General features: G+C 35.4%; 3 protein-coding genes across 3 annotated transcripts; 1 reads left to right on the top strand and 2 right to left on the bottom strand.

Moving 5' to 3' along the window:
• Window positions 1-1094: 1094 nt before the first annotated feature.
• LOC136806227 (uncharacterized) lies at window positions 1095-7973 on the bottom strand. The gene is made up of 20 exons (XM_067062787.1): window positions 7937-7973; window positions 7559-7618; window positions 7336-7398; window positions 7133-7192; window positions 6896-6976; window positions 6669-6725; window positions 6376-6438; window positions 6092-6175; window positions 5812-5922; window positions 5572-5676; window positions 5318-5347; window positions 5044-5091; window positions 4450-4521; window positions 4136-4230; window positions 3899-3958; window positions 3491-3613; window positions 2987-3135; window positions 2384-2466; window positions 1707-1793; window positions 1095-1303 (listed from the first exon to the last, which is right to left on the bottom strand). The coding sequence occupies exons 4-20, from the start codon at window positions 7188-7190 to the stop codon at window positions 1218-1220; spliced, it is 1392 nt and encodes a 463-aa protein (XP_066918888.1). The 5' UTR covers window positions 7191-7192; window positions 7336-7398; window positions 7559-7618; window positions 7937-7973; the 3' UTR covers window positions 1095-1217.
• Window positions 7974-21721: 13748 nt separating this feature from the next.
• Window positions 21722-27313, bottom strand: LOC136806232 (uncharacterized). The gene is made up of 5 exons (XM_067062791.1): window positions 27005-27313; window positions 26206-26324; window positions 25570-25668; window positions 23354-23437; window positions 21722-23149 (listed from the first exon to the last, which is right to left on the bottom strand). Exons 1-5 carry the CDS (start codon window positions 27189-27191, stop codon window positions 21722-21724), a joined length of 1917 nt encoding a protein of 638 aa, XP_066918892.1. The 5' UTR covers window positions 27192-27313.
• A 417-nt stretch (window positions 27314-27730) lies between these two features.
• LOC136806231 (uncharacterized) lies at window positions 27731-30796 on the top strand. Its single transcript, XM_067062790.1, has 3 exons — window positions 27731-28835; window positions 29252-29369; window positions 30113-30796. Exons 1-3 carry the CDS (start codon window positions 27731-27733, stop codon window positions 30552-30554), a joined length of 1665 nt encoding a protein of 554 aa, XP_066918891.1. The 3' UTR covers window positions 30555-30796.
• The last annotated feature ends 30152 nt before the right edge of the window (window positions 30797-60948 follow it).

Raw genomic sequence — 60948 nt, 5'->3', positions numbered from 1 at the left:
AATCTAAACTTTCTTAGAATCGTCTTATGCTCTTCATTTTAATATAAGGAACTTAAAAGCGATGTCGCTGTGAAAAAGTTTGAAAGAAACATTTATTTAGTCAAACGATATTTCAGTCTGGTTGACTTTAAAACGGGGTCTTTTTAGTTTGTTTCTGGTCGACACTTAAAGTCGGTCAATGATAAACTGTGCGCTATAATACTTGTCAGCGGAATAGTTTTTTAACAGTGATGATATTCTAAGATCAAAGAATCACTGTTGGGAAAATGGCAGTTACAAATCAATTCACGAAATCAATATTTTTCATTTTTCATCTTCTTCATTTTTTTCTATTTTGCAATCTTCTACTTATTATCTTTGCAACGAGCCTGAAACTGCTATTGAATCCAATACTATAAAAGTTGCAGCCCTTTTCATCCCTAGTGCAAAGTATTTCGTTTTTGGTAAAGACTTTTTCAGGATTGTTTTGGCTGTTTCAATCGCGTTCTATCAAAACAGAATATCCCTTAAGAAAATTTTTTAATGTGTTGCACAGTGTGCAGCACAGTTAAAACTACAAATGTGCAATCGTTTGTATGCACACTACTTTGCTCACTATGTTGCACACTACTTTGCACACTTCCTTGCACAGTCTTGCACATTTAACTTGCACACTACTGCACATTGTGTTGCACATTTAAATTGCACATTTGGGCACTGTGCTGCACATTAAATCAAATGTGCAGAAAAGTGTGCGAGTTAGTGTGTAGCACACTTTCTCGCACACTACTTTGCACACTACTTGGCACATTAAACCTGATGTTGCACACTACCTGACACATTAAACTTGAGACTGGCACACTTATCTTGCACACTTATCTCGCACACTTATTTCGCACACTTGTTCAGTATTGTTCTCACTTTTGCCAAATATTTCAGATATTCAATGATCTGCCTTGATCTGCACCCTTACAATCTTGGCTAAATTTCATTTATATTGTAATTTATTCAAGTGGCTGGCCATGGCTTCCTACCCTATGTCTTAGTTTATGATGAAGAAAATTTCCACAAATAGCCAGAAAACTCAATAACGGAGACTATTAATAATTTTATTTAATTGGATAATACCAATAGGAACATAAAGTCTTTTTCTAATTTCTAAGAATGCCTATGAAAGTGTGAAGTAATAAAAAAGTATGAATTATCACAAGAGTTGAAAAATGTAAGTAAAAAAACACTCATTCGTCATCTTCATTGTCGCTCTCATCCGATGATGATGGGGGAAGGACTTCGCCATTGGCTCTCATCTTCTTGCGTTTTAACCCTGATAAAAAAGAAGTAAATATCGAAATATAAACTCAAACAGTTTACCGCCGTGAAAAACCAATCTTTACCGCCCGTTCATCCATCTTCCATCTTTTTGCCGCCCATTTCGCACGCCCTCGTGTTACGATTTTTACGGCAACGATAATCATTCTTATTTATAAAACAATCGGTGAAAGAGATGGTCGCTCGGCCCGCGTGAATTTATACAACAGACAAATGAACTTCCATGTACCCGCTTTATTTATTTCACATATATGATAGAGTGGAAATTGTTGAAACAAATCGGCCACGAGACATCCAAGTATTTCTTTTGATCACTTTTCACGAAGGCTTCGAAACAGGGAATCTACACTATGCTGAAATATCTGTAATTATCCTGGCGATCTTTTGCAATAACTTACTATATCTTCGACGAGCACCACCACACTTGGCATTCAACTGTTCAGTCACCTTAGATTCTTCCAATCCATACTTGTTCTTGCCCAATTCTAACAAATCAAAACCAAATCAGGTTAGTTATAAACTTCTTCATTTCTATTTGTACTGTTTGCGAGAGCAAGGAAAAGTCGTATTTGCTGTATATTTCTCAAAACTCATAAAGTGTACATTTCAAAAACTTTCATATTAAAAAAGGTGGATAAATTAATTAGAAAAACAGCTTTATAAAGTGTACGTAGATTATCCCTTTCCCCCATGCATGCCTGTATGCTTTACCAAGCATCCTCTCTCAGAGTTAAGAACTTTCTGGTACTTTTTGAATGGTGTCTCCTCAAATATAAGTTCTTGACTGAATATTTTTAATTTTTCCACCACCGACGGAAATCAAATTTTGCCAAATTTAATTTTTTCCCTGAAGGTATCAAGAAAGTTAACCTTTAAAGGGAACTTTTTTTGGTGGAAACTAATTTTAACAAACGACCAATTCTAATTTTTTTCTTATGGCGATAACTTATTTTGGCAAACCAGGAATTTTTTTGATTTTGGCGGCAAGAACTTAATTTGGCAAATTTCAAGTTTGCTCTCCAATTTTGTCAAAATAAGTATGGTATAAAAGATGAAGAAGTCTTATTCTACTTACCCAAAAGATCGGCAACAATTTTTTTGTTCAATGCTGGCTTTGACTTTCTAGTCTTTTTGTTTTCCTTGCCTTGTGCTGACGACCTTAAAGTTTTAAGTGGAACATTTAGCACTTTCTTTGCCCTACTAATTACTCCTAAATGCTTGATGTTCATGATGTGATGTTTTTATTTTTTGATTTCAAAACATTTGGCTGAATTTACAAAACGGCACTCAAAATCAATGGGCATTCCAGAATTTGTCTGTATATAAACCAGGGGACGGACAACACAGGATTTTAGAGGGTAAAAGTATTTTATTAGACTGCGTGTAACTAATAAAATTCAAAATTTCCAAGGCCATTGAGTTAAAAAAATGTGGAATTTCAGATGCTTTTTGCAAAAGTATATACATGGATTTTTATCAGAATTCTCGACCACCACTTGAAAATAAAAATTATTTCCGAAGCTAGAAAAAATTAAAAAATGCGTATTGTCTGACGTCGGGTAACAAAAATTTTCTGGAATGGCCCAATGTGACAGAAAACAAGAATAAATGTGTCCTTGTTGTATCAGAGTTAAACTGGAAGAGTCTATTTTTTATAAGAAAGAAATTGTTTTCTTACTTCCTCAAAGTTTTCTCGTCGAAGTATTTCTTGACGATGGTATTGAAAACCGGTGTCCATTTTTGGTATTTATCGCTCTTCCTTTTCAACACCTTTATTTCTGCCACCGTCAACTTAACATGGTTCGTCATTGGGAGTATCATTTCTTGCTAAAGGTTTGTAAAGTTATGAAAATAAATCTGTAGTTAGACTGAGCAGGACTGAGTGCTTGGTTCCGGTAAGTGTTTGAGACAGTTTGAGATACCTTAAGGGGATTAATTTTTGTGGGAACTTATTTTCGCGAGACATGAAAATTAACATTTCACTAATCAGCCCCTTTTTGACCGAATTTCTTTCATTTTCCTAGGGGTTCAGGCTAAAATCGTGATCTTAAATTTTTTCGCAAGGATTATATTTTGCGAATTACGCAAATCCAAAGGTTTTAATAATTTTCGCAATTATTAATCATGGTACTTAAGGAGAATCTAATATTTTCATGAGAAATAAACTTTTACTGTTACCTACCTGCATATCTGAATTGCTAAGATAACCGGTGCTGACGTCTAATGCCTTTTTATGTTTTCTGTCTGTTGTTGGAGTACTCTCAAAGGTCATAGCTCTGTCCGTCATTACAGGAGTTGAGTTCATCTATATAGAAAGTAACAAAGTTTTCAGTTTCTTATACACATTCAAGTAATTTTTTCTTGCTGCTGGTGCTGTTTTGAAAACAGATGTATGTTGGGTTAAAACTCTAATTTTCCACCAATTTGATCCTAAGTTTACTTTAAACTCAACCATTACAGGCTCCACTTACTTTAAGAATTTTTTAGCCTCATTGTTTTCGTAAAAAAGTTTATTTTAGATATTCTCACTTTATGAAAATTTCTTTCCTAAATTTATCACTTAACCAACTTTAATAGATACACTACTCACTTGGTCTGTTCCAGGAAGCACTTCCTCGTGCTGGTCAAGGGTCATACTCGCAGGAACAATCTATGAGAAAAGGATATTCTTACAAGTCCTTATAAAACTTGCTTTCATTAAAGCTTTTTTCTTGACAGGGTATAAGCTGAATTTACTAATTTGATAATGGTGTTTTTTTTAACTTACAAGTGCATTTTGATTGAGTTATTAATAAGATGTGAGTATATAGTGGCAAATTCAACTTACTGTGGTTTTTTTGCCATTTGGGAAGGAATGGCTGATTTGTTGCGTGACTGTCACTAAATCAGGAACTAGCCTGCCCAAATTACTGAAAGTTGACTCTAAGAGAAAAGAGGTTATGGTGAACAAGGCTGGGTGTTGTGTGGATGTATGTAGGGTCTTTAAAGAGTAACATGGTCACAGATTTCCCCATGTCCTATTCATTCACAGGCTACATGTTTTTTTCTATATAAATGTTATGTTATGAGCATACACAGGCACAGTTTTTGGTTTCCAAACAATTTTATTTTAGAGCAGAATTGGAAAATTTATAATCTCACCGTATTCTTTAAGCTTTTCGTTTGCTAATTGAAGCTCTCTTTGCATCTTTCTGCAATTTGTACACGAGCCACCTAAGAGAGGTTTCTGTGTTACTCACTGATTCTAATATTGTAATGAAATAAATGAAGACAACAACTTAATCGACTGAACACTTATTTATTTTGATACTAAGTTAACTCAAAAGTCTCACGCAGCCTCTAGTTCTAGTTCTATTAAGTGATCACATAATACGCTAACGTACATTATCATGATATTATCAATTACAAATATCTCACCTTCTTTATTTCCAGCACCCAAAGACATCTTGCTGCTTGGCTGAAAGCCTGAATTGAAACAGGTAGGATGATTTTTATTACAATGGTTTTAAAATGCAGACTTGGTTATGGAGAAAAAAGAAAAAATGCTAGATATTTTCTGTTGGCAATATGCAACAATTGTATTGCTTTCTCGTACTAATTTGCATGAAGCGAACAAAACCCTTAGAAAAATTTTTAAGCTTTTGAAAGACAACAACTTAATCGACTGAACACTTATTTATTTTGATACTAAGTTAACTCAAAAGTCTCACGCAGCCTCAATTACAAATAACTCACCTTCTTTATTTCCAGCACCCAAAGACATCTTGCTGCTTGGTTGAAAGCCTGAATTGAAACAGGTAGGATGATTTTTATTACTGGTTTTAAAATGCAGACTTGTTTATAGAGAAAAAAGAAAAAATGCTAGATATTTTCTGTTGGCAATATGCAACAATTTAATTGCTTTCTCGTACTAATTTGCATGAAGCGAACAAAACCCTTAGAAACATTTTTAAGCTTTTGAAATCATACGGGTAGGTTAGGAATTAATTCAAATTAAAATATAGCTAACGTTTTTGCTGGTCGAATACTGGACTTTTTGCTGAAAGAAAAAAGTAGATAATTCAATTTTGATTCAAAGTATACTAGGCAACATTTTAATACACTATCACTATCATAAAAAACATCAGCTATTAAGTTTAACCTACTTGAATGGAGTTTTGGAACTAGGTTAGAGATCACCATTACTTTTCAAAGGTTTCTCTTGAAAACTCATCTCTAAATTTGTAACTTTTAATCAGCAATCTATGTGAAAAGCAGACTCACTTGACTTATCCAATGTTGGTAAGGTTTTCAAAAAATTGTCCTCCTTTGTAGGCAAGTTCGTCAGATTCTTGTTCTTGTCGGTGGATTCGTGCTTTACTTTTTTACCTAAAAGTAATAGCGGTATGGTTTGGTTGGGGCCCTGTTATACGCAACATTCTGGTTTCTAGCTTAACTCTAAATTTTATATCTCTTGCTCGATTTCTAAAACATTTTTTGTTTATAATATTGCAATTTACTTACTGGGCTTTTTCATCAATGTGGTGTAAGATTTTAAACCCTCTTTTTCTAAATACGAGGTGCCTATTGCCTCTACCATGTTGTTGCTAGATTCTTCGTGAATGAATGATTGCCCTAAAATCAGATACAAGGTATATGCATTAGCTAACAGGTGAGGGTAGAAATAGCCTATATCCACAAGTTTGGTCAATAACTTTCAGCATTTGTTGGGAGTGACAAAAACCAATTGAACATTATTTCAATACAGTTGAGTTCAATTTCTTTGTACTAAAATTTTACTCACATGGTTTGCTTGTTAATGTGGCTTTGGTTTTTTCAATGTTTGATACCTCATCAATCTTGTCCTTTTTTGTAACCATCTCAAAATCTTGAAAATGAAAAATTCTCATTAACTGTTTATGTTTAAAATTTTAAAATAAATGTAGAGAAAACTTAGTTCATAACTTTTGCTGTTCTGTCAAGGTTGAATCCAAAGTCAAGGAAGATCTTTCTAAAAAAACTGCTTATGTTTAATGAAGGTTTCACCATCATTTAATAATCATTCTAAGTTTCCTGGTGGTGCCTTACCTACAGGTGTATCTTTTGCTGTGTCAGCACTTTTTAGCTCATTGCCTTTAGATCCCATTAATTCTAAAAACAATTTAAAGGTAAACAATATGTAAAAATTGCAACTGCAACTTCTTTTATCTTATGCCCATTTTTTATGAATAATATTTTGAGAGAAAAAATCATCAAAACCACTATTATATATCCTGGAAGTTTTGAATTGAAATTTTTAATTTAATTGGTAGGGCAACAGAAACATGGTTGCTGATAAATAATTACGGTTTATGCCTTAAACTCAAAGAGAAATGTCTTACCGTCAAAGTTTTGGACCCAGTTGTCAAGGATATTCTCGTTAAGCTCAAAAGATTTGTCTAAGATTTAAATAGAAAGTGAAGTATTGTTCAAAATTTCTGAACTGATTATCTTAAATTTTCTTTAGCTTTAAGATTGAATTTTTAAGCTGTAGCCATGACAAGAACTAAACTGCATAGATAAACCCAAGATATTTTGAAACTTCACTGTTTTAACACATTCTGCTTACCGCCACTTTTGTTGATGATAATAGACGAGAGTATTTCATCTGTCTTTTTGATTGCCTTTTTTGCTGCCTTGTCTGCTTTCACTAAAAAATGGCATAAATAGGGTAGAGAGACTTTGAATTTTTCAATTGGGGCTTGAAATTATTTTGGATCAGAGACTCAATAAGATTTAGGACTGCATGCACAGGTTTGTTAATTTGATTCTTCAATATATTACTAAGTAAACTTTTGTGGTATACCTATTTCAGGATCTTGCTTTTTAGTCTTTTTGACTTCCATTTTCGTGTCAGTCTTCATTACTAGGAATTGAAAGTGATATTCTTGCTTACTTGGCTGTTTCGATTTGAAAGCGCTTTTACTAGTTTAAAAGCTGAAAAGTTCTAATTTAGAAATTAAAGAAATATAAGCAAGATGTGTTTTTCTGTGTCATTCTAGGCATTACCTTCTTCTGTAGAGGCTCTTTTCTGCTTTGTTTTTTTAGTCTTTGGTTGTGTGAGTACGTTTTCTTGAGTTGAAAAAGAAAAAGATAGTTGAAAATATGTTTATAGAATTACATGGTATTTGTGCATTGCTCCTTAGCAAAGATTGAGATTTTAATTTGAAAGGTTAAGCTAGTGCCAAAGAGCTACAAACAATAAAAAGTTCTAAGATTATAGAATCAATACCTTTATCGATTCCATCTAAGGTACAATCTTCTTTTTGTTCCGCCTGGCACTCCCTGGCCCCTGAAAGATGAAATATTTTTCATTCTTCAGTCTAGTCTTTCTCAATAGACCCTCTAGATTCAAAATCTTATCAAAATCTTACCAAAGGTAAATACCACCTGGGCGTAAAGTTAAGTCCTTATGCAATTAAGATGTCACTTTTAATTAATCGAATGACGAATTTATCTCTTGACAGGTGCTGAGGCTTTGATCGAAGATGAAAATACAAAGAAGAGATGGAAGTTTGTTTGGTCCATTAGCACCGTCTTGACCGTCTTGGATTCAAAAGTATAATGGTAGTCACAAATATCAATCAAAATTATTGGACTGGACAATTACCTTTTCGTTTTTTGGCAACAGCTGTCACGCAAGCTTCGTAGTATCTCTTGTGATGTGGATACCAGAAAAAACCACGTCGACCAACTTTTATCCCTGACAGTGGGATACTTTCACCCTTTTCGTTCAGAGGCTTGAATTTGTTGAACGGAAGAGTCAACGTAAGATGGTTGCCATCAGCCTCTGGCTCTGTAAAAATGATGGTTACGAGTGGCCCATCGTCAGAACCTGAAAAGAGTAAAATTATCGAGTGAGGTTTTTATAAGTTGACCTTTCACAGTAGGGTGTGGGGGTCAGTACTAAAATCTCAGACCTTCCTTCATAAATACCCATGTAATTTTAAAAGTGCTGACTTTTGCAACATGAAATTGGTTATTTGTACAAAATAACACTTTGAAACGATGCTACTTTGATCAAAGGAAATTTTCTTTTAAAATGACGATTTATATTTTTCTGGTTTTTTGGAGAAATTCTGGAAAGATGAGATTAACAATTTTCAGTGTGCTATAAAATTTCTGATTTTTTTGTCTGGATACTACATTTTGGTATTTTTTGTATACATAACTTATAATATATTTTTTTATGTTAGCATACACCTTTTTGTATGGAGTTCATGTGGGTAGCTAAAATTATATTTCTGCATCAAAGTTCACCAAATACAAGTGACAAATTAGGCTCTTCCCGGAAGAAATTTCCACCCTAATATTCTTATAGAAGATATTCTTGTTTAAAAAAAAGCGTGTGTATTTTCTTTTAAAAATAAAAAAAAAGGATATGAAAAGATATTAAAATCTTAAAATTGATTATCCCGATCCTATTTAAATTACTTTTCCTTTTTCCCCATTTCTTCTTCTTCCTTTAGAATAGAATCACGAGAGATTGTAGGATTTTTCGAGACAAAATTAGATGGGTATGTCACTGAAAAATACTCTTACCGATTTCATCACTTTGTTTGAATTTTGGGTTTTCTTTTCGATTCCTCTGAACTCTTTCCATTTTGAAAAACAATTGCCTGATTGGATGTAAAAACGCGTATGCGACCAGGAAAACCAAACCGAGAAAAGTGGCGGGGCTTTTACTTTCGAATTTTTTTTGAGATGAAGCCGTTCCAATGTTGGCCGCCATATTTGGTCGCAACCTTGGATACGTAAATAAAGGCGGGGTTTTGTTAGGTCCCAGATCCCGTTCGATTTTATTTTTGACTTGACCTTTCAAGATGGCGTCTTGGTCTGATGGAGAAAGTGAAATGATGGAAATGGATTCATGCTGCGACTTACTTTACGAGTCGATACCTGCCTCTAATTGTAGTTTGAAACCCATAGATCCTTACGATGCGATGAACTTTTGTGAGACTGACTCGGACGACGATGGTGATTTATTTAGTGAGTGTAAATTAGTTGGGCAAAATACTAAAAACACCCCTGTCGCAGATGAGAAGGTTGAGGAAGCTGACATGGTATTGTCAGAGGTAGAAAGTGATTACTGTCAAAGTAATGAAATTGATAGTGACGATGATCCTGAACCAACAGATGAATTTTCTATTGAAAGACTTCTTCATGGTACGTAATGCAACCCAGTTCAATATATTTTATTTAATTTTATTTATAAGAAAACGAGTTTCATTCTGTGCTTTTTTAGTCTCTCCTTCTCAGCCTTTCATAATTTAAGGTTGTACACGAGCTTTTTTTATAAGCATAGTGTACTTTGGCTTAGGGTGAACATAATACTTATTTTTCTATTGTTCTAAACAATATGCCTGTTTGTTCTAACTTCGAAATCTGACCCTGATATTCTAGTAGAAGTTATTCTTATAAAATAAGCGTGTGATTTTATACGGCACAGTGGCTGGGTGGGCTGAACCAGAGAGAGGTTTTTCGTATCGTGACCCTTTTACACAAGACTAGGAAGTTTCACTTTCGTTTTTCGTTTTTTTTTAACTGTAAAAATAATGTGCGGATTGAGATCTATCATGGATATGTCCAGGAAAAGCCAAAGACTGTATATAGGAAAGTATAAAAATCTTTTGGGTCTTTTGCCTGGGTACTTTTAAGACTAGAAGATGAGGAACTATCATTTGCAGATCATTTGGGTTTATGTAGCTATGTTTTATAATATTTTAATTTTTTTACTTGGGTAGCTACATTTTATCCTGCTGAAGTCAGAGGGTATATTTTTATTATTTATTACATTAGAGTTGGTCTTTAATACTTTGCTTGTGTACCTTTCTGAACTCAAAAGGCTATATATATATATCTCTTTATTATCACCCAAAGTAGTTAGGTATATAGTATGTACAGTTTTAAAAAGAAGCGGAATAATAGGACATAAAAAATAAACAAAATATATACAAAGAAAATAATATGTTTAGGGGGTAGGAACAGAGCATTTATAACTGTCAGGCTATGTTAAGTTTAGGTGTGCGTCCATACTATTATAGTACTTACGTACACAGTGAATGGGGGACGTTGGGGTTTAGCAAAAGTGTACTCTGTCCAGCTCTGTCAACGACCCTTTTCTGGACATTTCTTGGTCATGATGTTCGGGCTAAAATAGCAAAACATATTTTTTGCCTAAACATGTGTCAGGTCCAAGCTCAAACATTGATTTTCGTTAAGTAGTGAGAATCACACTTTTACCCAAAACTTTGATGATGAAAAGAAAACAAAATCCTGGATTTCTCTCTTCAAAAACCTGGCCCAACCATGCAGGGACCAGTCCAGGAATTAGACAAGGTGTGTCAGCCTTACATGAAGTTATACGGTATATATATAAATCGACTTTTTAGATTTTGCTTCTATTGGTACCTCAGAGGATGGTGAATTGGCCGAATCTTTAGACAACAAGTATCAAGATCCTTTATCTTTTTTTGCTGATGACAACGAGGATGATGACATCTTTGAAGACTTTTATTGTAATGGTAAGCTAATTACTCTTTGCTGCTTCAAGCTGAATTACATTGTCTGTTTGTATGGACACACCTCAGCCTCATCATAGTCATTTGGGAGAAAGCAACGGTCTATTGAATAACAAACTACTCCAGCCAGTACAGACAGGATAAATTGTGTTTGTAATCAATTATATGAAATTATCAATTAGAGAATTCTGCTGGAGTAATAGTTATTCAAAAGAATGTCGCATTCTTCCCAAACAAATATTAAAAATGAATAACAGCTACTCTCGGGTACCTAATAGCGGGGGGGGGGTCGCTAATTAATTTTTCATTCTTATTCCACCCCCCCCCCAGCTTATTGATTTTTGAAAATTTTTTTTGAAAGTTCCCTCTTGCCCAAATTCTACTGTATTAGCCTCCTTTTCGAAAATTTTCCACACAGGACATGTTTATTCCATCCCCCCTCCCCCCCGCTTATTAAGTTTTGAGATTTTTTCCAAGCCCCCTGCTTACTCCAAAACCCCTGGCTATTAGGTACCCAAGAGTTTTTTTATTTTCACCTTATGTAATTTGTGACTTTGAAGTTTTGCCCAGATCCATCCAAATACTTGTTGGAATATAAACAAATAAAACATTTTGTAAATGTTACGTCTGTCCAGGAAAAATTGATCAATCTTTGGTTTCATAAGACAAAATCCATTTGAAATAGGAACACCCGACATTGACCACCAATTTCATTTGATTTTTCAGATAATGACAATAACGACATTAAAGAATGTTGTGTAAAATGTTTTATTTTTTTATATTCCAACAAGTTCATCCAGACTTGGCATTCAATGAAATTTGATCATTTCTTCTACAGACCCACAAGAAAATGATGATAATCCAATGAAAGATTTCCAGGAGCCCTTATACAATGGTTCAACAACTAATTTGGGTTCTGCATTAGTCATGATAATGGTTTTTTGTCAGAAATTCAAACTCTCTGGCTCTTGTTTGTCTATGCTTATTAAGATGTTGAGCTTACTTCTTCCACCAGGTAATATTTTTCCACGCTCACTCTATCACTTCAAGAAGATTTTCTCATCCATATCACCAAAAGTTGTTATTCATCATTTTTGTAAAATATGTATGCTGAAAGTGGAAACAGGTTGCATGCACTGTCCTAATCTTGAATGCCCCCAACATACTTCTGAGTCTATGGAAGTTGCGTATTTTGTGCAGTTTGATCTTCAACAACAACTCAAAAGTATTTTTAATCGGAATGGTATGTTGGATAAACTACACCACCGTTTTAACCGTACTGCCAAATCTACAAGAGACATTTATGATGGTACCCTTTACAAGGAACAATCTGTTGCAGGCGGCTTTTTGGATAATCCTCATAACATCTCTCTCATCCTTAACACAGATGGCATACCTGTATTCAAAAGTTCCAAGTCCTCGTTATGGCCTGTTCTACATTCCATCAATGAACTTCCTTTTTCTGACAGAAAAAAGCGGGAAAATATTTTGATCAGTGGTTTGTTTTATGGAAATTCTCACCCAAACATGTTGAGTTTCCTTCCCCCACAACTTGAAAGCTTGAATGACTTGACATTGAATGGAGTCCAAATAAATGAATCTGTTTTAATGCGTGTAATGGTCCTTGGAGCAACATTTGATTTACCAGCAAAAGCTTCTGTGATAAATTTTCAGCAGTTTAACTCCTTTTTTGGTTGCCACAAGTGTCTTCAACAGGGGAAGTCTGAACAGACAGATAAAACTGGTAAAAAACGTGGAACAGTTCGCTGTTTTCCTTTTCAGACTGAAAATCCTACTGGACCATCTAGAACATCATCTGGGACTTTAGAAAAGGCAAAAGAAGTGCTAAGCTCTGAATCAAAAACCCCTGTTTCTGGTGTCAAAGGTCCATCATCATTAATGATTCTTCCTTATTTTGATATAATAAAAGGTACCTGTATCGACTACATGCATGGTTGTCTCCTTGGTGTAACTAGATTAATGATGACACTTTGGTTTGATCCAACACATAAAAAGGAACCTTTTTCTATTTTTCATAATTTGTTCAAAGCTGAAGAAAGGTTATTGGCCATGAAACCACCAAATCAAATTTCAAGACCACCAAGATCAATTCATAAAAATCTTGGGTACTGGAAAGCTTCAGAATTCCGATCATTTGTTTTATATTATTTTTATCCTGTCTTGCTTGGTGTGCTCCCGGACAATCAATTTCAACACTTTTATTTATTTGCCCATTCTATCAGCTTGCTACTCAATTCAGGAATGACTGATTCAGACATCAAACTTGCTAACAAATATCTACATATTTTTGTTTACAAATTCTCCGACATCTACCCACTACGTCATAGACATTGATACAATCATGGAACAATGTGTATGTATGGGCTCATATATTGCTCATTTCCCCAATATTTTAGAATGTGATTAGATTGGTCTTCATTTTATGTTGTTATTTTATTTTAAATTCTTTATTTTTGCTCGAAATTCCATTGAATCTGATTGTCTGATTGAAAAATTGCTGTCTTGGAAATTTTGATTGTCGCTCAGGTTATTAATGTACTAAATTAATACAATAATGACCGGTTAGTGAGGGCTGTACTGAGAAATATTTTCAGTACAGCCCGAAAAAACCGATCATTATTGTATTTGTTAACCGTTTCCTTCAGCTTCGATTGATTTTTAGCGCTTTATCCAGGAAAAATTGCGAAATAAAGCGAAAAAAAACAAGGGCAAAGAGATCAAAAATTGTTTTATTTTCTGAAACAAAAAATGAGAAAAATGATGTAAACGCATTGTTCATTTTCCTTTGAAAAAGTGACGTCACAATGAATTTTCTTACTAATGACGGGTAACTCTGGGCAGTGTAGGCCCGTCGTCATGCGAAAAGAACCAATTGCATTGCGCAAAAAGCCGTGTAGCCTGCTTTGAAAAAGTAACCGGTTAACAATAGAAGAATTTAGTAATGAAAGATTAAAAATTATTCATATAATAAAAAGTGGTTTATCTTGAGCATTGTTTGACGTACTTTAAGGATAATAGTTATTTTAACTTATATAGTGTATGTGCCCGTTGGCAAATTATGATACATAATTTTTGCTTAGATTACAATAGTTCCTCAGCATTTAGGTAAGATGACATCTGCATACACTCTTAGCTAAAAAATCTTTAGTATTTACTATGTGCCCGTTGGCAAATTATGATACATAGTTTTTGCTTAGATTACAATAGTTCCTCAGCATTTAGGTAAGATGACATCTGCATACACTCTCAGTTAAAAAATCTTTAGTATTCACTTGTTGTTTGACGTACTATAAGGATAATAGTTATTTTAATGTATATAGTGTATGTGCCCGTTGGCAAATTATGATACATAATTTTTGCTTAGATTACAATAGTTCCTCAGCATTTAGGTAAGATGACAGCTGCATACACTCTCAGTCAAAAAATCTTTAGTATTCACTATGTGCCCGTTGGCAAATTGTGATACATAATTTTTGCTTAGATTACAAAAGTTCCTCAGCATTTAGGTAAGATGACAGCTGCATACACTCTCAGTTAAAAAATTGTCAAATTGAAAATGATAGAATGTAGATTATTTAATCAGGATGAACCTCGATACTGTTTAGTTGAAGTGTCTAGACATATATGGCTGTATGGCATATATGTGTCAAACTATATGGCTATCTTTATATCTTAATCCTATAGGGATGATTAAAGGCTTTGTTTTCAAATAAGTTTGACTCTGTTTGTTTTCTCATCAATGTTGAGTTACATTTGAATTTCGATAGGATGGGGATAAGAAAAGCAACGATCAATATGAACACCTTATATAAAAAACAAGGCCACTTGATATTATTTAATTTTCATATAGTCTCCTGTGCATGGTTTACACAGGTAATTAATTGATTTTTTCATTATTATTGTGTATGATTATTTTTTATAGTCTCCTGTGCATGGTTAACATAACACAGGTGCGGTTAGACAGCCGTTCATCGTTAAGTATACAATACCTAAGTTAAGTATATAATAAACTGATCTGTTAGTGATAAGGCTATCAGAATTTCAATATATTTTCAGGTTAGTTTTTATTAGATCCTAGACTTGTATACTACTTAACCTCATAACTCCTTAACCTAACAGCTGAGCTTTTAACGTCTTATGTTAATATATGATACTCTTCCTATCACTCGCAACAATAAGCCCCAAGACTTCTGTAATGTATGTTATTATTATTCTACACCCCTGTCTCACAGCCCCAGAAAAACTTTTTCTTCAGTGGGATAAAAATTCCTATTGAAGTCCCGATGAAGTCCCGATGGGGATAGAAATTATATTGTTCTAAGGTTTAAAAATACAGTGGGGATGGTTTTGGAGTGCAATTTTCCAGTGGGTCTGTGACACGGGTGTTATTTTTGTATTTTCCCAAAGCGATTCTTTAAAACGATCATTTTATACCTTTCAGAATAATATATAATTAATTTCATTATCTCAAGTCGATTATACAATAATGATGTATATTATCTTGGATGTCAAAAAGATGATTTCAAAAAGATACGTAACACATTACTATCTTTTTCTCTATAAAGAAACTTTGTCAGCTTAATACCCTATTTTTAATAATTCGACCCTTGATTTGCTTAAAATTCTGTCATCCCAGGCTCATGATTGCTCTTTTATTGTACTCAATTTTTGGCAATATTTACCACCATTGTTCTTATAAAATATTTGCTAATAAATGAATTATTTAATTTTTTACAGATACCTTATTGGAAAACAATTACTAGATGACAAAATGACTCAAATGGATGTAAAGAATCGTAAGTTGCCTTAAATCCAATTATTTTATACTCTATTACTTAAATTTTCATCTTACGATCTATCTCTGAAATGGAGTGCAAGGCTGAAAGCCACATGAATATGGTTCATCCTATAAAAGGAAGTTCATTCTATGGTGGGGCCTATCTTGAACTGAAGGTGGTTGAACAAAATGTTTTTGGCATATTGATGTAACTGTCTTACGATCTAAATAGAAATACTCTACTCACTCATGGGAGTTTAATGCTAGTATTTAGTTTAGTATTTTGTATCTACTTACTTAATTATATTTGTCTTTTTTAATTTTACAGTTCGGATGCTCGAATCGAGGAAAGATTGCTGCTACATTTCGGAGTACCATTGCTTGTGGAGATCAAGTCAAAAATTCTATGATTTCTTTCTATACAAAAAGTGTAAATCGAATTATTTCGAAATCGTATTTATTATAGCAATTATAGTTTTAGTTTGTTGTAGTTTGAAAAGTTGTCCTAAATTAATACTGTAATGTATATTGTGCATGCTATATACGCTGGATGATAACTTTAATAAGTAATAAATACATTTGATTGAATAAATAATAATTGTCTATGTTTTCTAATATTATGCATTTTTTAATTATTTTCCGAAAACTCGAGAGTTCGAGTGCCCTGAAACGTGTTTAAATATTCTTAATATTCTATTCTTAATTCTAAACAAATCATGTCTTGTTGATCGAACATTTTAGACTGAAATTATATACTTTGGATTATCGCTGTATAGAAAGTACTGTTTGATTAATTTTAATTCACTTTTATATTCTTTCTAGGAAAATTAATAATAAATAACAACGATTAAATTGAATTTGGCATACTATGTTACGTTATGTTAAAGTATATTACAGTACACAAGATGGCAAAGTGGCTAAAAGGTATACATGAACTATTTTTTTAATTTACGGTGTCAAACTGTTTCAACCCAAGATATTGGAGAAGGTACTTTTTCTTAAAGACAACAATAAAGTACTACATACCATGTACAATTTTTTTTTAGAATCAACTCCAATTTTTGAGTCAGCCCTGGGGACGCTTTAGCCATGTAGCTCTTTTTCTGAAAATTTTTTTTTGGCGCCCTTGATAGTATACCATATTTTTATGCTCATTGGGTCAAGAGTTATGGCTTGTTATTGTCAGATTATCTAACACGTTTTAACTTAAAGAAAACAAATTATTATTTGAGGGCTCGAGCCTTAGCAAGTTTGTTGATTATATAGAAAAGTATGTAGCGAACGTTCAATTAGAACCAATTTTGATTTTGAAAGGTTGTAAATTACATCACTATGTGACTTGAGAGCATAGTACATGGGAAGGAGCTAATTAAATGCGTTGGTATTTAATATTATAATCACAGTGTCGCGACTGTTGGGTCTAGCTGCATGATTCAGTCGGCAAGTTATACGGGTTTGGGCCAAATCTCCATCTCTTGCGGAAAAAACACCATCTATTGCAGAGCCATTCCTAGAAGAGAATTTAACCAGTAACTTCCCGAACAGCTCGCGAAAAACTCCCTTCGTCCCTCACGGCACAAACATATCATGCTTAAATCGCTTAAAATCGTTACTATTAGTTCATGCGGTAAACGTTGTTTCGTAGCCTATACTAGATGTCGCCTGCGTTTTTTCTGCAATTAACGTCTATTTCACTTTGCGACTTTTTCGAATGTTTATAACTTAGCCTTAGGTTTTGGGCTTAGATTTAGAACGCCATGGGCTCCGAACATTAGATTCTTTGACGTCACTTTAAACGTTTGAAGCTCTTGCAGTAGGGAAAATCGAATTTGCTTCTGGACTCTTGAAAGGTTTCGTTTGTGAAACTCGCCAAGAAACTAGATGAAAAATCCCGGTTTTCAGTGAGTGTTTCTCGATTTTTTTCAATTTTTACGCTTCACGGGTGCTGAACCCGACTGAAGACATCGACATAAAAAAAGGCGCACTGTGGGCGGCCGCCAATACGCCATCAGAAAACTTTCTGCGCGCGCATGACTTCTAAAATCGGAAATCAAAGTAGAATACAAAATGGTTGGTCGTTTTGGAAGGTTATTGTTTGTGGAGCTCTTTGGTAACGTTGAAGTTTGACATTTTCAAAGTTTTTTGACGTGTCACAAAGCAACCATAAGATGATGATAGGTTTATTTATTGCACTACAGACTGACCTACCAAATAAAGTTTCTAGAAAAAAAAAAACATTTAGGACAGAATTTTGCTTACTTTGTGAGACAATTTGTGGCTCGCTTTTGGAAAATTTTCTAAGTCTTTAGCTATTTGTGCACATAAAAAATGCACACTTCAGTTTGAAAAATTTTTACACACTAGAGAAATTGCACATTAATTTTTTTATGTGATGCACACTAAAAATGCACACTTGATGTTGTGCACAGTAAAATTGCACCCCTGATTTTGTGCACAGTAAAATTGCACATTCAACTCTTTACGCACAGTAAAGTTGCACATTTAACTTTTTTTGCACACTAAAATTGCACATTTAAATACAAATGTCTGAAGTGTGCATTCTTTTTGCACAGTTAAATATTTACTTGCACACTTAAATATTTACTTGCACACTAGATTGCTCACTTGCACATTGTCTGCACAGTTGCTGCACATTTAATTTTTTCTTAAGGGATCGTATTACCCCGGGCGTCTTTTTAATCTTTCGGATTTTAGGAAGGGCGTTTATTCGAGGGGGTGTTTAAAAGAAGGGGGTGTTTATTCAAAGTAATACGGTACCCTTAAAGGAAGAAATTTCGACGGGAATTTAATTTTCCTATTTCTATTTCATTTATTAGTATCTCGTGAAAATTAATCCGTATAATAACTAACTTAACAGTTTAATATTATAGGGCAAGTGAAGGCTCAAATACATGTGAGGAGCAACTTCTTAAGGTTTTTGGGCCAAATCTAAATGCTCAACAGAGGAAGCAATTTAAAGAACGAAATGTGATAACAGAACAAACAACAAACATTTGCAAGCGTTGCTGTGAGGCTGGGCTAAGTGACATTTTTGTCAGGGAGGAACGCATGGACATAGATGATACACCGACGGTTGTAAGGCTGGATTCTTACTTGAAGACATCAAAAGGGACCTACCACGTGCACTGGAGGAAAGTCTTGACTTCGAGCATCTCCATCACTATCAGGCTGAAGAATGGCTACAGAGGCGACCGAAGTTACTTGTCAATATGATGAGACAGTTATGCAACATAACCGATGCTTCGAGCAGCAATGACTTTGTCAAGCTGGCCCTGGTAATCGAGCTAATTTATGGGTGCTGGAGTCCCAATATGGTGCTTCCGATATCGTTCTTGAAAAATCTGATGCTCCATCGTGTTACACGGTCCAAACAGTCCGTTGAAGTGGCCTACAAACTTTCCCCAGCAGGCTCATGCCCAACCATCACAGAATGGGTTATGCGCGAGGCCGCATTCCCGAAAAATATCCCAAATGTTGACCTCAAAGCAGTTTTCGATAATGGTCAGGTTATTTGCAAGAATTGGAAATTGTCTCCCCTATCTACAATGCCTTCGAGTGTAATTACAGTACACGCCCAAATTGCAGTAGGACAGGATATGTTACAGTGGGAGAAAGAATGTGAACAGAAACATTTTTATTTTTTGAAGGATGTACCAGTCACGATTGAAGAAACTGCAGATGCAAAAATTTTAACACAGTTCCGTAACGAGTTTATTCAACAGCGGATTACTGTGCTAAAATCTAACGATGACAACACTACTAAGTCAAAAAACATAGATTTTGGACACAAACTATGTTTTTTATTGACAACCAACTGCTTTTCTTAGACAACCAACAACTTTTTTTGGATTATCAATAGTTTTTATTGGATTATCAATAATTTTTATTGAAAACCAACAATTTTTATCGATAATCAATAATTTTTATTGATAATCAATAATTCTCATAGTCAATCGATAATTTTTTATTGGCAACTATCAATTTTTATTGATAATCAACAATTTTTATCGATAATAAACAATTTTCATTGACAATCAACAATTTTTATTGCCAGTCATCAATTTTCATTGACAATCAATAATCCTTTTTTGATTGCCAATAATTTTTGTTGGCAATCAACAATTTTCATAGTTAATAAATAAATCACATAGCTTAACATTAATTTCCAATTTTAATCAATATTTTTTCATAGACTGTCAGGATTTATCAATGACTATCATGTTCTCTTTGTTCCATTCCTGTTTCAATCACTTTTTTCTCACACTTGAACATAATACAATCCACATACTATCACGAGTTACTTAAATATTTTCCATTACCCCTCCCTTTTGCACTACTTAGTCAGAATAAGGGCCACGGATCTACTTTGTGGCAATTCAGACATCAAAGAAGAGCATCTCTCACAAACCACATAAATCAGTAAACCAAGTACACGCTTTTTTTTTTATATAAGAATACACTTTATAAGAATGTCCATGATGAAAATGGCCAAAAAATCAAGAATATGCTAAGAATATCACCATCATAGAATTTTGCTACTCAAGCTAAGAATGCCATTTTTAGACCATTTTAAATTAAAGATTGTCAATTAGGATCCTAACCTAAGAATGTTGTAAGAATATTTTAGGATGATTTTCCCAAAAAAGTTAAGAATATCCATGATGAAATGGATTTACACCATTCCTATAAAAAAAAAGCGTGTACAGCTCAATTTCTGATATGACGAATATGAAGGCTTATAAATATTCAAACTCGCCCTAGTATTTCCGACTTATTGTATAAAAAAAAGAAGTTATACCCTCCCGAAGGAAGCAAACCTCTTTATTCAAACCAAAACCATATTTGTGTCATCACAAGCGATTTGGATAACATTAAAATTCGGACCGTACTGTAACGGTCTTTATCGGTCTCTATCGGTCTCTATCGGTCCTGTCCGATCCGTAATTGTCCATCGACATTCAGATAGTTCCATGAAAAACATAACAAACAACATCAAAACAAAACGCTACCGGACCGTTATGGGCCGGTCCGTTCCTTTTTTTAGTTCTGGACCGTTCCGGAACAACCTTTTGTTTTATGGCATACGAGAAAAATAAACCAAAATGGCCGATCGAGTTAAAATACAGAACGTAAATTTACCTTATTATCTTGGTTTTAAACTATCTTTTAGGAGATATTATTAATCATATTTGACAAATCAATGTAGTTTTTCTAATTCTGTGATCACAATTGTATTTTTTACATTCTATAATTCTATAAAGATAAGATTTCTTTTTTCTAAATTGTTCTGCATTTTACACTTATCACGTGTGTAAATTTGATCCAAAACGCTGCTGACAGACTGAGATTACCCTTTCCACACATGTGACTGAATGAAGCAGTGCTCTGCACGAAATATCTCGAAAACCTATTTAATGTTATTGCTCTTATGAAACATGAAACCAGATTTGTGGTAAGTACATTGTATTTCTAACAATAAGTAAGGTATTTTGTATATTGAGTTTTTAATCTATTTTGAAACACAGGAAAGGAAGAATGAAACTTTAAGTTTGAAATCTTTCAAAAAAAGCTCTTGGAAATGAGAAATTATTTTAGTATTACAATGAAAATATGGATTATAATCTAAAAACTACATCCCAAATTTGTTAAGTAAATACCTAAATGTAGTAGTTGATCTCATAGTTAAAATGTGATGAAAAACTAAAATTGTGGAAAGGTTACCATTGACAAAAAAATCATTACTCTTACATGATAAGACTTTTTTCTAGCATCAAGAGAATTTGAGAAAATAATAGGCTGCAAAAGGACAAAATTTTAATCAAAAAAGACCGAATAAATTATTGCGTCAAGTCAATTTTTCAAAATACTGCCGACTATAAACAGGCAAGAAGCAATCATGCTGATTGTCTCTGATTGACGTATAGCTAGGAAATATCACAATACTTTAAAAAGGCTTGACTAATTTTTTTACAGTGTCAAGTGAATCAAGAAAATTAAGTTCTGCAAAAAAAATCAACGACAACACTTAAAACCGTTCAAGAAAATCTGAAAAAAATTAGTTGAGCTTCTTTAAATGACTATTGCGATATTTTCTTAGTTTATCAGACACAATTGGCATGATTGCATTGCTTACGTATGGTTTTGTTAAATTATATTTGTTGGTTAAATAACGGTAAACTTTGTCCATGTCATCCTCCGTGAATTTTAAATAACCTCTCAACCCAGAAATTGTATAATGAAGCATCTGATGAGATGAAAAAACCGTTTTCATGTAATCAAACCCATCCTTCGCAACAAGTTTTATTTCATAAACTGAAAGATTTCCTTTTGTATTTCCTAACAGCTCATCCACCAAATCCAAATTCAAATCTACTTCCTGAGATGACTGTGGTTGTTCTGGTGGTGGTTGCTGATTGGTGATTGGTTGTTGAACATGCTGCTGCTGCTGCTGCAATGAAACCATCATTCCGGTCAAGTTTATTGTTGCCTCCTGCCACTTAAAAACTTCTTGGCGTAGCTGTCTCAGCTCTAACAAAATTTGTCCAGATACATCAAATGGTTTTGTGGTCAATGGTTCCATGGTGTGGTCTGTCAACGCATTTGGAATTTCAAAAGAAGTTGACGAATCATCAACCACTTCACCGTAATTGATTGAGCCTGGAGTTGATGTCAACAAAGGAGAAGCAGTTGGTCGGATGGGCTGATGTAGGCTAGACGTAGAATGGACAGTCGACATTAAGGATGAGGAATTGATTTGAATGATCGAACTTGCTGACACAGAATGAACGGTGGAGCTAGCTGCTGACGAGGAATGAACGGTGGAGCTAGCTGCTGACGAGGAATGAACGGTGGAGCTAGCTGCTGACGAGGAATGAACGGTGGAGCTAGCTGCTGACGAGGAATGAACGGTGGAGCTAGCTGGCGACGAGGAATGAACGGTGGAGCTAGCTGCTGACGAGGAATGAACGGTGGAGCTAGCTGACGATGACTTGACAGTCGAGACAGTTGGCACAATGGAGGACTGGACAGTCGAGACAGTTGGCACAATGGAGGACTGGACAGTCGAGACAGTTGAAATAATGGAGGCTTGGACAGTCAATACAGTTGATGCGATGGAGGCTTGGACAGTCGAGACAGTTGGCGCAATGGAGGACTGTACATTCGAGACTGTTGACGCAATGGAGGACTGTACGGTCAAGACAGTTGATGTGATGGAGGAGTGGACAGTCGACGCGATCGAACTTGCTGACGAGGAAAGATGGACGGTCGAGACAGTTGAACTTGCTGACAAGGAATGATTGACGGTCGATGACAAAGTGGCTGACGAGGAATGGACAGTAGCAGGTTTCGATCTTGGCATACTTGAAACAATTGAAAATTGCGGTGAGTCTTTATTTTTTGTGGTGGTCACCATTGTCATCCGATCAAAAACAAAACCATTTACCTCCCTCATCTTTTCGTCTTGAAGCATACTTGATTGTGGCTGAAATAGGAATAGATAAGATATGAATTTTTTGTGATGAGGATTTTAAGAAACTTCTTTCGTATTGTTGCTATGGGACAATCTTTTTTCTTGGTCAGAAAACTTAAATAAATAATTGAAATTGGCTTGGCTTAAAATTTCATGGCTATCTAGGCTTAATAAAAAAAGTCCGAAATTAAAACTGAACACTGGAACTTAGCTTACCTGTTGAACTTCTTTGCATGCAACCCGGTTTGCATCAGCTTCTCGTGCCTTCTCCAATTTTGATTTTCGTTTTGCCTTTTCAACCTAATATAGATAGAAGGATAATACATTAAATCAATAAGAATTATTTTTTAATTGTGACTTTAGTACCTTATTGGAACTAATTTTTGCGGGTTTTAATTTTAGCTTTTTTGTCAAAAAAAATCTTGAAAAATCCCTAGGAAAATGAAAGAAATTTGTCCAAAAAAGGGCAAAACCGCAAAAATTAAAACCTGCAAAAATTCCAGAATGTAAAAAACCGCCAAAATTAGAACCCATGAAATGCAATTTTTCGGATATTTTTTCGACCGTGAAAATTAGTTCCAATAAGGTAGGTAAACCTGATTTCATTTGATTTTCACTATTCCTGAATTATATTTTATATTCCTGAAAGTTTGAAAATAAGCTCTAGAAACTTGTGTTGCTTTTAAAGTCAATAATCGGCTACTTTAATCGTAGAAATTTTAGCATTTTAGCGAGTTTTCCCTGTTTTCGCTAAAACATGCCGAATCGACAGATCGCTAAAATTTATAAGCGCTAAATTTTTTCAAAATGCAATTATTTTAGGGGGAAATTTGTTCGTTTTTTTGAGGTCGCTCGATTTTTTTAGTCAAAGCACTTGTTATACATTTTTGGAAAGCTAAGGGGTAGGGGAATCGAAATAACTTGGGTGCCAATTTTGTTTCGGACACTTTGGTATGATTTTCGGACAAATGCGATGGTCTCAGTCAAAAATCATAGGGTGAAAAAATAATGAAAATTTCAGCTAGAGAAATTGGAGACCTGTTATATATTTTTGGAAAGCTCTCAAAAAATTAAGATTAGTGATATATTGCGAGTATAGGTGATTTCTTTACCTAACTCGAGATTTTAATCCTTAAAAACAGTGTTTTCAGTGTTTTTCAGCCAGAAACAGCTGTTTTGTCCAGTTTTAGTGCTTTCGGAAGCTCGATATCTCGAGTTAGGTACTGAAATCACCTATACTCTCAATATATCACTAATCTTAATTTTTTGAGAGCTTTCCAAAAATATACAACAGGTCTCCATTTTCTCAAGTTAAAATTTTCACTAATTTTTCACCCTATGATTTTTGCCCGAGACTGTCGTATTTGTCCGAAAATCACACCAAAGTGTCCGAAACAAAATTGGCACCTAAGTTATTTTAATTCCCCTACCCCTTGGCTTTCCAAAAATGTATAACAAGTGCTTTGACTAAAAAAATCGAGCGTTTTTACAAATTTCCCCCTACTATTAGTTTAATTAAATCCAGTCCAAGTCTCCTTTTTTTAATGATTTTTTGCGAAAACTAATAAAGATATTTATTTTTGTCGGTCCCTAGAGTTCTGTAAGAAAATGTAAAACACACGCTTATCTCGAACTTTCACCAAAATACATACATCTCAAAAAGTTTTTTGGAAATGGCAATTCGCTAAAATTTATCCACGTGAAATTTTTTGAAATTGTGATTCGCTAAAATTAGTCTTGCTAAAATTTCTATGATTAAAGTAATCTATATATTAAAAAACCATACAGAGTTATTGACAAACTTTTTTTACAAAACCCCCTGGAAATTTTCAACATCAGCTTACCCCTTAGATATTGAGTTTTCACCCCCTGGAAAATTCTTTTTTTGTTGATTTTCTGAAACAAGAGGTTGGAAAAAACCTGTAAAGTTTTATTGACCCCTGGAAATCTTCATAAAGCCCCTTAGAAATTTTTTGAAAATACAAAAAAAAACCTTGGAAAAAAGGGTTGAAAGACCCCTGAAAAGTTCGTCAATACCCCTGTAGGGACTAAAAATGGAATAACCCAATCCAACTAGTAAGAGGATCAAGAAATGTATATAATTTGAACTCTTTGAAAAAACTTTTATCTTTGAAAAAGATTGCTATAAACGTCGATCGATTGTCTTTAAGGAAACTAATTTTGTAAATAAATACTGGTCAAAATTGAAAAAATGGTGGTTTGTCAAAATTAATATCCATTGCCTTTACCCAAAATCGCCCCTCTTTTTAATCAAATTGCCCAAAATCTGATACAAATAAGAAATTTTGCCATAAAAGTATCTTTATTTTGTGACAGCCTAGAAAAAATCAACTTAAGAAGTATCTTATCTCCTTTTAGATCCATCAAATCCCAGAAGTTTACATAAATCTCTAAGGTAAGTTTATAAATACCTTCTTTTCTTTTCCTGACTTCTTTTGTTCCTTTTTATTTGCCTTTGTTTTGACAATCTTTGCCTTCTTTGGTGTTTTCGTCTTTGGTGTTTTGGATTTCTGCAAAAAAGAAAAGAAAAGGGATAAATGTCTTTTCAAAAAAATTTGTATCGTCTGGATGGTGGTACAGAGAGGCAAAAAAGTTCTTATAAAAAAGTGTATTTCTCTTCCCGCCAAATCATCCCTTTCTGATACAGGGCTAGAGTTCAATCTCTAACCTTTCTCAGGCAAGAAAAAGTGAGGCTTTAAAAAATGCGTCGCATTTTTGACGACAAGATTGAATCTAACAATTCCTTTGTTTACGATTGATATTTTTTTCGAAATTTAGCGGTACATTTTAGTTTCAATCTGTCATTTGTGTAAAAACCAGGCGAGCCGCTCAAGGCCGCCCAACTTTGGTAGGATTTGTTGTTTCAAATCCTACCAAGGAGATTGACTTCTAGCCCTCCGGACTTATATATCATTGTTTCTGATACCATTGGTCATTACGAAGATAATAATATTCTATATTTTTTCCAGGTCGAACGCAAATCGAGAGCAAAATACTACCGGAGATGAAGCTGAAGCCGCAAGGCTGAAGAAATAAAAATTACATACCACTTTCGCTTTAGTTGTTTCTTCTTCCTCTGGTTCTGTGTCCGTATCTGATGAGACCACCTCTTTGTTTTGAGTTTTCTCCCACTCCAACTCGAAATCATTGAGTTCCTCCTTGGTATCTAAAATGTAAAAAATAGACCAAAGTATGAGTTAAATTAATTCTATTTTTAGTGGGAAAAATACTTTTTGAGCATGAAATTTTCAAGTCAGGGTCCTATAAGGAAACTATTAGCTTTGTCCACCTAATGGTTTTTTTATAGACTGGATGGTAGTCCTGCCAAAAGTAGACTCTAGTCTTGCTTAGTCACAAACGTTTTTAGGCCATTTTGAGCCTCGTTGTTCTTATACTTAAGGCGTACAAACTTTCGCGAGGACGAAAAATCGCGAAATTCACGATAGTTACTTTCGCGAATTTAATGATAAAATATTTTTCGTGAGCATAAACTTTCGCGAATCAAGACGTAAAATTGAGAATTTTCACATGAAAAAATTGCTTAGATAGGGACGTCCTTTAACTCATTAATCTTTTAACAGGCTAAAAATGCCAAAAAAGTTAAATTTTAATTAGAGTTTGAAGTTTTAAAGACCTTCTATTTTGTCAAGAATTTTTCGGAAGCATAAATACTGTATTCTCGAATGGCCTTTCCTAGAATTTTCGCGGAAATCGTGAAAGTTTGTACGCATAAAGTATGAAAAAGAGTATTTTACGTATAGGATAGACATAGCCTGTCCCAATCGAAATGTTGCTAATAAAAAATCTAGCATCGTTCAACAAGAACTGGAATTGTTTTGTGCCTACCTCTCATTGCTAGAACCTTTCCATCCAAAACTTCTTTGGTGTTGATCCTGATACGGCAGGTCTCTCCTCTGATTACCCATTTCAATTGGTCCGTACTTTTAATAACGGTGGTACCATCAATTGCAAAAAAAATCAAAGTAAATTGAGGTAATTTATCCTCAACAGTTCTAACACGTGTACTAGGCATGATGAATAATATCGTAAATCTCTTATTATCACTTCGTAAAAGCTTTGAGACAAGTGAATAAATCGAAAATTCGAACTCTTTTATAGTGAGATAAATTGTAAATCGGAAACATTTCGAATAATTCGCAACATTTTATTACGTCACATTTGATAGTTCGTTAATTAACGACATTCTCCAATGTTCGATTCGAATCTTAAGAAAACGTCACTTAGATGTAGCATTATGTAGCGTCAAAACACAGTCTGTTGACGTTCTTATAAGTTGTGTAATTATGAATTGATAACTACAAAACTGAATGCACATAAAAAAGGATAATGTTATGTAATATTATGTAATTTGTTTAAAAGAAAAGATAAACAAACGTTCGAAAATAATGTGTTTCGTTTCTTATAAATACCCCCAGATAAACTTTTGATCTTTGATTCATTTAGTTGAGGTCTCCAAGTGCATTTTGTTATTTTGATCGTTATATTTTACCATGTCTGAGAAACGAGCACTTGATACTGTAGAGGAGGAGAAAGTTGACAAATTTTTTAGAGATGGTTGTGGTTGTAAAATTGGACCTGAAAAATCGCTTTCAATTATTCACCAAGGACCAAGTTTCTAAGTTTCGAGATGACGTTTTTGAGTTGGACAATAAAGAGAGAGACATGCTCGTAATGGGTTTTCTTATGGCTAATAAACCAAATAATGGTGATAAATCAAACTTTTTTTTGTATGGTCAACGTGTTTGTCGCACTACGTTTTTATTTTGTTTCGCTTTGTCACTAAAGCTCTATGCTACTTTGTGTAAACATTTCCAAACGAACGGCCTTGTTCCTCGTGAACATGGAAATAAGAGAAAATCACCACATAATTCTCTTCCAATCGAAACACGACAACATGCGGAAACCTTTCTCGTCAACTTTGCTGAGCAGAATGCTCTGTTACTACCGGGCAGAGTACCGCATTATCGTGACGAAGAGGCCAGGCTACAACTGCTACCGTCGCACGAAACCCGGAAAACAATTTATGAAAAGTATCGGGAGGCTAGTGATATTGTCGATCTACCCATTATGGGTCTAAGTACATTTTCGGAATTTTGGAGAGCCAGATTGCCCCACATCGTGATCGCAAAAACGATGAGCGATTTATGTTGGGTTTGCCAAGAGGGAAATACAAAACTAATTCGCGCGCGGGCCAAAAATTTCGAGGACGAAGATGACGATTATGACCAAGTCTTGGAAGAACATAAAAAACACATCGTCCGGGCTACCGAAGAGCAGCGCTATTACCGAGCCCAATGTGATAAGGCCAAAGAAAATGCAAAGGAGCTTATTGTTAGTTCGGAGAAGTTCGACCTCTTTTCGCCAAAGCCTAAGTGCTCATTTAAGGGTATGGCTCATTTTAGTTGGGACTTCGCTCAACAAGTCCACTACCCGTATAACCCACTTCAACCGGGCCCAATCTTTTTTAAAACGCCTCGAAAGTGCAGCATTTTTGGTATTTGTAATGATGGAGTCAATATGCAGTACAGCTACCTGATCGATGAAATCAATTCTACCGGAAAAGGAGCGAATACCACCATCAGCTACGTTCACCATTTTCTTGAAAATTTCAATCTTGGAGAAACTGATTCTCATTTACACGCTGATAACTGTTCAGGTATCAATACATGTTTTTTTATAAGCATAACGCTTATAAGCTTATTTGGCCTCATTATATATTGAAAAAAATATTTCTTAAACAATAGATCTATTGCTTTAAAGGATTAAAATCTGGGTCTCAGTATGCTTATAAGTATGTTATGCTTATAAAAAGAAAATCATGTACACGATTATGTATTTTGTGAATGTAAAATTTATCAGGCTTAATTATAAAGGGGTCAAAAGCATTTCCTGGAACAGCCCATATTTTTATCTTAAACGAGAAAATTGCTACTTTTAAAACAACTTTTCCAATAATTTCAAAAATTTATGACAATTGAAAATAAACATAAATATTAAGAATTAAATTATCATTTATATCAGATTATTAAGCAAACCAGTTATATAATTGTTTTTCACTTTTTTCAAACTTAGGCCAGAATAAGAATAATGCTTTCCTGCATTATCTGATGTGGAGAATAATCAATGGCTTCCATCAAAAAATTGAATATTCATTCATGATTGCTGGTCACACTAAATTCAGCTGCGACAGGTAAATACCTTATTGGTAGAATTTTTGGTGGGTGCTAAATTTGGCTTAACTGCCAAAACCAATAAATTTAGTATCCACCAGAATTTCTACCAATAAGGTAGGTTATTTTACTAGACTTATCTTTATTAACTTGAGGGTACAAATTTTAGTAGGAACTAATTTTTGCGCTTTCTGTTTTATAACAATAAAAATACAGAATAAATAAATAAATTTATAATACAGAATGAAAAGTTTAAACCCTGATAATAATCTATCATACTAAAATACTAAACTTTTACAGCATTGGCCTCAAAGCAGTTAACAGTTAATTATTTTATGGGAAGAAGTTTTCAAGGTTTAATTTTGCAAATGTGGTAATTTTCTTAATGTTGGCCTTAATTACTACAATATAAAATGGTATACCTTAAAGGAAGAAATTTTGGCGAGAATTTAATTTGGTGGATGGACGAAAAAACTAAATTTGGCGGGAATTTAATTTGGTGGTTGCTGAAAAATTTAACCTTAAATATGGCGTAAAAACAGAAAAAAATTCAAAAACATTGAAAAAATTAAATTTGGCGGATGGAGGAAAAAAGAAATTTTAGCGGAACTTAATTTGGCAGATTTCGGCCAAATCCGCCAAAATTTCTTCCTTTAAGGTATATGAAAAATTATAATTCTGAATTTAAGGTATTTCTAAGATCATTTAATTCCCTTCAAATCTACCAGGCCAGTATCTACAGTAATTTACTTTTCATTATTAGATGCTTTGGTGCCTTCAAAAAGAGTTTCCGCAAAACACATGTATCATCACTGTATGATGTTGCCAAAGTTTGTGACAGCACCAAGTGCAACATTTCCGTGCTTGTTGGGACACACGATCAAAAGATTCATGTCCCCACATATGATTGGACGGAACATTTCATACAGAAAAAGTTTAAACCAATCGAAAATCTCCTTGAGTACCATCACTTTCGAATGTCGTCTGATGAACCTGGTTTTGTGTATTGTTCAAAAACATTTGATGATTTACCGACCAAAATATGTATTGTTGAGGATTTTCGTAAAGTCTCTCATGATTTGCCATCTGTTGTGGAACCGAAAGGATTTTCAAGACAACGGAAGGAATATCTTTACACAGATATAAGAGAATTTTGCACGGAAGAAACGAAAAACATAACTGCACCGGATCCAGATCATTATTAATTAGTTTCTTAGTATTCTTTCTATTAGTCATTCTGAAAATGAAAAAAATAATTGTTAATGTTCAGTGATTTAAAAAAAGCAAAAGTCCATTACCGTATTTCCTCAAATAAGCGCTGCGGCTTATATCGAAATTGCAAACTTTTGTTTTTTGATTTTAAATTCTGGGTTCAGTAGAAAAATTGAATGCGTTTTGTTTAACGAGAAGCTTTTTATTTATTTCATCTCAATCAAAATTCAAGGAGAATCACAAACCATATGATATAAGTCTTTAAATAACTTAAATAACTTTCTGGAAGAAAATTCATTATATTGTCACATTAAAACAAATACTTGCTTCAAAAAAGTTGAAGGAAGTCGCATTGATTTAATACTTTCGAACCAAAAATATGGGTTGCAGAAGACAGGTACCTGGGACACCGGTCTTAGTGATTTTCACCACTTAATATACACCCAGCTCAAAAGTAGATATACTAGATTACCACCGCGTAAAGCAAATTATCGATGCTATAATGATTTTGTCGAAAATAATTTTTTGACAGATCTATCTTTACAAATGACATCATCAAATATCAATGAAATTGATGATTTTGAGAACAAATTCGTAGATGTTTTAGATAGGCATGCACCTCGAAAAACAAGGATAATTCGTGGGAATGAAAACCCCACATAAACAGGACCCTTCGAAAAGCCATCATGGAAAGGTCCAGACTTCGTAACATCATCATCGATCCAACAGTTTTTCAGATATGCGTGCCTATCATAAACAGCGAAACTATGTTTGTAGCTTGAATCGAAAATTAAGAAAAACTATTTCAAAAACGGTTGCCTCAAATCCGGAAATTCTGGACAAAACTTTTGGAAATATGCAAACCCTTTTTTTCAGATAAGCATACCGTTTCGGAAAAGATTATCTTAGTTGATAAAGATGAAATTGTAAATAGTGATATTACTACTGCTCAACTTTCAATAATTACTTTAATGGCATAACCAAGACACTGGATATTTACGAATGGCCGCAATACACTGAGCAGGTCATTGGTGACCCGGTGCTCAATGCTATTGCAAGATATTTAGATCATCCTAGTATCATAAAAATCAGAAACATTTTTGGTGATAATTCCTTTGAATTTACAAATACTGACACTGAAACTGTCCATGAATTGATTATGTCATTAAATTGTAAATAAATCTACATCTGGGGAAGTAAGCTCAAAACTCCTCCAAAAGTCTGCTAATATCTGTTCTTTTGTACTCAAGAACTGCTTTAACTCTTGTCTTAACCAAGCACTTTTTCCTGAACGCTTAAAGCGGGCCACAATAACCCCAGTCTTCAAAGAAGGCGATCCAACGAGTGTTAAAAACTACAGACCTATTAGCATACTTCCTACAGTATCCAAAGTATTTGAAAAAATCATTGCCCAACAGTTAAATCCTTTTCTAGAAAACTGCTTCTCAGAGTTACTGTGTGGCTTCAGAAAAGGGCACAGTACACAGCATGCTATATTGCGATTATTACATCTCTGGCAAAGGGCACTTGACGATTCAAATATTGTGGGTACTGTACTCATGGATTTATCTAAAGCTTATGATTGTCTACCCCCTGATTTACTTATCGCAAAGCTAGCAGCATATGGTGTAAACCATAATAGTCTATTATTTTTATATGATTATTTGACAAATCGCCAACATAGAGTTAAAATTGGAAATAGTTTAAGTAGTTTTTTATCTCTTAGTATGGGTGTTCCTCAGGGATCCATTTTAGGCCCAATTCTTTTAACATATTTTTAAACGATCTTTTACTCTCTACCCGCGAGGTTGAACTTTGTAACTTTGCCGATGACAACACCCTCTTTGCAATCGCACAAACCCTTGCTGAAGTTATTTTGAAACTTAATATCGAGATTCAAGATATTTTACACTGGTTTAAGATCAATGGGCTTGTTGCTAACCCTGGCAAGTTTCAAGTTATGTTTCTCGGTAGATTCGAACCTATACATATTTTTACTATAGGTAATATCAAAGTCAAAGTCAAAAATCAGGTTAAACTATTAGGTATATTTATTGATGACAAAACTACGCTTTAGCTCTCACGTTGAATTGAAATGCCAAAATGCGGGAAACAAAATCAGCGCACTTAGACGCATCCGCCCCTTTCTTTCTCTGAAAACGGCGAAGGCTTTATGCCACGCCTATATATTCTCAAACTTTAACTATTGTCCACTAATCTGGATGAATTTTGTAAAACACAACAATAAGCAAATTCAGAAAATTCAACGTAGAGCATTGGCTGTAGTTCATCAAGATAATGACTCTAGTTTATCTCAATTATTAACTATATCTAAAACAGCATCTTTTCACATCAAATTCATTCTTAAAATCCTTGAAGAAATCTATAAAACTTTGAAAAACACAAAATCCCTTATTTCTAGCAAAACTTTTTACCATTAAAACTTCTGGCTTCAATCTAAGAAGAGGAGAACAGCTTATGCTACCTCCAGCAAACACTGTCAAGTTCGGTTTGCAATCTTTGAGTTTTGTCGGCTCTTTAATCTGGGATCGTCTCCCGAAGGATGTGAAAAGCTCTGCAACATTTAATATTTTTAGGGGAAGCTAAAAATGCTTCCAGATAATTTTTGTACTTGTCCATTATGTAAATTGTGGTAAATAGCTATTTTTATGAAAGTTGGAATTTATTAGTAAACGGTCACGGCTGTAACTATTTAGGACACTAGGTCCTATCGTTGTTACCAACTGAAAATAAATTGATAATAATAATAAATTTATGTTTTAATAAGCGCAGCTTTATTTTTTTGATTTTCTAAGCGCCGCTTTGCATTGGATTCTAGGTGCAACGCTATTATTAGAGAAAGAACTTAAAAAGAGGGTGGCGCTTATTTTGAAAAATTTTTTGGAGGAAATACGGTACCGTCTTTTCTCTACAATAAGCAAATTAAATCATTATTTTTGTGGTGCACGTTGAAATAAATTATGACATACTCATCAATTTGATAAGTATTTACAGTATTGTCAACAGGGGCTACTTGGGATCCTCCAGTCAAACATGAGACTACCAACTATGGTTCTCCTTTTCTGAAAACAAATTTCCTATGAATTCCGTGTTTGACTGGAATATCACAAGTAGCTCCGGTTGATGGAACAAATCTCAACTTTAGTTCCTTCAATATTATCATACTGTGACTAATTTTTTTCAATCAAATATCTATTTGTTATTTCAAAACAATTTTTTATTCAACCAAAGTTAAATATTTTCTTTGATTGTATTTTCTAGTTGCAATATGATTGGATTTCTTTTTTTGTTGTTTTTATGTGAAAAATCAGGTCAAATAACCAAGCTTGGTTTAGTATAATATATATAACTTCAAAATATTGAACGCAAATGAAATAAGGCAACCATCGAAAATATGTTCTGTTCGTGTCAGCCAACCAACTAACTTTGTAGTTGTAGACAAAAATTCCTAGTCGGAGAAGTCAAAAAATTGTTGGAATTTTTCATCAAACGAGAGCGAAGAATAAATATTTTAAAAACTATATATACTTTGAAACCATTTTCCAAAAACCTGACTAAATTTACTACCAACCAAACGACAACTCAATTTTAAGAAAATTTTTGACACAAACGGAACATATTTTCGATTGCCGCCCAAAGAGATAAAATTTCCAGATTTTTTTCTGTTTGCCCCTACCTGCCCGCATATGAAATTTCTGAGCGAGAAGAGAACATAACACAGCCTTTTTATATCGCCTGCATGCCTTTTATATCACCAAAACTTTCTTGCACCCTTTATTCTTTTACGGGAACAAAAGAAGTTTTCAATATCCTTGCATGAAAAAACTTGCAACACAAAAGTAAAAAGTCAAAAAAAATTGGGACAATTGGGACAATAACTCAGCTTTTCAGAACTTTAATTCATCTATGTTTTAGAGAAACAGTAGCTATAGACTTTGTTAAAAGATTTTTGATATATATATAATTATAGACAAATCATCTTGCTTTTGCATGCAGCTTAGGAAATCCATCAATATCTTGTTTTTGTTGCCTTCTTATTCTACATATACACTCATCACTTTGGAGCAAGTTAAATTATGTCAGTATCAAATAAGTATTTGTTCCAAACAATTGGTGTCAAAATAATCCAATAGACAACAACAAGGCACCAATTTATCAGGAATGAGAACATCACCTTCCAGACTGTTGTACTGTTTACCTTTTTTAAACGTGCAAAAGTTTTGCCGGCAGCCGAGAGTTATGACCAAGGCCCGTTCTGTACGGTCCGGGACGGTCCGGACCGGACGGGAACGATAGATTCAAGCTATCGACTTATCAAAACAAACAAGATCGGCGAAAATAAATGTATCACTCGAGAACGGTCGGCACCGGTCCGGGCCGGTCCGGGTCGGTCTGCACCGATCATTTTATCGGACCGATCCAAAACTATGTTATCCAAATCGCTTGTGATGACACATTTTGTGTCTACAATCATGGACGAAAATTGAACCCCTCCCCCATTCCCCCATTGGCAATGGTGAAGTGCATTGAAAAAGTTGGTGGGAAGGTCGTTCGCACTAAACGCACTAAACATACTAAACATTGCCACTGGGGGGGGGGCGTTCCATGGTTTTTCCAGAGCATTTTCCAGTGTTTTTCTCAAACATTAAAGTCCATGATCGTAGCTGTTAAAAAATGGTGTTTTTGAGTTTTGCATAACAAAATCAACGCCAAATCTTCTCATGAAATATTTTGTTCTAATGAAAAGATTAGGGAATTCCCCATCCACTCCGTTCCTGACTTTTGCATACAGTCTTTTCAGGGGGTGCGGTATACAAAAATGCACCAGAAATTTGCCTTTTTCACCTTTTTCAGCCAGAAATATTCATGAAAAAAATTCAAATCAATCATAGGAGCAGAACTTAACTGGCTTTCCATCAATTGCATATTCAAAATACTTTTCATCATGCAAAAGTAAAAAACGTTTACCCCCTGTTAAAACTCATTCTGTAAATTCATTTTTAAGAATAACTTTCTTCTATTACAGCAATTTCACAGACCGGAAGAAAAGGAGTAGCTTTTGCAGAATAATTTACAGACTGCTCCAAAGCGCTTGAATGCACTTAGTCTTTTAAATTTCGAATTTCCGTCATTATATTCAATCTTCTGGTCAGGATTTCGAATATCAAACGTTAGCGGTAGAAAATATTTGACCAAAACAAAAAGAAAGTGGCGAATGGGAATTTTTCTCCTAAAGGATGAGAAACAAAAATAACAAAGGAATTTGACGTTTTTAAAGGAGATTGGTTGTTGTGTGCTGGGTGGTCTTTTATGTTGGTGAAGGGGTTTTGCTTTAGAAAAACTTAAATTGAATTCACACCTTTCATATAAATGGGATGTTCTATAGCCTATAGATGTAGATGTCTGCTGGTAGACTGAATCGTTGACTAAATTTAGCTAAAATTTGGAGGGAAAGTCAGAAAGGGAAAGTTATCATTGTTTGTTTAGAGGTGCATTTCTTTTGAAAAAACAACGTATCTTCCATTCAGAGTCACTAAGATTTTTTGATAATATCGAGGAACAAAACAAAAGTAAGACCACTCTTTAGACATTTTAATTGCACCGAACCTGAACATTTCTTTTTGATTTTCCCGATTCCCTTTGTTCTTAATTCTTTTTTGCAGGTTTTCTGAGAAAATTGAAGAAATAGCAATGTCCTGAGCTCAAATGAATTACATTTATATATGGCTACTGTAATGAAACATCTTGTCTCCATCACTGATTTTCTATTTTAAGTTTGCATTACTTTTGTTTTTAGACTTAAACAATAGAAAGCAGAAAAATGTACAGATGCAAAGAAAGAGAAAAAAGCAAGGAGAAAGAAGGAGGGAGTGGTCATACAAAAGAGTAGTGTATAATAGTGAACTTGATTAAAAGATCGAATCAATCTAAGCAACTTAAAGTTCAGACACAGACACGGAATTGAGTACCCGGATTCGTTATATCTTGCTTTCAAAATCTTTTTCAAACGTTGGACCCCATATAATGAAACAATATTGATTCATGAAGCTGTATTGCCAACTCGAAATGTACATGTTTTTAATTTTTGGATCTCCTAAAAAGATCTTGTCGTGAGGAAAAGTTTTACATTTACAGAAACGTTGTTCATTTTGAAGTGGACCTGGAGTGATCGTATTCGATACGGAGATTCGAAATTTGGTTAAGATGTTTCTCCAATTTTAACTTTCCTGCCAGTGTGGTCAAAATGTTGATTTTATCAGCTACAAACCATAAACAACAACATTTTCATTTCTAGTCACAAATTTTATTATAAATTATTTTTGCTGTTTGATGATTGTTCTGCATACAGTATTTTGGCACGATTAGGGATTTAGGGATGTCCTATAAATTGAGTTTGGGTTAATTTTTCTTTTCAGGTAGATTTTAAGACTTTTTTTCAAATAATGAACTGAATGCATTCCTCGTTCTGACTGAAAGTCATTAATCAAACAATATTGTCGAGCTACTTTTTTAGTCGACAACCTGTTTTTCTTTTGTATGATCGTTATAATGAAAAATTGAATAATATTTTTTGTTGATAAATTAGTGACATTTTCGGAAAGAAAAATTTCAATGCTATGGATATAAAATTTGATTTGAAATATTTTTTACTGTGTTCTTTAGACTGACTTTAAAGGAATTATACGGTGTTATATACACCCGACTCGTCTGAACCTGATGTCAGCAAAATTTTAATAAAAGAGTCCTTTCAATTTTGTAAATAAAAGGAAGAAAAAAATCTTGCTCCAGATTTTTCTTTATTCATTACAAAAGATTCTATTTATTTCAATCTGCTGAATCAACATACATCATAACTATGTAAAAGGTCAATGGCTTTAAAAGTTAGCTTTTTTACGCAGTGTGACGTTTTTTCTACTTTGCAACTTTTCGAATGTTTGTAAAACATTTAACATTCGATTTTTTGACGTCACTTCTGTACAACTTTCGAAATAGATGGGGAAATTTCGTTCTGCCTTTATTAACCTCAGACCTAAGATGTACTGTAGATTTACGTCAGAAGCAGCCAACGACCCATTTCCCCCGAAATATCTGTTTCCCTTTTATAGGAGAGAGCTTTTTTTGAAAAATGGGGAAACAGATCCGATTTTCTAGGAAAGACTTTTCCTTAAAACTATCTATTTCCCCGCTCCAGCTGATGACGTCATCAGAGAGAAACATATCAATATTTCTAGGAAATGACATAACATACTGTAATAAATTGGGAAAAATATCTGTTTCCAAAAAGATGATATTGCACTGGAAACAGATTGAACTTTTTGGGGGAAAACAGATATTAATCACAAAAAGCAAGGGAAATTTTATTCATTTATTTCAAGGTAGTTTACCCATAAAGAAATATCTAAACAGATATTCTATTCCTTTTAAGCTTGGGAGAACAGATCAAAATTTTAATAAGAACATGGCAAGAGTCTCAGCTCTGAAAGAATTGACTTTAAAAGAATTGACTCGAAAAAAAAGCAAGGTTTTCGTTTAGTAGTTACACATTGTGAACTTACATTCAATTATACAGAAAAAAGGCAGCAAAATTTCTTTCTCGACATACGATAAACAAATAATCGATTTACGTCACTTTCTATGACAAAAATCCATATTTATAGCTATTTGGCGCTTATTCATTCCAGACGCAAATAATGAACAATAATATGTATAGATAATATTTTTCTTATAAGAAAGTCTTTAAGTCATGACTGCATCTCAAAATTAAAGTCAATTTTGTAAACATTGGCGAGGCATTGAAGAGTGTGATTAACGATTAATTGCTCTTTTTGAAGGAGCGCAAAAAAGAAAAATAATTCATTGTGTGATTAATGACGATAGTCTTCGTTTCTTTCCTTTAAAGGTTTCTTCTTCCAGTAAAAGATCAGTAAAGATAAATGATCTAGAAAACTAAAAAATGAATTAACTTGAAATTCACTTTTCAAAAAAATGAANAAAATTTTTTTTCTTCTTATTTTGGCTTTCAATACAGATATGAAAACGATGCACATCCTATTGTTGTTAAACCTCATGGATTGTCAAAGAAAAACAAAAAAGCTTTCATCCCTACAGCTACATCTACCAAGAAAATTATTAGAGAGGCTGTTTCTGGCACTGTCCGTGGTCCAAGTCGCATTTATGATGATGTCTTTGAAAAAGATTGAGTTTCAAAGCAGTTATCAAACCCCACCCTATAAAATGAGTTGAGAGATGTTCCTATTCGGGTGTGATTATGGAGTAATTTGTTTTTGCACTCTTTTTGTAGGGAAATCCACCACCCGAATCAATCTATGTTCCTTCATAACAGATAATCGTTATATGGTAGATTAATTGAGCTCTTTGTTTCTCTAGGTGTATATAAACCCTCAAAATCACCATGAAACTATTCTAAATTAAACTTTATGGAGAATTCTTAGTTCATTGCTTTAATAAAATTTACTTTTTGATTTTTTCTTCTTAATGGAAAATGGTTAATTTTTAAAATCAAATCTCATAATGAGTAGAGTTTGCAGATACTGTTTCAAGACTCTCTCCTCTGAGCGGTATAGACTTAAGCACGAGAGAACGGCGTGCCCGCAACGTCCAGGAGGTAAGTTGACTGATTTTTTTTCTCCCTCAACTCTGTTACTTTTTCCATGATAGAAGTTGCTTTTTTCTTGGGCATTTTGGGTACTCTGAATCTTTTCTCTAAGAAAGCATTCTAACTTTTCTTATAGTCGAAATCGGTGGTTTTGAACATCAAATCCAACTCAAGAAATTTCGAAAGGATTAGGCTGCTGCGTAGTCTAGATATCCAGACCGTAAACTATTTCACTGTCTAGTTTTTTTATAATCTTGTCTCTGGTTTACGGTCTGGTCCAACTAACTCGTCTGCAGGGATATCTGTCCCTGCATATGCGAGTGTCTCTAATTGGTCAGTACACGCCCAGTCACTGAGCATAATTTTCGAGGGGTTTTCGATATTTTTCGATGCGCGCGCATAATTTATGGAAAAAGCTGAGATTGCAAAAAAAGATAAACAAATGAAAATGAAAACACACGTTCATTAGTAAACAAAATGGCTGATGGAAAGGAGCCTTTATGAATGTGGCTGACTTTTGGATGTAGTTTAAAGTAGTTTTGAAAGGCTTCTGAGTTTGTATAAAAGAGGTTGTATGGTAAGTAATTATGTGTGTCTGCCTGGGTTTCCAAAGTTTTGAGATTCTGTCGACAAGGGTTCACTTACAGGCAGTATCAAACAAACTGTACCCAACTTTTTTAGTTGAACCAGACTCTAAAATTTTAGAAACTTTATATGATGAGGCAAGAGTTTTTTTTTTCTAAAATTTTGAGTCTGGAAACCCAGGCTAGCTTCTGCGCAACCTGACGTTTCCAACGTTGATAGAAATCTCGAGTGTGTCAATGAGGTGAATTTTCTGGTCTGTAAAATTTATCAAATTTTGCGATTTTCATAATGAAGAGTATTGAGCTCAAACTTAAACGTATAAACAAGTTCAGAATATTGTGTAATTGATTTATTGTGAAAATATAACCTTTTAACTGAAGTTTAGGGCAAACTCTTTTGTTAAAACTGTCAAAAACCGCGAGTAAACGACCACTGAAGTAAGGTCCCAAAATTGCTGTTTATCAAAAAAAGCAACGACTCGGCCGAGAGTTAAGGGTCAAAAACAACTGTTTAGGGTGGCCTGCACATAGGGGCACCTGATCTAGGGTCGGGGCTAATTTTATGGCTTAAATATTTTCTTCAGGAAGTTATTTTGTCAAAGGAATCTTCGAAGTCCAGACTTTGATCTCCTGTTATTCGAGATAGGGACCATGAAAAAATAGCCCCGACCCACGGTTCGGTCCGCAATTTATCTGGCTTTCAAGAAAATCTAAAATGGCCTTTTGATAGCTAATACAATCGCTGCATTTGCAGGTTTAGTGGGCCCCATTACTCTGCTAAAGAAAATTCATTGGATTCGAGAAAACATCAAAATTACAGACCAGACAAAAAATTACGCAATGCCCTCTACAAGCCATTGTGATTGGCTGATCGGGAAAAAGACGTGAGATCTGATTGGCGTAGAAAAAAGTGAATTTTTTTTAAGAAGGAGGCGGGGAAGAAAATGAGGCGAAATCTGGCGAAATGTCTCAAAATGAACTTCAAAAATCAAGAAACTTGCAAAAATTGAAAGGAAAGAAATGAATTTTATTCTTCGTGTGAAATATTTTATAGCTCATTCATAGGACGGGGATGTATCTAAACTAGAAGGACTAGACATCAGATTTAGAAGAACGAGACAAGGTGACTTTTTGATACACAATGCACAATATATTTTAAACTTTCTGTAGCTCAGACATAAAAAATCCAGAAAAAAATGACTCCAAAACCATCTGAAATCCATTTTTTCTACATCCTGAAGAAAAAGAAAGAATAAAAATAAATCTAATATAAATCAAGATTTGTGTCATCAATCCATAACCTTAGAGATAAAACTTTGAGTGAGACAGGGATGGTTAACATAAAATACCCATCTTTTACTTCCATTCTCTTTATAAAGACCATAATAGCATAACATAGCATTTTAATCTACATTCTGCCAGAACAGGGATATTAGAAAATGAAAGAGCCTTAGCTCTTATGTAGGGAAATTAAATATCTAAAGTGAGGAGAGTGAAGGGGGTTTAGCATTTGCCAGCAAATAATAATGAGCTGAGTCAGGCTGGATTCTCCATGAATTTCGACAAACTTTGAGGTGGTACCACAACTCCTTCTTCAGTTGACAGTGAGAGAATTCTCTTGCTCTTGTCATCTGCGACTTGAATAATATCAAGAATCCACAATTAATAAAAGTTAACTAACCTTTGTTTTATTGCAGTTGAGCTCCAGCACGCATTTCAAATTCAAAAACATCTCAAAACTGAAGATAGAAAGCTCGGTTTTTTCTTCTTCCCATCTTCTTCGTTCTTAAATTGCACTAACATCATCATCATTGACAACACCAAAAAAAATCTAAAGCTTTTTGGAGAATAAAATAAAGAATTGTAAACAACAAAGAAGTGAATAAAAATGAAAACTGAAGCTATAACTCTGGGCAAAAATAATGCCCTTCCAATAAACTTGTGCATCCAAAGTACAGTTAAAATTACTAAGAAGTGTTTCCTGATTATAAATCATAATTCTTTGAAAGAAAATACATTTTGACTCTGTTAAATGAAAATAATACCGGTATGCAACATTTAGAAAAAGAAAATATCAGAGTCCTTCCCCTCTCAGAAAAAAAGATTTCAATGATTTCGAAAGATCGAGTGACAAACAACATTTTCCAGACTGTCCAGATTGAACGTACTTACTAAAATAAATTGTTTCAAAACATTCGAAAACATTTACGCGCTCGTGTGAACACTCAAAAACATTCGATTTTCAAAGCGCTGCTTACATTTGAAAATTCGAATGTATTTTCGGCGTAAAGCTCTGTTTAGACTTAAACACGGAAAATACTACAGACTCGCAAAATTCACCTCATTGATTTCCTCGAGATGCCGCAGTGCCCGCACGTTTCACGCCAAACGTTTCGTTTAACGTTGATGATTTGATACCTGATAATTTGGAGGTAGAACCTTTATCAATCTTTCTGTCGAGCTCATCCCCACCAACAACTACAGCAATGACAGCAACGTTTACCTCACCGTTCAATGTAAGCTATCGCAATTTCCAAACCGCAGAACAGCCAATGTCTATGGATTCGTCCTTCTTTCCTCAAGATGCCACCACTTCTTGCAACATAGAGCCTCAAACCTATCTCAATTTCCTTTCTCGACAAGAAGAACTACCTTTCAACGTCACGTTTGAGGATTTCAATTCTATCGATGAACTAAACACTCCGTTAGCACTTATGCCCACGATACAGCCGCCTTCACCACCACCGCCACCGCCATCTGCATCTCGGTTCAGTCAGTCCATTTGTTACGCTTAACGACGATGAACAAGACCTTAACTTAGATGACAACGAGTTTGATTACGATGAACTTTTCGATACGCTAGCTCCAAGCGCGGAAGTGATGGATGAATTAATCAATCAAGGGGGAATCAAGGGATTATCGTGAAGAATAATGGTAATTACTGTATTTCTGTTTTTCTTATCGAGAATATTACCCTTTGTTAAATTAGATTGAAGTCTCTCTTAATTCTTAATCCCGATCATTACTTTCATCATTATCAATCATGGTTTTTACTATCAATTATCTATCAATTAAAGGCCTTCAAATAGAAATTATTCACACTCTTGTTTATCTTTCTACTCTTTTTTTTTTCTCATCTCGTTTTTTTAGAGAACGTTAATCAAATCGGTGCTGGTGCTGGTCCTGCATACCTTTACAAGTCAGCGATTAAAAGGCATGCAACGATTCATCGTAAAGATTTGGCAGGAGATACTGAGCTACGACTCGAGGTATTGAGGGAGAGCTTTGCAGAACTCATACGCAAACGTTCTGTGAAAGGTGCAAAGGCCATCATTACAGCATACGTCATATATCATGAAGCGAAAAATATTTCATTGCTGACACCCACTCCTCTCCTTCATCGGAGCAACGCGTTCCTTTGCTTACCCGCGATCGACATTGACGAGGAGCTTCAAAAAGCTATATATCATAGAAACACCAAAATAGAAGAATTCGTAAGGAACAGATCAGACTATGTATTTAATCATTTCCAACAGGTGGATTATAATCCATTGAAAGCCCCTTCGTACGTTGACCTCCCCAGGAAGATCAAAAGTAGACGTGCATGCATCAAAATACAAAATAAAAACGATGAAAAGTGTTTCCTGTGGTGTATCCTTATAACAATTCGTTCCGTTGAGCACAACAAACTTGGCCAATCGCTTGGCCAATTACACTCCTTACGAGAATGAGATCGACATGACAGGAATATCATACCCTGTGAAAGTGAGCGATATCAAACGCTTCGAGGAGCAAAATCCGAACATATCTGTAAACGTTATTGGTTATGAGGGGAAAGACCTCTTCCCCATTCGAGTCACTCCAACGCCTAAAGAACACCATGTCAACCTTCTATTATATAGTTGTAATCTAAACGCACATTATGTGTTAATTGAGAACATGTCGTGACTTTGCAGAAGTCAAGTGAGCAAATGCAAGCGTGCACATCACTTCGGTCCGTATTGTCTTCACGGTTTCGTTTAAGAAGGCCACTTGAATGAACATATTGTACACTGTATGGTAAGGGTTTTTTGTTTTATTTCATGATGATTTTTATCTCTTTAGTATGATTTGAATATATTTGAATCTTTCTCTAACTTTCACTTTTTTCCATTTTAATTCACCTTCTTAATTCATTCCTGTTTTTCTGTTTTATTTTTCATGTAGAAACAAGAAGTACAGAGGATTGTGCTGCCTGTTGCCGGTGACAATGACACATTGTCCTTCAACAACACCGAATTCATGCTGAAGTTGCCATTCATTATGTACGCAGACTTTGAGTGCATTTTGGAAAAACACGAGGAAGTACACGATGAAATGCCCAAAAAAAGTCCATGGACGGTCAATCAAAGCAAACACCGAGCAGATGGATTCGCCGTGTATGTTTATAGAGGTCCTAACGCAGCCAAACGGTTCATCGAGTATGTTTTATCGGAGGCTGTGGAAATCCGTGACGTTTACACTCGAAAACAACACGAGGTAAAAACGGCTCAGGAGCAGATAGCATATGAAAACGCCACCGTATGTTATCTGTGCAAAAAACCTTTTGTATGGAACCCATATGATCCTCGTTACCAGAACTACAAGAAGGTTTCTGATCACTGTGATCTTGCTGGAACACACAGAGGTATTTTAATTTCTATCTATTTTTTCTTTTCAAAATAAAAGTTCCGAGCGAGCAAGAATTTTTTCTCATCTTTCTCTATAAACAAAAAGGTATTATATAAAGTTTTTTATTCTCTCTCTCATTCGTTACTCTTCAGGCGCCGCTCATTCGATATGTAATTTAAATCTCGCACAATCAATCCTGAAAAAGTTCGAATTCCTGTTGTGTTCCATAACCTGAAAGGCTACGACTCGCCATTGATTCTATCTGCAATTAAACCCCATCATGGCAAAATTCGTGCAATACCGTCTAACGAGGAGAAGTTTATCTCATTCAGCATCCAAGGAGTGCATTTCATCGATTCGCTACAATTCATGTCATCTAGCGTCGAAAAGCTTGCTGAATTTCTTGGATTAAGGAATCCTGACAAGAGCATCGCCTGTCCTGAAGTCTATCGATACCTGTTACATTGTTATGGTACGCACCATCCACCATCACCTCCACCACGAGTAAATCCGAACCAAGATTCTCAAAGTTGAATCGTTAGACGAAGTGAAACTCTCTACGGTAAAGAAGTTGACACCAAACCTATCAGACAAGAAAAGGTATACACTCCATTACAGAAACCTCAAGTTGTATTTGTCACTAGGAATGGTTTTAAAGGCAGTCTGACTTTCAACCAGAAACGCTGGTTGAAGCCCTATATCGATTTCAATACCGCAAGACGTGCTGAAGCAAGAGATAAATTCGAAGTTGAGTTTTTTAAACTCGTGAAGAACTCCTGCTTTGGCAAAACGACGGAGAACCTTCGTAAGCGCAGAAGCATCGAGCTTGTTAACAACCCCGCAACACTGAAGACCCACGCTGTTAAACCCTCATTCAAGAGATTCAACATCATCAACGAGAATCTAGTCAGCGTCGAAAACACCATCAGCAAGTTGGTTCTTAACCGTCCAATATATACAGGGTTCTGCGTTCTCGACCTAAGTAGGCTATACATGTACAACTCCCCTTATGACTACATAAAACGAAAGTATCCTGGTAAACGATCACAGCTGTTATTTACGGATACATACTCCTTGACATATTGGATACAAACAGAGGACCTCCAAGCAGATTTTTGGAGTGACAAGGAGCATTTCGACTTCAGCGGATATCCGACAGGTCATCCCTACCAATCAGATGAGAATAAGAAGGTGATTGGTAAGTTTAAGGATAAGCATGAAGGGAAACATCTGGATGAACTTGTTAGTCTTAAGGCTAAAATGTGCTCTTTAGTTTGTTGAGGGCCTAAATGAACATAATCAACCAATAATGGACGAGTGGAGCCCAAGCGTGTCAAGGATAACATCAAGATCTAAACTTTCAGAACTTAAGGATACTTTGATCAATGAGAAACATCTATACGCTCTTTCAATCACGAACTGTTTACAATTCATACTAATAAAAGGGTTTACCTGAAGAGAGATGTTTTGGAGACTGTTTCACAGAATCGATTTTAAACTACTCAATCAACTCTCGTTTGGAAACTCACGAACTCAAACAACAATTTCCTCTAAACAGGATTTATTGGCCGATATTGGTTTTATGTGTTTGATGCAAGATATATTTTAAGAAAGACATGAGGAATCCAAATCAGAAACTTTACATTTATTTTCATGCAATATATTTGAATTTTAAGAATTTTAACTCTATGAAAGTAAAATTTGATTCTCTGAACGTGTAAATATAACAAAATGTTATAATATTATTGTCTGTATTGTTTGCAGAAGGTAATTGCTCTTTATTGTTATTCAAAATATTGTTCTATGTAGAAGGTAATTGCCTGCAGAATGTAATCGCAGTATGTATCTATTGTTCTTTACACATTTCTTAATTGCTTGCAGAATGTAATTGCTCCCTATTGTCCCCCTGCAGAATATAATTACCCCTCTATTGTTCTTCAATCCTTGTCATTACACTACTTGGACAAGTGTTAAGAATCGATTTCCTCATTATGCTTGGCAATCAAATTAGACATAATTCATTTAAATTTTGGTGTCATTACGGATGAATAGACATTCCAGGGTGTTGGCTACTTTGATACGTTATCCTAAATGGGGTGACAATGATATCACTTCTGCGTGTGATACAGAAGCGAACTTTGATCAAAATTTGATCAGTGATGTCAAAGTCTCAACCGATAATCTCTGAGGTTGTGATTCGTAATGATAAACTGAGGATGTCATATTTTGGAAAACTTTGCTTATAAATGTTAGCTACAGAAGAGATAGTTGCAAGGGATCTTATGTATGATTTGATGAAGGATTTTTCTCAAACTCGTTATTCAATCCCAAATAACGATGGCGTTATGTATTTGAGAGTAATAGACTTGGACTTCTTTGTTGTGTGTTATTGAGTGATTTGTTGAAGGATGTTAGATCGTATTACTGCAACTCGATGTCGTTCTGATTCAATAGTTATCTATATGCTGGATTAAAAGATATAGAAAGCCTTTAAAGCCGTGGGTTGTAAGAATTATAATCGAATATCGGAGCCATGGTTTTGAGCTTTGATATCTAGAAAACTTCTATTTTTACGGCGACAAATCAATACACCGTTTAACAGTGTCGACTGCGCACGCGCAGGGTCGGTCTTAGGGGTAGGCTAGGTAGGCTGAAGCCTTCTTGAAATTTCCACTAAAATAGTAAATCTCCATCTGAGATGGTTTTTCTGGCAAGTTCGCAATGTATGTAGACCTGAAATCGTCGGGTTTTCACTACCGTCAAATTCGAAAGTGATGGACTTTCACGTCCAACATCTCCGAAGCGTCTGACGTGTATGCATTGTTGGATCTAAACAATTCGTCAAAGTCTTCACTGTGGTAAATTTCGAAAATTGACTGACTTTCAAGTCTTACTTTTCTGAAGCGTCAGACGTGCATATGCTTTATTTCTATGCGCTCTTATTACACTTGTAATCTAACAATTCAAAATAGGTCTCCTTGGTCGTGGAAGGTAACACAAGTCTCCAAGCAAAGTCACTTAATAAGTTAAGGCCTGCATAGATAGACACTCTCAGAGACGGTGAAATATCGGTCTCCTGGGTCGCGCAAGGTAACACAAGTCTCCAAGAAAACTCACTTAATAAAACAAGGCCTGTATAGATAGACACTCTCAGAGACGGTGAAATATCGGTCTCCTGGGTCGCACAAGGTAGACACGAGTCTCCAAGCAAAGTCACTTAATAAAACAAGGCCTGTATAGATAGAAACTCAGATGGATAGTGAAATATCGGTCTCCTGGGTCGCGCAAGGTGAATGACAGTCTGTTCCTCTAAAGGATCCTGCATTGTAACACGCATGCGTAATTTGTCGTTCTTTTAGACCAGATGTAGTTAATTCCCGTGATAAACGAAAGTGAATGAATCGCTAGGGGTGGTACAGTCACTTTCAAGGGGGTTTCAAACGATTCCCGAAATCAACTCTTTGGAAAAGTTTTACGTTCCATTGACAAAGATAGACGAAGAATGGGGTCTGGAAATATTTTAGACTCTTGAATTCATTTAATTTCTATGCTAGAACATGTACCTTAAGTGGATTAATTTTCGCGTGGACTTTTTTTCGCGAATCGAGAATCTAAAATTTTCGCGTGGACAAAATTTCGCGAATCGGCCTCTTTTTTATCTAATTTCTTTCATTTTCCTAGGGGTTTTTGCAAAAATCCTGATTTTAAACTTTTCGCGAGGACTAAATTTCGCGAAAATGGCCAAAATTCGCGAAAGTCGCGAAAATTAATCCACGCGAAATTTAATCCACTTAAGGTATCTTTCATATTTAAAACTAGTAATTTATTGTAAAAAATCTTAGTCATTATCATTTCCAAATAATCGTTTAACGTTCATATATTCAAGATAAAAATTCTTTAAATAAGAAAATCGGGGAAAATATCGGGGTAATTAAGAAAAATCGGGGAAATCGGTAATCATGAACTGAAATTAAGCCTATCCCATGAAAATTCCTGGATCCGTCCCTGCACGCGTATGAACAATTTGCCATTGTTTTGATTTTGGCAACCACGGGAAAATTCACTCTCCCCCGTAAAAAATGGTAGGTAAACACCCAGTTCTCATAAGAAAACCCAGCAGAGAAATGGTAGGTAAAGAACTCCTTTTAACCATAACTTCTTTTCCTTTAGATGAATTTTTGTGAAATTTTCAGGAAAGATATATAAAATTGTCATTAATATCATGTTCAAACATCTAAAAAATTCTCATTAAAGAAAAGAAAAAAACGGCAATGTTTACATTTCTCTTACCTTCCACAGTACTAAAGTGAGCATTTTTACCGGTGGAGATGGCGAAACTGTTAAACGGTGTATTGTCATAAAAAAGGACATCTGGTTTCCAGACAACTTAACCCTCAAACGTTTCACAGCTTTTGTGAGAGGATTTGTTTTGTTAAATTTACTGCTACTTTTTTCAAGGCCATCACAAGGGATTGTTAACACTTAAGGAATTGAGGTCAAAATTGAGGTTTCGCAAAACAAAACAAAAGAAAAAGCTTGGGCTTGATTTTTAGCGGCGTGGAATATCATTCTACTTGGACGCAAAAGATTTTCAATTTACAACTAACCCCCAAGACCAAGCACGTGCACCGAGGGCATGCCAGTGGAGGAAGAGGAATGAAGGCTTGAATATGGTCTGACGAGGAAATGCAGTAGGGCAGGCGTTGTTAATGTCAATTTTATGGTAGCAACAAGCCAAGGCAAAGGGGTTGTGTTGTGCCAACCGTATTATGGGAGCATCACCGCCGAGAAAATGGCAAGCATTGTCGATGAGCACTTTGACACCGCTTTTCAAAAGAACTCCAACCCCATCACCCGCCGGTTTCTGATGGACAATTGACCACGTTAGAAGTCGAAGAAAGCAATGCAAGCCTACAAAAGGGTTAAGGCTTTGGTCTTCTGTATACCACCCCGTTCACCTGAGCTAAACCCAATTGAAAACTTCTTCGATCAAATGAACCAAGTTTTGCAAAAGCAAGCGTTGGAGCAGAACATTACAAGGGAAACGAAGGATGAGTTCACAGAGAGAGTGCGGAAGACAATGCGTTGGAATATGAGAAGACCAAGATAGGCCGTATAATCGACACAATGCCTAAAAGGGTAATTAAAGTAATACACAGAATGGGACGTGGCACCAAATATTAAGTGATACAAAAGGTATATAATATTACTATTTTATCAAATTTTAAGCTTTATATCTTTACTTATTTCAATACCTTATCGGTCCATTTGGAGCTTCAACGAAACATATCCGAAATGGATCCACTGTTGGTTCAGAGCTGAAAATTAATCTAAATAACAAGAATTGGATGGCTGTTGTTAAGTATATTGGTATCATCTGAATTCACAGCAGCTTGATGAAAGACCTCATCAATGCAAATGGTGTGGTCAAGGGTTTTTACGACCAGGAAGAAAGGATGCTCGTGAAAGGAAATGTAGTGTAAATAACCAGTAAAAGTAACGAACGCTCATATTGGACTGATGCCAGCCCCTGAAACCGTTTAACGGAGATAACAATGGTTACAACTAACCAGCCAACGCGTCCAAAATTCCAACTAGGAATGGTTTTAAAGGCAGTCTGACTTTCAACCAGAAACGCTGGTTGAACCCCTATATCGATTTCAATACCGCAAGACGTGCTGAAGCAAGAGATAGATTCGAAGTTGAGTTTTTTAAACTCGTGAAGAACTCCTGCTTTGGCAAAACGACGGAGAACCTTCGTAAGCGCAGACGCATCGAGCTTGTTAACAACCCCGCAACACTGAAGACCCACGCTGTTAAACCCTCATTCAAGAGATTCAACATCATCAACGAGAATCTAGTCAGCGTCGAAAACACCATCAGCAAGTTGGTTCTTAACCGTCCAATATATACAGGGTTCTGCGTTCTCGACCTAAGTAGGCTATACATGTACAACTCCCCTTATGACTACATAAAACGAAAGTATCCTGGTAAACGATCACAGCTGTTATTTACGGATACATACTCCTTGACATATTGGATACAAACAGAGGACCTCCAAGCAGATTTTTGGAGTGACAAGGAGCATTTCGACTTCAGCGGATATCCGACAGGTCATCCCTACCAATCAGATGAGAATAAGAAGGTGATTGGTAAGTTTAAGGATAAGCTTGAAGGGAAACATCTGGATGAACTTGTTAGTCTTAAGGCTAAAATGTGCTCTTTAAGTTTTGTTGAGGGCCTAAATGAACATAATCAACCAATAATGGACGAGTGGAGCCAAGGGTGTCAAGGATAACATCAAGATCTAAACTTTTAGAACTTTAAGGATACTTTGATCAATGAGAAAACAATCTATACGCTCTTTCAATCACGAACTGTTTACAATTCATACTAATAAAAGGGTTTACCTGAAGAAGAGATGTTTTGGAGACTGTTTCACAGAATCGATTTTAAACTACTCAATCAACTCTCGTTGGAAACTCACGAACTCAAACAACAATTTTCCTCTAAACAGGATTTATTGGCCGATATTGGTTTTATGTGTTTGATGCAAGATATATTTTAAGAAAGACATGAGGAATCCAAATCAGAACTTTACATTTATTTTCATGCAATATATTTGAATTTTAAGAATTTTAACTCTATGAAAGTAAAATTTGATTCTATGAACGTGTAAATATAACAAAATGTTATAATTATTTATTGTCTGTATTGTTTGCAGAAGGTAATTGCTCTTTATTGTTATTCAAAATATTGTTCTATGTAGAAGGTAATTGCCTGCAGAATGTAATCGCAGTATGTATCTATTGTTCTTTACACATTTCTTAATTGCTTGCAGAATGTAATTGCTCCCTATTGTCCCCCTGCAGAATATAATTACCCCTCTATTGTTCTTCAATCCTTGTCATTACACTACTTGGACAAGTGTTAAGAATCGATTTCCTCATTATGCTTGGCAATCAAATTAGACATAATTCATTTAAATTTTGGTGTCATTACGGATGAATAGACATTCCAGGGTGTTGGCTACTTTGATACGTTATCCTAAATGGGGTGACAATGATATCACTTCTGCGTGTGATACAGAAGCGAACTTTGATCAAAATTTGATCAGTGATGTCAAAGTCTCAACCGATAATCTCTGAGGTTGTGATTCGTAATGATAAACTGAGGATGTCATATTTTGGAAAACTTTGCTTATAAATGTTAGCTACAGAAGAGATAGTTGCAAGGGATCTTATGTATGATTTGATGAAGGATTTTTCTCAAACTCGTTATTCAATCCCAAATGACGATGGCGTTATGTATTTGAGAGTAATAGACTTGGACTTCTTTGTTGTGTGTTATTGAGTGATTTGTTGAAGGATGTTAGATCGTATTACTGCAACTCGATGTCGTTCTGATTCAATAGTTATCTATATGCTGGATTAAAAGATATAGAAAGCCTTTAAAGCCGTGGGTTGTAAGAATTATAATCGAATATCGGAGCCATGGTTTTGAGCTTTGATATCTAGAAAACTTCTATTTTTACGGCGACAAATCAATACACCGTTTAACAGTGTCGACTGCGCACGCGCAGGGTCGGTCTTAGGGGTAGGCTAGGTAGGCTGAAGCCTTCTTGAAATTTCCACTAAAATAGTAAATCTCCATCTGAGATGGTTTTTCTGGCAAGTTCGCAATGTATGTAGACCTGAAATCGTCGGGTTTTCACTACCGTCAAATTCGAAAGTGATGGACTTTCACGTCCAACATCTCCGAAGCGTCTGACGTGTATGCATTGTTGGATCTAAACAATTCGTCAAAGTCTTCACTGTGGTAAATTTCGAAAATTGACTGACTTTCAAGTCTTACTTTTCTGAAGCGTCAGACGTGCATATGCTTTATTTCTATGCGCTCTTATTACACTTGTAATCTAACAATTCAAAATAGGTCTCCTTGGTCGTGGAAGGTAACACAAGTCTCCAAGCAAAGTCACTTAATAAGTTAAGGCCTGCATAGATAGACACTCTCAGAGACGGTGAAATATCGGTCTCCTGGGTCGCGCAAGGTAACACAAGTCTCCAAGAAAACTCACTTAATAAAACAAGGCCTGTATAGATAGACACTCTCAGAGACGGTGAAATATCGGTCTCCTGGGTCGCACAAGGTAGACACGAGTCTCCAAGCAAAGTCACTTAATAAAACAAGGCCTGTATAGATAGAAACTCAGATGGATAGTGAAATATCGGTCTCCTGGGTCGCGCAAGGTGAATGACAGTCTGTTCCTCTAAAGGATCCTGCATTGTAACACGCATGCGTAATTTGTCGTTCTTTTAGACCAGATGTAGTTAATTCCCGTGATAAACGAAAGTGAATGAATCGCTAGGGGTGGTACAGTCACTTTCAAGGGGGTTTCAAACGATTCCCGAAATCAACTCTTTGGAAAAGTTTTACGTTCCATTGACAAAGATAGACGAAGAATGGGGTCTGGAAATATTTTAGACTCTTGAATTCATTTAATTTCTATGCTAGAACATGTATCTTTCATATTTAAAACTAGTAATTTATTGTAAAAAATCTTAGTCATTATCATTTCCAAATAATCGTTTAACGTTCATATATTCAAGATAAAAATTCTTTAAATAAGAAAATCGGGGAAAATATCGGGGTAATTAAGAAAAATCGGGGAAATCGGTAATCATGAACTGAAATTAAGCCTATCCCATGAAAATTCCTGGATCCGTCCCTGCACGCGTATGAACAATTTACCATTGTTTTGATTTTGGCAACCACGGGAAAATTCACTCTCCCCCGTAAAAAATGGTAGGTAAACACCCAGTTCTCATAAGAAAACCCAGCAGAGAAATGGTAGGTAAAGAACTCCTTTTAATCATAACTTCTTTTCCTTTAGATGAATTTTTGTGAAATTTTCAGGAAAGATATATAAAATTGTCATTAATATCATGTTCAAACATCTAAAAAATTCTCATTAAAGAAAAGAAAAAAACGGCAATGTTTACATTTCTCTTACCTTCCACAGTACTAAAGTGAGCATTTTTACCGGTGGAGATGGCGAAACTGTTAAACGGTGTATTGTCATAAAAAAGGACATCTGGTTTCCAGACAACTTAACCCTCAAACGTTTCACAGCTTTTGTGAGAGGATTTGTTTTGTTAAATTTACTGCTACTTTTTTCAAGGCCATCACAAGGGATTGTTAACACTTAAGGAATTGAGGTCAAAATTGAGGTTTCGCAAAACAAAACAAAAGAAAAAGCTTGGGCTTGATTTTTAGCGGCGTGGAATATCATTCTACTTGGACGCAAAAGATTTTCAATTTACAACTAACCCCCAAGACCAAGCACGTGCACCGAGGGCATGCCAGTGGAGGAAGAGGAATGAAGGCTTGAATATGGTCTGACGAGGAAATGCAGTAGGGCAGGCGTTGTTAATGTCAATTTTATGGTAGCAACAAGCCAAGGCAAAGGGGTTGTGTTGTGCCAACCGTATTATGGGAGCATCACCGCCGAGAAAATGGCAAGCATTGTCGATGAGCACTTTGACACCGCTTTTCAAAAGAACTCCAACCCCATCACCCGCCGGTTTCTGATGGACAATTGACCACGTTAGAAGTCGAAGAAAGCAATGCAAGCCTACAAAAGGGTTAAGGCTTTGGTCTTCTGTATACCACCCCGTTCACCTGACCTAAACCCAATTGAAAACTTCTTCAATCAAATGAACCAAGTTTTGCAAAAGCAAGCGTTGGAGCAGAACATTACAAGGGAAACGAAGGATGAGTTCACAGAGAGAGTGCGGAAGACAATGCGTTGGAATATGAGAAGACCAACAATTTCGTTCATAATATAATGAGAATTTTTGATTTTTACCACAGCTTGAACCTGTCTTCCCCCTTCCCCCCTTACTACAATGCTGAAGGAAGACTCTGCCAGTCCTTTTAGGCTTGAATCTTCATATCCAGCATTGTAGTAAGGTGGATGGGGTATTTTCGATAAAATTGACTGTAATTTTGAAAATTCTCATAATTAATGCACAAAGTTGTCTATTTTTTAAAAAAAAAAATTGAAAGGACTCTCCCTACTGCGTGGTAAAAAAATTTTTTTAAAGTGCGTCTGCAGTGCTCTGCACGTGGTCGCGAGTCAATAATGGCGATTTTTCCATAATGGCGGACTTGGAAAATAACAAATCACAGCAAAAGTCATGGGAAGCAACTTCCAAAGCTGCAAAGTTGAAAATAGCTAACTCTACTGGTCTATAAACTTCAATTTACATAAAACTATTTACATCTTCTTCATATAAGACAAATAAAAACAGGTCTATAGCCTTTTATACACAATATTTACATTTTAGTGACAAAAAAACTAACAAATAACAGAATGGAAGACATATCCTTTGATGATGATAACTTATCCTTGACACTGGAAGACTTGACACCTCCTAATTTCCTGAATGAAGAATTTGATACAGATGAAGCCCCTCTGTCACCATGTGTAGTGACACCGAGCACACCGAGCACACCAATTAACCCCACTGTTTTAAGCGATTCAGAATGTGATCTGCCCGTTCCTGCAAAGATTCAAAAGAAGGAAGGAATAAAGCGCAAAGAAGATAAGAAAAAGCCAGACGGGTCTCGGTCAACCTATTTGGTAACCTATTCTCGAGCCGATGTGGTTAAAGTCAGGGGTAGACAACATTTTGGGGAAATTGTCGCAGAACAATTTAATCGTAATGATGATGTCGTTGAGTATTGGGCCTGTTCGGCTGAGATTCACCGTGCCGTAGGTATTCATTACCACTTGTCGATAAAATTATCCAAAAAGAGACGTTTCGCAGAAGTGCGAAAGAACTTGAAAAAGATACACAACATTGATGTTGATTTTAAGTTTTTCCCACAATATCATGATGCCTATACATACATGAGGAAGTATGATCCACATTTTGTCGTCAGTGAGAACCACCTTGTTTTGGATAATCCTCCGCGTACATTGCAAGCTTCCCGGGCAGTCTCCAAACAAACAGCACCTAGCTCCCCGTCGTCTGGGCCATCCAAAAAAAAGAAAGCAAAGCCGTACCGGCCACCAAATCTTACAACACGACAGGTTTGCAAAATTGTGCGAGAAAATGACATTGCAAGTGAAGATGAGCTGTACGCCTTTGCCGATGAGCAGGCAAGTGTTGGGAAAGTAGATCTCCTAGACTACCTCTACGACAAGCCAAGTCTAAAGCACCATGCCGACATTCTCGCTACCGTTGAAAGAGTGAGAACTTCACGCAAAAGGTTGGAGAGGAAAAAGAAAAGCCCATTGCAAATTCTTGAAGAGGCGAAAGATTTGCCGTGCGAAGTAAACCCTGTCACCAATGCCCCTTGTGACGGGCTCTTCTTGACATCTGCACTTGAAGTTCTTACGCACAATAATATAACCCGAAAAAGATTTTCAGACTTAGTTTTGAATACTTTGAAGTTTGGTCGAGGAAAGGGAAGGAACCTAATGATTATCGGAAAGACCAATTGTGCCAAGACTTTCATTCTGAGCCCTCTAACCAAAATTTACCAGTGTTTCATGACCCCGTCTAAAGGAAATTATAACTGGGTCCACGCGCCATCAAAGGAAATAATTTTTCTCAACGACCTACGATACGAGAAAGATGGTGATGACAAAGTAATGCCGTGGAGTACATTTCTCAATTTTCTTGATGGCTCAACGATCAACGTCAGCAGGCCAAAAAACAATTACCCCTCTGACTTAGAGTGGTCGGCTAAGCAACCCGTGTTTGCTACAGCAGAAAAACCGATTGTCCGAGTTGTTGGTGGGCAGTTCATTTCTGGGGAGACTGATCAGATGAACGAGCGATGGGAATTTTTAACCTTTACCTACCAATTCTTGAAAGAAAAAAACAACATTAACTACAACATTACCCCATGTGGTGCCTGTTTCGCAAAACTCATCCTTGATGCATGAAAGGTACTTTCAGAAATTTTGGTCAGTCGTCGGTTATTGTTCTTTTGATGTTGGCAATTGAATTTTTGTTGTTGTTCTTGTTATATTACCTTTACGTTACTTACTGAGACCTTACGTTACTTGCTTTTAACTCGGTTCCTTATTAAGAATTTGTTGCACGGTGGACGGGCGTCCACCGTTAACATTAAGAGATAATATTTTTTTAGACTTATATTTTTATGGTGGACACCCGTCCACCGTGAAAAATTTTTTTTCCCTAAAAAACAAAATTTCTCAGCTGTGCCACAAAAAAATAATTAAGCAGATTTGAGCAGGGCACAGACTGTAATTATGATGTTGATATTCTCATAGCTATATTTTTTACAGGCTATGTCCTGGTTTTTATTGTGTTATTTTTTAGCATTTGGAGTGTATATATTTGGAGTTATTTATTTCCTTGCAAGAATACTATAAAAAAGCAAACCTGTTACTATACTTAGTACTTGGTTCTTTGTCCACCATTCTTGATGATAAGGTCTATCCGCTTGTCCATACTCTCAATGGTCTTGTTGATCGGTTCAACCGGGAACTCCATCATAGTCTTCTGAACGCGGGCCACAAATTCTTCTTCTGTCTCCGAAGTGATCTTTCCATCAAGGGCCTGACGCTTTAATTCCTTCCCAACAAGATGAAAAAAGTTTTCTATCGGGTTCACATCCGGGGACCGAGCAGGGATGCAGAAGAGATGGCCACCCAGACGACCAATTGCTCTTGTGGCGCGCTTTGAATTCTGAACGGGGCACCCATCCTGCAGGATCCTTTTGCCTTCGGGTTGTTGCTCAATGAAAATGCCAGAGGGAAATCACGCCTCACCATCCTTGCAAATTTATATCCATTCAGTCGGAAATCAAATTCTTTGCACAACACCACCCCTTTGTTGTATGAAATTGCGACCATAAACTTCTTCTGGGTTGTTCCCTCCTTGCTGCCCTTGGTGGTACACCCAAAACTCAACCCTTCATTTTTCGTTCTCCACTCTCTCGCTCTCGGGGTCCTTGCCTGATCCAGTGGGTTCTTTTTGTAAACAAATCCTGTCGCGTCTAAGTAAAAACTGATACCTTCCTTCCAAAAGTTTGGTCCCAATCCCAACCGCTTAACTTTCTTTGCAAATTTGAGCCTCTTTACCAGGTCTTCTTTCTTCAAAACTCCCTTTCTTCTAGTGTTGCGGTAGCCATAGCCCATTCTTCTGAGGTAACGTCGAAACGTTGAATTGCTGGTCTTCTGTCCTGTGCTATGCGCTTGCAGTTTTATTGAAGAGAAAGCCCCCTCACTGCTTCGCAGGACAGAGATCTGTCTCTTCACCACCCGCAAGTCACGGTCATCCAACAAGCGCGGTCTGCCTTTGTTCCATACACGTTTGTCATGAGGATCTGTTCCATCAAGCGGCTGTTTCGCATGTTTGTACAGCGTTGACACAGGAATATTTGCAAAGCCAGGGAATCTCTTCTTGTCATTAATGATCGTCTTGACTTTGACACCACCATACTGCACCAGTGCCCTCAGTTGACAAGATTGCCAATATGATAATCTATCTGGCATCTTTGTTACTTTACTTACTTGTGTTACTTGTGTAGGTATATATTTGTATTGATTTATTATCTATTTTTGATATCTAGCTAAAAATAAAGAAAAAATAATTAAATGTGTAAAGCGCAACAAAAATAAGCCGATGAACTTAACACGATAAATTCACATTTCCAAAACAGAGTCTTAAACATCTAAAAATGAGTCATTTATTATTCACCCTGACCAGCCAGTAAAGCAATAAAGACCATAAGTAATGCTAGAAGACACCTCATACAAATCCAAGCACTCATAGATACCTATATTAAAAAAAAAATTTTTCAAAATTAGTTCAAAAAATTTCTAAGTCCTTGAAAAATAAAGACAATTTCGTTCATAATATAATGAGAATTTTTGATTTTTACCACAGCTTGAACCTGTCTCCCCCCTTCCCCCCTTACTACAATGCTGAAGGAAGACTCTGCCAGTCCTTTTAGGCTTGAATCTTCATATCCAGCATTGTAGTAAGGGGGGAGGGGGTATTTTCGATAAAATTGACTGTAATTTTGAAAATTCTCATAATTAATGCACAAAGTTGTAGCACGAACAATAACTATTATCTACACTTATTGTAATATTAACATTATTAATTAACAGAACTTATAAATAAGCTGAAATGTATTTAAACTGAGGTTTTTGTAATTGTAACATAGTAGTGTAGTTTTACCCATCTTAGGATGGACAAAGAACTGTAAATTAGAAGAGATGTAAGAATGTAAGATATGATTATGGCAATGGATGTAAATTAAGGAATAATATTAAGAAGATATTAAATTTGGAGAAAAAGATTTCGTCTTTCTTTATCTTAAGGTAAGCTTAATCTCTAAGAAGGAAGCTCTATAAGTCAAACTTTATGAACTGATCTATGTTCTAGTTTTCTTATCTTTGCATATTTCGAACACATTTTCAAAAAAGCACCATAGAACTACGTGTATCTAACCAGGGGATATACGACATTAGTAAGAATAATCCAAATTCAAGATTTTACTTTTAATTATTTCTTCTTCACATTTTTTCTGCATTTTTCAAATTTTGAGCGTGAGATTACTTTCAATAATATAATGTATCTTTCAAGAGAAATGCATCACTCGAATTTGTTGAACTATTTCAATAAATAATTTGTCGTTCGTTTTTGAAGGCATCAAGAGGTACGGTAGCTGTAACAGAGAATGGTTGTATCTGGAAGTCGACGGTACAATTTTCACAGTCGCTGTTGAAGTTGTAAACAACACTTTCCACTGTCCAGTTTGCTCCGTGAGTCACTATGGTGAACAAGCCTATAAGGTATTTAAGTTATACTTGTTATTTCAGTACACACCACCAGACATGTTTTCCTAAGCAAACTGACACCTGGTGATGAAAAAATTTGCATATCATCACTATTATATCAGTGGATTGTGGTCATTGTCATTAGTCAAATTTGACATTTTCTTTGATTTTGTTAAAATCGTTTTGAAAAGAATGGACAAAAAATAACCTGGTACCAAGTTCTGATAGAACCTTTTTATCGTTAATTTCACTTTTTTTCGGAGATTAAAAAGGTTCTATCGTTGTTCGAACACTATTGTCACGTCCTTCCCCTGTTTTTACTGGTAATTTAAGCCCAGTACTAAATCCACAACTTAGATTTCAGAATAAAGCCCTGTTGATTAAAGCAATGCCTTCCCGTATACATAAGACAGTATTCGTAACCCATAGAAACACATCTATTTTTACGACTTCATCTGTGGTGATGCCTGATCAACATTGCTAGGCCTACCTACATTACCCTGTATATATCATTTGGGAGGATATTTTCGAAAATGGCCGAAATCCTATGTAGGCTGAAAACTGAAGAACAGAGTTTGTGTTTTCTTTGAATATATTTAATTGATTCATATTGAGTCACTTTTATTTGTGTTTAATTTTACTTTTTCTCACATTGAGTTGCTTCTTTCCTTTTGGTCGATTTAGATCATGATGTGCATTTTTGCTTTTGAGATACTTCCGAAGAATACACCATTGTCCCATTTCTGTTTTTCTGCTCCATCAGAATTATGTACATATAGTTTAGATCTTTTGTCATCATTTGATATCACATACCTGGTTTCCATTTTATGAATATTCATCCTGAGCATGTTGTGTTGTTGTGTCCTCTTGTTGGTATGGTTTCGTCTCTTTGTTTATTACATTTTTTGAATAGTTGAAGGTTCAATACTTCTTTGACTATATATATAAGTATAAAACTCCATCCTGACCCATCACATTTCCTTTTCAAGAGATGTCAAATCATTAAGTAAAGATGTGCCTTTTAAGCATTAGAGATCAAATCAAGTAAGTTTTCTCATAATTACTTCATTTAAAACTAATGTTAAATTCAAATTGAAAAATTATGCCAAACAGATCATTATTTATATCGAAATTTAAACTTTTTTATTTCCCTTTACTTTTTCACGAAGAACACTGTATAAACTGGGCCCAAGGTTTGATAGTGACCCAAAGTACTTATCAGCCCTTTATACAAATTTGCAAAATCATGTAAACAAACACAAACCTGCAGTAGGCTCACTTTCAGAGTCTGCTTGACTTCCATCTTTTGTCTTCCTACGGTATGGCCTCCTATTATTTTGATTTCGTTTTGACCTGACATTCTTCAGGCGCGTTTTAAGCAAGGTTGGAAGAGACTTCCTGCAATGAAAAAAAAAGGAAACATTTACAAATTACACATCGAATCTGATCGAATTACACAACCTAATGTAGCTACCCCTCCCCAAGAAAACTAGGATATCAAGATGAGGACCATCTTATGTTCTTGGTACTCTTCTGTGCTTAATTGCAGAGGTGCCAACTCTCACGCATTGGACGTGAGATTCACGCATTCCAACACTGTCTCACGCAATTTTTCAAAAGTTTGATTTCTCACGCATTTTTGATATTTGAACGAAATTTCCCCGATTTTCTGATTTTCGGAATAA

Source organism: Clytia hemisphaerica, unplaced genomic scaffold, assembly GCF_902728285.1.
Source record: "Clytia hemisphaerica strain Z4C2 unplaced genomic scaffold, Clytia hemisphaerica genome assembly, whole genome shotgun sequence".
Taxonomy (NCBI): Eukaryota; Metazoa; Cnidaria; class Hydrozoa; order Leptothecata; family Clytiidae; genus Clytia; species Clytia hemisphaerica.
Note: the sequence above shows the minus strand (reverse complement) of the source record. Positions and strands in the feature narration are given on the sequence as shown.

Coding starts and splice junctions, on each gene's coding strand:
- LOC136806227 (XM_067062787.1), bottom strand. CDS start 7,190: ATGAAGACTGACACGAAAATGGAAGTCAAAAAGACTAAAAAGCAAGAT. Junction 5,348..5,571: donor ACCAACATTGGATAAGTCAA/GTGAGTCTGCTT, acceptor TTTTTCTTTCAG/CAAAAAGTCCAGTATTCGAC. Junction 5,092..5,317: donor AGTATTCGACCAGCAAAAAC/GTTAGCTATATT, acceptor GTTTCAATTCAG/GCTTTCAACCAAGCAGCAAG.
- LOC136806232 (XM_067062791.1), bottom strand. CDS start 27,191: ATGCCTAGTACACGTGTTAGAACTGTTGAGGATAAATTACCTCAATTT. Junction 25,669..26,205: donor AAACAACTAAAGCGAAAGTG/GTATGTAATTTT, acceptor TCTTTTTTGCAG/AAATCCAAAACACCAAAGAC. Junction 23,150..23,353: donor CATGCAAAGAAGTTCAACAG/GTAAGCTAAGTT, acceptor TTCCTATTTCAG/CCACAATCAAGTATGCTTCA.
- LOC136806231 (XM_067062790.1), top strand. CDS start 27,731: ATGGTTGTGGTTGTAAAATTGGACCTGAAAAATCGCTTTCAATTATTC. Junction 28,836..29,251: donor ACACGCTGATAACTGTTCAG/GTATCAATACAT, acceptor TTTCAAACTTAG/GCCAGAATAAGAATAATGCT. Junction 29,370..30,112: donor ACTAAATTCAGCTGCGACAG/GTAAATACCTTA, acceptor TTTCATTATTAG/ATGCTTTGGTGCCTTCAAAA.